This window comes from Coptis chinensis, chromosome 9, assembly GCF_015680905.1.
Source record: "Coptis chinensis isolate HL-2020 chromosome 9, ASM1568090v1, whole genome shotgun sequence".
Taxonomy (NCBI): domain Eukaryota; kingdom Viridiplantae; phylum Streptophyta; class Magnoliopsida; order Ranunculales; family Ranunculaceae; genus Coptis; species Coptis chinensis.
In genome coordinates, this window is record NC_141464.1 from 66,776,015 (window position 1) to 66,848,103 (window position 72,089).

The 72,089-nt window shown below is 38.8% G+C and overlaps 2 protein-coding genes across 13 annotated transcripts; one reads left to right on the plus strand and one right to left on the minus strand.

Moving 5' to 3' along the window:
• Positions 1 to 6,076: 6,076 nt before the first annotated feature.
• Positions 6,077 to 8,052, minus strand: LOC147477495 (uncharacterized). Its single transcript, XM_086586027.1, has 2 exons — positions 7,919 to 8,052; positions 6,077 to 7,109 (listed from the first exon to the last, which is right to left on the minus strand). The coding sequence occupies exons 1-2, from the start codon at positions 8,050 to 8,052 to the stop codon at positions 6,077 to 6,079; spliced, it is 1,167 nt and encodes a 388-aa protein (XP_086442153.1).
• A 3,740-nt stretch (positions 8,053 to 11,792) lies between these two features.
• On the plus strand, positions 11,793 to 30,895 carry LOC147477496 (guanosine nucleotide diphosphate dissociation inhibitor At5g09550-like). Of its 12 annotated transcripts, XM_086583720.1 has the most exons (12): positions 11,793 to 12,100; positions 12,383 to 12,490; positions 13,516 to 13,813; positions 13,925 to 14,000; positions 14,087 to 14,149; positions 14,260 to 14,343; positions 14,496 to 14,603; positions 14,916 to 15,038; positions 15,183 to 15,372; positions 15,468 to 16,057; positions 17,120 to 17,218; positions 17,773 to 17,989. In XM_086583720.1, exons 5-9 carry the CDS (start codon positions 14,096 to 14,098, stop codon positions 15,243 to 15,245), a joined length of 432 nt encoding a protein of 143 aa, XP_086439846.1. In that variant the 5' UTR covers positions 11,793 to 12,100; positions 12,383 to 12,490; positions 13,516 to 13,813; positions 13,925 to 14,000; positions 14,087 to 14,095; the 3' UTR covers positions 15,246 to 15,372; positions 15,468 to 16,057; positions 17,120 to 17,218; positions 17,773 to 17,989. The 12 variants fall into 12 exon arrangements, 9 of the variants coding, with proteins under 9 accessions (XP_086439846.1, XP_086439847.1, XP_086439845.1 ...); XM_086583721.1 differs by lacking the exon at positions 13,925 to 14,000 and having other exon boundaries at positions 13,516 to 13,844; XM_086583719.1 differs by lacking the exon at positions 13,925 to 14,000.
• Positions 30,896 to 72,089: the final 41,194 nt, after the last annotated feature.

Genomic DNA, 72,089 nt, shown 5'->3' on the forward strand with positions numbered 1-72,089 from the left:
TGGGTAAATTCCAAATTACTCAAATACGAAATTTTAAAATAACAATTTCTTCTTTAGCCAATACTTACTTAAAATTGAAAACTCCGTTAGGAAAACAACACTATAACATGCTGAACAATTTCAATTATAAATCATAAGAAACTAACCGTTAAAACAACCAGCATTTTATTTTCATAATCATACGATAAATTCTTACATGCTAAGAACCAATAAAGGAACTAATAAACAACAAATTCAAACATACCTAACATTAACCAGTGCAATTCTTAGCATAGTGTCCCAACTGTCCACATTTATAACACTTGCCTACTAGTTCATTTGGTTTAGGATATCTTCGAATAGTATGCCCAACTCCCCCGCAGTTAAAACAATCACCATCAAATTTCTTTAGTGAAGTACTAACGTCCTTATTCACATGCTTACTTGTTTGCCTATTATACGGGTGATGCCGACTTTTTCTCTGCCCTTGACGTGGCTGACTATAAATAAGGTGTAAGCTGGCTTGTTTTGGGGCATTCTCTTTAATCTTCTCATCTTTGGGTTTATTATCCAATTATTCATATCTTAATGCCAAATCTAACACGCGATCGGAAGTTTCTGAATCAAAGGGTATCAAATAACTCGATAGATATGGCTCTAGTCCATGTAGGGTGTCTCTTTTTGCCGAATTTCCGATTTTTGAAAACCAAATTGGTCCGGCTCGGGTGTAGTTTTTCATCAAATAAAAATCAAAAAAAAAATTGGAGATTTGGATATAATTCTAAAATCCGATCCGATCCGAAAATTCGAAATTTCGATATTATTGCCAATTTATTTGAAAATATATACTTCTCTCACTATCCACTTGATTAGATCTCAATCGCTCATTCATTTTCTAGTTTTTACTTCAAAAACAAAACAAAAGCATAACCTAGCTGCTACTTCCCCACTTGAATTGGACCACTTCATTATTACACAAACGCCATAACAACAATGATATGAAAAAAATGTCATTGAGTCATACAATGACTTTCGCAGACCAATCCAAAAGCCAAATTCCAATAGATAGAATATTATGTAAAGCTACTTAGAGTCCAAGACCATAATCCATTATTTATGCAGACACTTCACGCTTCAATTTCCCACATGAAAAAAGATTGAAACATTACAAATACCCGGACCTCAATGTAATGCAATGCTTGCTATTGGTGGTTAAACATTTTTTTCTTGGATCACTTGTTTGAATGAAAATGGGTTTTCTCAAGAAACAAGTGTGTATTGTTGTTGGTACATTGGTGTTATGGACATGGTTTTCTCTCCCTACAATGAACATTGGCGATGATATTCCAAAAATAATTGAAAGTAAAGAGATCTTTGAAAATTTACCAAGTATTCGAATTTCCGAGTTATTCGAATTTCCGAAAGTTCAAATTGGAAATATATTTTGAATCCGAAAAAAAATTGGATCGGATTTGGCTAGCATATTAGGTTCCGAAAAAAAATTGGAAAAATTCCGAAGGAGGTTAATCCGATCCGATCCGATCCGAAGACACCCCTAAGTCCATGGATGAACTTCTGGTTCTTCTTTACTTGGGTATCCACTAGATAAGGAGCATACCTCGATAGTTCATTGAACTTAGTCACATACTCCGTAACAGCTTTCCCTCCTTGGGTCAGATGAAAGAATTCCTTAGTTAATTGCTCCTTAACAGCATTAGGAACAAACCTTCCCTCAAATCTTACCTGGAAATCCTCCCAAGTCATAGTTCTCACATCCACATTATCCTTGATAGACCTCCACCAAATAGTGAACCTAATTGGTGAGAAGCCAACAACTCCTACGCACCTCAATGAGTTGCATCTTAGCCGGACTCACACATAGTAACCCATTTTCAAAGATCAATGGCCCTTTCTCTCCCTTGAACCGGCCTCCTAAAGTAACAAAATCCTTGTTTCTCCTAGCAAAAGGATCCCCTAGATTAGCATGTTGACCCCTCTGAATAGTTTGCACCAACTGAGTTAATATTGATACCAAATCAGTAGATATGGTATTACTTCCAGTACCAATAACGTCATTGTCATCTCCAGCCATCACCTTAAACAAAACGGACTTCTATTAGTACTCCAAACATCTTAAACTCAAACACACCCAATCACCACATTCCGAGGATCACCTAGACCTTCACTATCTAGGCTAACCTAAGCTCCGATACCAAAATGTCACAGCCCGAATTTCTAAACAATAACAAAGTGAATATTTGAAATATAAATATCTCAAACATCACTAGGTTCACTTGTTTAAAAACCCAGACTATGATGGAGGATACTACACATACAAACCCTAATAGCCATGTCATAAAAGAAACAACTTAAATTAAAATAATCCCAATAATTATCCGCCATTGCTTTAATAAGATATCATCCGTCCAAATAAAACATTAAACAAACTCTCAATATAAAATTCCTCACTACCATGTTCTCATGCCAAGCAAAAGGTAAACTACGTTATTATATTCTTCCAATAAAGAATCAGACCTAAAAGAAAACTAACGGACTGCTCTAGGCACGAATCCCAATCACACGCCGCGGTTCCACTGCCTTTCACCTATGTTCCCAAGAACACACCCACGTTGCCAAAACAAAGCAAACATGGGTCAGCAAAATGTAATTTGTTGGTATGAGTAGACTAACCACATATAAACCTTTAAAATCTTTTCTTATCCAACTAACACTTTAACTCTTTCATAACCTAATCATTCTTAGTTGGGAAGAAAGGTAGTTCCGTCATTTCAACCGGCATAGTTTCTTCCCAAGAAAAACTTCCATTATATTAACTCATTTTAATAACTCGTTTTAATATCTAAAAACTTGAATTAATACTTACCAATATCCATTTGCCAGTATAAGGGTAGGACCGCGGCCCCAAGACAAAATATTATTAAGTCCTACCCTCCCGCAAAAGAAAGTTAGAACTTGTATACAACATATGTAGATATCCTATATGTATTAAAAAGTAAACCCAAGCCTTTCGATAATCAAATCAATTTCTCTTATCAATTAATCAATTACTTTTCTTATACACCCACCCTTTAGTACCTACTCCATGATTTGCACTCCACACATTTGCCAAATCACACATTCCTGTGTGCCTCTCTCCAACCGAATACCACAATATCCCCGCCATCTCTCGGGCTTTCATACACATATTTTCACGACCTCTTTGGGCACAAAACTTCGAGGTCATTCATGGCACATTCAATGAACACCTTAGGTTATTCCGCCACATTCAAGGAATACCTATCATATCACTAACGGGCCATTCATGGCACATTCAATGAATGCCCTGGGTCATTCCTGCCACATTCAAGGAATACCCAATCCTACATTCCTGTACACTCAAGGAATACAACTAACCCGCAAGGCGAATACCTTAGTTCCTCTTTAGGGCAGTCCAAACCATCTGGTCATTCATGGCACATTCAATGAATACCCGGGTCATTCATGGCACATTTAATGAATACCCTTATATAACGCTAACGGGCCATTTATGGCACATTCAATAAATGCCCACATAATATATGACTTCATCAGTCATAAAACTCAATTCCAAAACTTGAGGCATGGAAAGTTCTAAAAGGGTGCGGTAAATTTTGTTTACGCATTATTGAACTTTATTGTATATATTATTTCAGAGAACGAAGGAATATCTTGATTCAAGTATTTTTGGTTTACGCGTTATTAATTTCATGGATGTATAAGTGTCATAACGTTGTGTATTGTAAAAGACTGGAAAATCACAAAGCAGTAAATACACGTACACAAGTATATTTATAAAGGTCCTAGCCTAAGTCAAACATGCTAATAGTCCTAGACTTATCCTAATAGACCGAATCATAATTTTAGGAAAAAGTCAAATTTTCGGGTTAACTGGTCAAAGTCAACCTTAATCAAAGTCAAAGTCAAAGTCCACTCTGGTCAACAGTCAAAGTCACCCATCCCCAAACTCTTCTAACCCAAAGGCCCAAAGTCTAAGGCCCATAGTCTAAACTTAAGCCCAAAAATAAAATCCAAAGGTTAAAACATATGAGCCCATCATGATTTGGCCCAAGCCCAAATCGAGTTGCACTGTTCATCTCCTTCCTCAAACAAAACTTCCACCAGCGCCTCCACCACCGATGCAGACACCACCGGCTATCGATGACTAAAACAAACCTAACGGTTTTCATCCCCACAAAAACCCCTACCTACCCATACCATCAAATCATGATTCTATTATACTGAAAAAACGCGACCTACGCCATTAACACACTCTGTAAAGCTCCAATTGTCCCCTCTCCAGCACCCAATCCACCACCAACACATCCACCTCAACCTAACAACAATTTCTCAACAAAATCATTCACAACTAACATTCAAACAACACCAAAAATCAGGACGGTTTGGGGTCTTGGTTGGATGCCATTAATGGCTGTTTCAAAGCTTTCCCTCACCCAATCAACCCAAACACCAATTCAATACCCAACTCTTCACTACCACAACCAAACATCATCAATAAACATTCAAATTTAACAGTTCAACATCACCACAAATCAAATAAAAACATACTTCAAACACAAAAAAAAAGAACGGTTTGGTGCTGATGGCGATGCCATTGACCACCGGTGTCCAGACTTCAACAGCTAAATGCTAGAATTCATCCTAGTTTTATTTACTGTATTGTTTCACAAATTTTGTAGCTAACAGCCGACAGAGTTGACAATATGGCAATTAGAGAAAACGGCATTACTGATATGATTAATAAAAACCAATAAAAGAAATATAACATATTATGACTACTCACTGTTTATAAACCGACGAGAAAAACCCGAAAGCCCGACGTCTACTGTCACGCGAAAAGATAATCTTCCTCGTTCCAAACCTTTTCAGTAAAACTCTCCTTTTTTTTTATAATAAACCCTCGCTGTGTTTTTCCCCCAGAAACTCTCGTGAGAAAACTCTATTTTTTTCTAGTTTTTAAAACCTCCCCGAAAAACAAGGGTTTTAAACTTATCTACTTACTTACGGGCTTTTATCCGAAACTACTAGATATCCTATCTCTATTTTATCTATTTACATTATTATTATTATTATTAATATTAATATTATTATAGGAAAAGCAATTAAAAGACGGGGTGTTATAGAGATGTTGAGGGCCGCTGAGTATGCCTGGGTCACTCAGCTTGCCCCCATGCTGATCGTGGAGATGTTGAGGGCCGCTGAGCATGCCCGGGCCACCCAGTTTGCCCTCAAGTTGACTAAGGAGTTGATATTGAGTTTGGAACCCACTGTCTGTTGCCCCTGGCCTAATCCACAGATGAACGGATGCACACTTATCAGATGGAGGAAATTTGCTATTGCTTTCATTAACATAGTAGCTAACTCAAAATACCATTACAAGGCTTGAATGAAGCAAATATAATTTTCTTTAATTAAAAACACTAATGACAAAGTTACTCATGGAATTCCTTCAACATTCTAATGTTCCACGGCCGCTTGATGTTCTCCCCTTGGGGCGTCTGCAACCTATAGGTCCTAGACGTTCTAGCCTCCACCACGGTGTATGGTCCCTCCCAGTTCGGTCCTAACTTCCTGTATGTCTCTTCCTTGGTGGCAGGGGTCACCCTTCGAAGCACCCGATTAACAACAATAAACTTCCTTGGCTTCACCCGCTTGTTATACTGTCTCTGCAACCTCCGGTGGTACTCTTCTAGTCTAATGCGCGCGGTGTCTCTCCTTTCCCCTGTAAGGTTCATTTCCCTGGCCAATATTTTCTCATTAACCCCTGCTTCCATAGCCTTGGTTCTAGTTGTTGACGCCATCATTTCCATAGGGTTCACTGCCTCTACCCCATAGGCCATCGTGACAGGGATTCTCTTGTAGATGTCGGCGGTGTCATGCGGTACGCCCACAGTACATGGTATAACTCATTTGCCCAACATCCCTTATGTTCCTCCAGCTTTTTCTTTAGATTATCCATGATCACTTTGTTTGAAGACTCTGCATGTCTATTCCCCTCTAGATTGTAAGGGGCTGAAAAACCTTGCTTCACTTTGAAGGCTTAGAGGAAGGCTCTTACCTTTCCCCCCGTGAACTGAGTACCGTTGTCCGCGATGATGGTGTGCGGTAGCCCGAATCGGCATATTATATTCTCCCATAAAAACTTTCTCACCTGTTCCTCCTTCACCTGCTGCAGAGCCACACCCTCAACCCATTTCATAAAATAATCCATTGTGGCTAGCATAAACCTCCTTTTGCCACTGGCCATAGGCAGAGGTCCGACAACATCCAACACCCACATAGAGAATGGCCATGGGCTAAAGACCTTGTGCAATGGTTCTGCGGGCATGTGTATTAGCAGCGCAAAAGTCTGGCATTTCCTGCACCTCTTGGCATACTCAGTAGCATCTTTCTTCATGTGGGGATAGAAGTACCCCTGTGATAGTAGCCGGTGTGCAGTCATCCTTCCCGCCGAGTGGCTTCCACAATCTCCTTCGTGAACTTCTCCCAACACCTCTCGTGCCTTTTGCGGTCCTAGGCATTTCAAGAGTGGTCCGCTGACGCTCCGCCGATACAACTCCCCATCTGACAGAACGTATCTCAGTGACATCTGCTCCATCCTCCTCCTTTCACCCTTGTCCTCTATCTCTATCCCCGATAGGTAACTCTTGATGGGTTCCATCCATCCATGTTCTTCCTCAGTAGTCAGGCACACCCCCTCGTCCTCCGCGGTGCTTGGTCTGCTCAGTAACCTGACTTCAATAGATCTACCTTCTATCCCAGGGAGTACCGCAGCAACATATGCCAAGGCGTCAGCGTGTCTATTCTCTCCCCTGCCTAGGTGAGCAAAACTGACTTTCTCGAATTCTCCTGCCTTTCCCCGTAATACCTCTAGATACTTTGCCATCCTAGGGCACTGCACCGCGAATCCTCCATTGACTTGACATATTACCAAATTCGAATCAGAATATACTGTTAGTTCATGCACACCCAAGTCCTTGGCCAAATCCATCCTCGCTATCACTGCCTCATATTCAGACTCGTTGTTCAAAGCCGCAAACCCAATTTCATTGATAACTCTAGGTGAGTATTCTCTGGGGTGACCAGCACCACCCCAATGCCATTACCCATGTCGGTAGCGAACCCGTCTGCAAAGACTCTCCATCCATTTTGCATGTCCTAAGGGTCCAGGAGGTCGTGGTTTTGGTCCGCCTCCGGTTCCATGGTCATCTCCTCCCCCCATGTGGGGTCCTCGGCCGAAAACTCGGCTAGAAATTCTGCCATTGCCTGGGCCTTCTCCGCGGTCCTGGCTTGGTACTCAATGTCATACGAATTGAGCAACACAGCCCATTTCAACATTCTCCCTGATTTCTCTGCCTTCAGTGCCTACTTAAGTGGCAAATTGGTCACCACTACCACCGAATGAGCATCGAAGTAAGGTTTCAACTTGAGTGCAAAGAAGACTAGAGCCAAGGCTTACTTTTCAATCCTACTATACCTTGTTTCGGCGTCCAACATTGTTTTGCTCTAGAAATACACCTGCCTCTCTGCCTTGCCCACCATCCTTATCCACACTGAACTAATTGCACACTCTGACACCCCCAGGTATAAATACAACTTCTCCCCCTGCCTTGGCTGCGACAGGATCGGGGCCTTGCCCAAATATTCTTTCAATTCCTGAAAAGGCCTTTCACATGCCTCGGTCCACTAGAAGTCAGTCGTCCTCCTTAATAGTAGGTACAAGGGTCAGCACTTATCTGAGGACTTAGATATGAACCTATTGAGTGTCGCGATCCTACCAGCCAGCCTCTAAACCTCCTTCATGTTCTATGGAGATGGCATTTCCAACAAGGCTCTAATCTGGTCCGGGTTCGCCTCTATGCCACGGTATGTGACTATATACCCCAGGAACTTTCTGGACGTCACCCCAAATGCACACTTCTCTGGGTTCAACATCAGCTTGTGTCTCCGCAGTATAGAGAATGTTTCTTTCAGACCCTCCAAATGCTCCTCTTCAGTCATACTCTTTTCTACCATGTCATTTATATAGATTTCCATCTTCTCTCTGATTTAGTCTTGAACATCTTTTCCCCTACTAGCTGAAATGTTTCCCCCACATTCTTTAGACCAAAAGGCATTCTGGTGTAACAGTACGTTCCTCCTTCCACTATGAACGCTGTCTTTTCTTGGTCCGGGTCGTACATCACCACCTGATTGTAGCCCATGGACACGTCCATAAATGAAAATAACTTATACTCCGCAGTTCGATCCACCAACTCATCTATCCGCGGCATCGGGTAGCAATCCTTCGGACATTCCTTGTTAACGTCCGTGAAATCCACGCACATTCTTACTTTCCCATTCTTTTTCGGTACCGCTACCACGTTCCACAGCCATTCAGTAAACTTGCATTCACGGATGATTCCAGCATCTTTCAACTTCTTCACCTCCTCTCGAATTCCTTGTGCATACTGAGCCTCCATACCCCTCATTTTCTGCTGGATTGGGCGGGCACCTTCCCCATTTGCAATCTGTGGCATGCGAACTATGGATCCAACCCCGCCAAGTCCTCGATCGTCCATGCAAATACATCGTTGTTCTCAGTTAACAAGGCAATCAATTTACTTTTTGAATCCTCTAACAAACTTGTCCCTTCGTTTACAAACTTCTCCTCCTCTGCTACCCCGATGTTCACGACCTCAATCTCATCCATTTTCTTGCCCCCGACGAGCGGCCTCTTCTCTCCGGCCGCGGTCTGTAATTGCTATGCTAGCTTGTCCCTTGCCTCTAGCGCCACTTTACTAAGTGTGTGGCCCAGGCCCCTCACTATCACCTAGTGGATGTTCTGTGCCACGACCTGATCGCCCTTTATCTCGTACATCCCTCCATTCGTCGGGAAACGGATCACTTGGTAATAAGTAGACGGGACTGCCTTCATCTCATGAATCTATTTTCTTCTCAGGAACGCGTTGTATTGTGAGTTAGTATCCACTACAAGGAATCGGGTGAAAGTGGTCACCGACAGTACTAGTTCCCCTAATGGCTCAGTCATGCTGTCATTAAACCCCGAACAAGTTGGTCTGAGGGGGCTTCATTTACTTCCTTTCTATGCCCATTTCTTCCATCGCGCTCTGAAATAGCAAATCCACTGAACCCCCAAAGTCTATCAGTACCCTTTTCACTATGTAATTCTCCATCACTATGGTAATCACAACGTATCCTCATGAGGCGAGCTTACCGACTCCAGATTCTTTAGAGTGAACTCTATCCTGTCATTCGCTTTGCTACCTCCTGGAGCTGGCCGCGGACTACTCACAACTTCATTTATCTGCTACAGACTGGCTGTCCTCCTCACCTTATCTCGGTGGGCATTCCTTATAAGCGTTTCACCACTGAAAATAACATTTATCATGCCCAGGATTCGAACCGCGGTAGGAACCTTTTCGACCGGCTGTACTTCCTTGACATGCTCCCTCAAGCTGTCCTCTCCCAATCATTCTCTCTACTAACCATTGTAAAGCAAAGCACTCATTGGTAGCATGATTTCTAACCTGATGATACGCACAAAATGGCTTTCCCTCTATCTCCTTAGGCAAGTTCCGCGGTTCTTCGTAATGCCGCTGTCCCTTGATCAGCGGTAGGATTTCCTCCAACGACTTGTTCAGTGGAGTTAAGTCTATTTCACGATAAGGATTTCTATCCTTGTACTCCCTTCGGGCTTGGTCTCTGCCTCTCTCCGCTATTTGTGTCTCCCCTCTATAGGTTCCTCCATCTCTTGCCGCGGCCCTGTCCCTGTCTCTCCTATCCTCCGCGGCCACGGCGTGCACTGACATGTCGAGTTTCTTGTGTTCCTTGCTATTTCTCTGCAAAATGTCCTCATATTTGATGTATCTCTCTACCTTTAAGTACAAAGCATGCAAGGTGGTAACTTTAATCTTAGATACTGATTCATGCACCCGGGTTCCCTACTTCAATCCATGTTGGAATGCTATGACCGCGGTGCACTCATCCAAATTTTCCACCCTCAAGGTTATTCGGCGCATGTTTAGTTATAATGATATTTCTTCTCAAATAGAAAAAAAAAATCAATTTGAGAAGAGAAAATCATTATAACTAAACATCCACCGGAGGTAGCTAGCTAACTCTATCATGTCCAACTTTTCAATTATTTCATTACGTTTTAGGTTAAGTTTGGGTAAAAGGTTGTTCCATAGATATAGATAAATATCTGTTACAGTGATACATCATATTAGAAAAGGTTTAGCATCGTGACAAATATAAAAATGGAGAAATCTTAAACAGTCAAATGTGAAGATATATCAGCAAATCATATTGATGTCTTGGAATTTCGCTATTGTTGTCACGACGCTTAATCATTTTCTGTCATATTGTACTATGAAAATTGTCATATCTATTTTTTCTATTGTTGAACAATTAACCTAAAGGCTCATGCTTAGACGGTTCCATGTTACGATATTTCATTGTTAGTGTAGTCCCAAGCCAATGACCCACCGATAACCGAATATGTATGAAAATATTTGAAAATAAGGTTATGATAGAGTTGGCTATCCCGGTGCATATTTAGTTATAATGATCTATCTTCTCAATTTGAAAAAAAAACTTTCAATTTAAGAGGACAGATCAGTATAACTAAACATCCACCGAAGGTAGCTAACTCTATCATGTCCAACTTTTCAATTATTTCCTTACGTTTTAGGTTAGGTTTGGGTAAAAGGTTGTTCTGTAGATATAGATAAATATTTGTCATAGTGATACATCACATTAAAAATGGTTTAGCATCATGACTAAAATAATAAGGGAAAATTCTTAAACATAAATAAGGTTGCAAGATTACTATTTCATATGGAAGCCATAAGCGAGCAATCTAAAGGGAGTTCTAGGGCTCCTTAACATCATGATAACTTTTAATGGAAATGAAAAAGATTGAGGGAGAAGAATAGAAGAGAGCTAAACAAAGAATATAAAGAGAAAATGATGGTGGACTGTGGTGTGGTATTTCTTTGTAGTGAACATGGCGTTGGAAAAGATGGAGGACATTTCGTTTTTGAGGTTAAAAATCTCTTATTATTATTATTTTTTTAAGCTTTAAAATGTTAAAAATTGGTAACTTGTGCTGCCTGTCTCGAGAGAACTTATTTTTGTATATTAAGAGGTAGAATGGTCCTACCTTTTTAAAGGGTCGGACGCTAGCAATCCTCATATTAGTGCGTCCCAAGCCCTAAAAAGATTTCTCTTTCAACCAAATTCAATGGTCTTTTGGTCTCTCACTTATTTAATAATTTGCGAAAAAGCAAAATAAATAAAGTAATCTATCATATCGTTTAAACATAAAAAAAAAAATCAATATATATATAGTGAGGAAAATGTGGCAATGTGGCAAGATAACTATTTGTAACTTTTTGCTATGTTTGAAGACTAGTGATAATGTTATTTGTAATACCATGTTTTATTATTTCATTACTATGTTTTATTGCTTTATTTAGTGTTAAATAAGTATAGAGTTTTTTTTTTTTTAAACTATGGTAAGTGGTGGTGTCAATCTAACGAATGCAACACTACACCATAATAGGATATTTGCAACACCCACCTTTTTTGATTTACAACGGTTATTTACCGTTAGTAAGTTTCCAACGTTAAATAAGCGTTTACAATGCTGTAAAGCGTTGCTTTATTTAGGTGAATTTCCGGAATTAATTGCTAACGCTTAAAAAGCGTTGGAGAAGTGTTACAAATTAAAAACTTTGAAACGAAAAAAAAATCGAAATATAAAACATAACTTTTTTTTCTCTCCTCTATCTCTCACCGCCGCATTTCAAGATCCCTAATTTTCGTACTCCTCAAAACTTCATCAAAACTAAAATCCAACTAATTTTCGCACTCCTTAAAACTAATTTTCGGTGGATTAATAATTTAAAGTTCTAGCTGTTATTCAATTTCTAGAGAGAGGAAAAAAAAAAGGGAGGAAATCAAATTCCATATTGACCGAGTCAGTCGTTACTAGTAAAGAAAAAAGAAGAAGAAGAAGAAAACAAGGAGTTTGGAAGTCTGTTTCTTGCAGTTTGAGGTAATAATCTTTCATTTTCTTTCTAGTTACTAAGATGGAAATATTATTATATATATAAATATATATAGGAAGCACTTGGTTTATGTATTCACAGATAATGGCAAACAATAGAAAAAAAATTTGAATAACAATAGTATTTGGACGAAGGCGAGTTTCGAACTTAATTAACTAGTCCTTTCTTAGCTAGTGGTTGTTTTAGTTAGTTTAGGTTCTCTTGTTTTCTTGCTTTCATGTTGTTGTTGGTATCATTATGTCACCATTTTTGTGCGTGCGTCTTTGAAGGATCCTCTACAAACTCCTCAAAATCTGGAGCCTAACAAGTGCGCTGGTTGGGATTGGTATCAATGGAATGACCTCCCCGAGCCGCTCTTTCGACCCTTGGAAGTAATGGTACAAAGTGCTTTCAATCCTTTTCTAGAAAGCCAATAATGATGCTGCGAAAACACTAATATGCTCTATCTTTAGTATTCATTCTACTTAATCAGACTACATTGTGACACTAGTAATTAAGAAAATCTTTGCCGTTTCTTTCAGAAATATTAAGTATTGACTATATGGTGTTCTGATTTGAGCTTTGGCCCTGAATCTGGTTATTATGGGAATGGGCATTCTCTATGTAAATGAAACTGTTATGCCTGACTAAATTCTATGGTTTATGTTATATATTAACATATAGGCACACAAGGTGGTCATCCTTTTTCTTGCACCCACACAATGTGATCATCGAAATATCTGTATGGTCATTATTAAAATCAGTTGGCATTTGATGTTGGAGGTTGCAGGGCGCCCTTGTCTGATAGTGTTGCTCCATAGATTTCCTCTTCAAATGAAATTGTTTTATATATAATTTTCAGCTAATTATTTTTCTACTGCACTGATTGCTGTCTATAAATTATTGTAGTTATGAAAGTTTCTTCTTCTAGTTGTTGTTGGTAGTGCATTATTGCTTCCGTGTTTATTAAGGGATGTTGAATCTGCTTATAGTTACAAACTTTGAAATTAAACTTACAATTTTAACTAATTTGATGAAAAAGAGAATTCTGCATTTGTGGTTGCAGAAAAGTTGCTTATAATAAACCCAGTATTTTAATTGAATGAGAGGTACATAAATGACCTTAGATTGACTATTGATCAGGTAAAGATGCCTCCACATACGCAAGACAATAGAGTCTTACTAAGGCTTAAACACTTGGATTAATACTAAAAGATAAGGAAAAAATAGTATTAACTCGATGAGAAACACAAGACATGTGATAACCTCTATAATACTTTTGGGCTGGGTCATCTAATGTAATAAGGGACAATACCTGCCATAACTGACAATACACTTTTGCGATGTTATTATTTTTTTTCCAACTTTCGCGGCTCCCATAACTTATTCTGTTGTATGTTTTTTACTTCAAAATTCTTGACAGGGTTCGGCACGAAATTCAATGATGTATTTTCGTTTGGAATAGTCATCCTAGAAATCATTCTAGGAGAGGATGGAAAGATGAATATCGTAGATGAACAAACCCTTGACCGAAAATTCAAAGGGATGAACAGTCCTGGCAACCTTACGCAGCTGGGAGATCGGAGAGTGTACTCAAGCAGATCAACAGGCAACAATTTGAAATGTTATTTCGTCTGGCTATGAGGTGCTGTGCTATGATACCAGAACAGAGACCTACTATGGATGATATTGTCCTGGAGCTGCTGGATGCACCATACTAGGTGATAATACATAACCCCATCCACTCTCTAGGTACTCAGATAAAAAAAGTTCCTCCTATCTATTTTGGGAACATTGTTAATTAAAATGACCTTAGATTGACTATTGATCAGGTAAAGATGCCTCCACATACGCAAGACAATAGAGTCTTTCTGCTTCATATCTCAGGGAGTTTGCCCATATATATATGTTAGGCAATTCATATTGCCCATGTCATAATTTGTATTCCTCAGCTGGGCGATACATAAATACTCATCCTTTCCTCTGGGAAACAGGTATTGCATATGGATAGAAATGACTATTATGGAGGAGAGTCATCCTCGCTTGATCTTGTTCAGGTACGAATGTAGTAATACTTTTGAGGAAGTGCATTTATTTTTCAAGAATCAAACTATATATATATCCGGCCTTGTGTTAATCATTATTTTTTGCTACTTATTGCTTGTAGCTGTGGAAGAGATTTAGGGGTGATAACAAGCCTCCAGAGCAGCTGGACTCCAGCAAGGAATACAATGTCGATATGATACCTAAGGTATTATTTTAGCTGTTAATGCTCACTGCTGTTAAATCCAGAAGAAAACATTCGCAAGTCTTTGCAACTGCAACAGAGGAATCAATGTCATTTAAAAAGGCTCTACTTAGTCCTGATTTGGTTCTAATGTAATTTTCTCTGTGGTATTGCAGTTTATGATGGCCAATGTTGCTTTGGTTCGTGTTCTCATTCATACTGATGTTACTAAATATCTGAACTTTAAAGCAGTTGATGGTAGTTTTGTTTACAACAAAAGCAAGGTACTAATTCTTAGCTACTAAAAGATAACCTAAGTAATATTTATGAGCGGTTATGATCATTTTATTTTTTAAGCTTCTTTCTTAAATCTTGAAAATCCAACTAAGAAAGGAAAAAAAATGTTTTTTACAACTGCTAGATTTACAAAGTTCCTACTAACAAGTGTAAATGGCCCAAGTATACTCCTATCTTATTCTCTTTCAGAGTTTCTAGTAGCTCCAATTATAGAACTGTTGCAGTATCCATTAAGTACTTAGTTGCAAATTGATCAACAAGATTGCAGCATGCAGATGATCTTGTTTTATATACTGCAGGATGTAAAGACTGTCTATGATGGGGCTGCATTTCCAACTGACAATCAGGCGCCTAGTTGTAGCTCTAATAAGACTTCTGGTTTAAGAATTGAAACTGATTTTGGAAGGCTGAAGACTTCTAAGGTTAGAACTTCTCTCATTCAGTCTCCAAGAATCGTAGTCTGGCTTGACTCATTTATTTGAATAAGTAGGCGGACTTTTATTTCAACTATATTTTTGGTCTTTCATATTTTTAATCTGATTTTTCTTTGTTATGTGATGCATGAGTTCCAATTGATAACCGGTCAAAGTTTGAGAAGGGAGTGGAATATGTATAGTATGCTGCAGTAAATGTGCGTAGAACAGTGTAACGAAGATGAAAAATCAGCATTGCTAGAAGAAGCTACTACTGATTTTAGATCCAGTGTTGTTGCTGAACAGTCTTATGAGAGCGTCTCTGGAGTTACGAATCATTCAGGTTAGTTACAGTACCTTAATTATTTTATTTGCTCTACGTTCCTTGCTATTTTGTTTTTCTTATCTGTTTTATAATCTCAACTTTACTTTTCACAGATGATGTGATAATGAAAAACAGCGTTGGGGATGATTCAACTGTCTTGCCAGTTCCTTTACCAGATACCAGGCAGAGCAGTAATGCTCCTACTAAGAAACTGGGATTCGGTCTGGTGGGTTCAGGTAAACGAACGGTTGTACCTTCTATATTCCATGAAGAAGATGAAGATGATGGGGATAAAGACAAGAAAATGAGGCCCTTGGTTCCTATTGATTACTCAACGGAGGAACTGCAAGCTGCCCAAATTCCCAGTTCCAGGACACCACCACCAAATTTGGCTACGGCAGCGGATTTTGCCAAGTGCATTTCAAATGTTAACCCAAAAGAAGAATGAAATGAAGCTGAAACGGACAGAAGTAGACGAGCTAGTGACAGGTCGAGCCAGCGTGAGCAGGATCGCAATGATGAGGTCAGACATCGTCCGAGGGATGACTACAAGGAGAAGACAACTGACTGTGACAGGGAGCGTGAACGTGTTAAGACACAAGAGAACAAAAAACTTTTGGATGCAAAGCAGTTGATTGACATGATTCCTAAGACAAAGGAGGAGCTGTTCTCATATGAGATAAACTGGGCGGTGTACGACAAGGTACGAGGAACATTCATATGATGTTATTTACTTATTTTCATATGTTGTTTTTTTATTAAATACAGTTTCTGCTGCAAACTGTTAAACACACACACACACAAGTTTGGGCTTGTCTTTCCCTCTTTTTAATGCTCTTGATGATGGACTTTACCCACTTGGCATGCAAACATTATTATTCTAGCATTCGGTAACTGCTCTTTTAGTTAGCTTAGCTAGTAGGCGTTGTAGCTAAACCCGAATTGAGTCCAGTTCTTGTGCCTGGAATGAACAAAAACCTTTTTCTTTGCCGAGTTAAAATCGTTGCTCTAGTTTTCTTTGAATCCCAGGAGGGGATTCTTTCTAAGTCAGATGATGACGGCGCGGAAGGGAAGGCTAAAGGTTCACCAAAGTGCGTTTCGCACTATGTGGCCCCGATCATTGAGTTAATCTTTGATATGTCCTTAAGTCCAATGAGGCTAAAAGAGTTAGAAGTCTTAGACTCCAAGAGAAGCAATGCATATCTAGTATAATAGGTTTCGCTTCTACTTATCCGTTGTTTTATCTGCTCTTTCCTTTGTATCTGACTAGCTGGGCTGTTCCTAGTAGCTAGATATCTAGGTATCAAGTAAGTTCTATAGTCCTAGACTCATGAGACGCATCTGAGGATGGATAGGCTTCCTCGCCTAGGTGGCTGGATGGGAAGAATCCTCGTCCAAAGCGAAAAGAAAGACAAGCGAAAGCCCTAGCGAGCATAACTTCTTGTAAGTGTAATTCACAAAGGTGCTTCCAGACATCCCAAAAAGTATCTCATTGTTCCTTTGTGGTAAGGGTTGAAAAAAACTTTTATTGCCATCTTTTTTAGTCATTACTCTTTTTGTTAGGCAAACGGGACTCGAGCTTGACGTCTGATATATGATATGTTGCACATTTGAATATATTACCGTCTGATCATTGAGTTATTTTTGAGCATGTTGAATTACTTGACATCTGAATAAGAAACTTTTTTGTTCAATTGATAATGCTTTGAAACAATCAGTACTATTAGCTTAAATTACGGTTTAATGGTAACAATTTGTTGTGAAGATGAAGGTTTGAATTTGGAAAGTGATGCTGATGAGCAGTTTGGTTTATATTCCTTTCACTCAAGCAATTTCTTATCGGTTAGTGGGGATTACATAGAAGGTGAGAAATTGATCGCTCCATATGGATATATAGGGGGTCATGAAGGAAATTGTCTTTACAATTGGTATATTCACAATTTAATTTACTTATTAACATTTATTTTAATGGATAAAACTTTGGACTATCATCATGCATATTTGTATGAGCCAATCGTGTATATATTATGTACATAGAATATTTTATGTTGTATATATATATATAAATATGAGGTGAGGGGGAGGCTGTCTAAGGATTGGTACTGTGTATAAGAGTTTGCTCCCTTGTTCATATAGTGTTCCTACTTCCTAGTCTGTTATATGTGAAGGTGATAGGCCCATCAAATTAAGCATCTATCTCATGGTCATTTGTGTAATAAGATTAAGCGTGTTGGTTTGTTGGTGTCTGTCACGGATGCAAGGTTTTAGCATTGTGTTGTAATTGGTTTCAAATTTGTGTGAACTAGTTTGAGAATGATTAAGTTTATTTGGTTTGCATTATTTATGTTGTGTTAAGCGGTTTGGAATTTGTTCATTAGTTTGAGAATGATTAAGTTTTTTTTTTTTTTTTTTTGATAGGAAAAACCTCACTCTCTTCAAAGCTGATTGGTGGTGAAAAAGAAAATTTTACATCTATGGTTGTGGACTCAGTTATTTCAATTGGCAACGATGATACATTGTTTATTGTATTATTGTATTCATTGTTTATTGTAGGTTTAGCTGGTTTCGCTACAAAATATGAGATTTTTTTTTATTAGCAACCCATCAGCAACGGTTTATAACCGTTACAAACGAATTTTAAATTATTTTTTTTAAATTCACTAACAGCTTTGCAACGGTTACAAACCATTAGTAAAATTTTTAACAAATTACCAACGCTTAAAAAGCGTTTGTGAAATAAAAAACCGTTGCAAAGGTTTTAAATTTGTGCACGAAATAGTTATAATAAGCGTTGGAAAGTTCTATTTGCAACGGTTAATAACCGTTGAAAATTTTTGTTTGCAACGTTTTTTAAGTGTTGCAAATATTTTCAACACTTTACCCACGCCATATTTGCAACGCTTTTTTGCCGTTGCAAATAGCCTGTTATGGTGTAGTGCAAGTGGTGTGCAACCAACGTCTGATAATGGCAATGGAAAATGTAAAGACTGAAAAAACGATTAACACCCAACTGAGATGGTATCCGAACATGGAAGTGATCTTGGTTGAGGTGTTATCGGAGGAGGCTGCTAGTGGGGGGAAAGAAGCCTGATAATGGTTGGAGGACAGAGAGTCTTAAGCGAACTGCTGATGAAATAAACCGACGACTAAATATGATTCTTGTATCTGACAATGTACAATCGAGGTGATAGTTCGCAAGCTAGTGAAAGCTCAGCTGGTGTAGGTGATGGTTCTCAAGCTGATAGTGGAGTTAAAAATACTACCCCAACTGCCAAAGAGGGTCAAAAGTCTCGGTTCTTTGAGGACATACCTTATCAAACCACCTTCTTTTAAGGTGTTTACTGAAGCGATTGTTGAAATAGTAAACTGGTGGAGATCTTCTTGGGGCAAGATGAGGAAATGAAGGCACTTTGGTTGTTTAGGAAGCTTCACCAGGCATGGATGTGAGGGTCAATGTTGATTGTGGTGGTCATGTTATGAACTTCTTAGTTATTTGTGTTAGGAACTCTTTATCTGCAACTCTCTTGTATTTTGGGAGTGCATTAGTTGTTTGTGGTTGTTTCTTTATGGGCAACTCTCTTGTGTTTTGGGAATGCTCATTTATTTTGAAGTTGTTATGAACTTTTGACTATGTTAGGTGTTGAGTGCATGTGATGATTGGGTTAAAATGGTGTTTCAGTGTTGGTTTAGGTTGGTGTTTGTGTGCAAGTTGGTTTAGAAATGCTGGTGATGGTTGGGTTAAATTGGTGTTTCGGTGTTGGTTTAAGGTGGTTGGTGTTGGAGTATGCCACTACTGATGACATATTGTTGTAATCCTTCTGTTCGGCACTATAGAGTCGAACATATCCAAATGAGAAATTGGAGTTGGAGTATGACACCATTGGTGACATACATGTAGCAATGTGTCTGTTCGGCAGTACAATTCTGAATGTGAAAAGTAGCGTGCTGTAGTATGTCGCACAAAGTGACATAACTTTCAAGTGACTATTTGCTAACTTTTTCTAGCATATACCCTCTATACTCCTCCTATACTTATTGCTCTATCTCCTATACTTATACTTAATGCTAAATCATACTTAAACTTACTATGTACATATATTAGAGGTCTAAAATTACATTAGCATTAATTATATACTATTTGATTTCAAAAGCTATTTATTTTTCATTCGGATATATTGATTCACTTAACTTGACTTGTATGTTTATTAATTAGATATGGAAATGCAATTGACAAATGAGATGGACAGTGTTCTTATCGATACATTCCATAACAAGTTACTTCTAGGTGATAAGAATGAGAATGGATTTCTTCCAACATCAAAAGAGCGTGCAAGGGACACAGTACTCCTAAACACATTTACATTTGGTATTGAATTGACTATTAGTCATGTAACTTAGCGAATGAAGACCTTACGATGGATAACACACAATATTGCTAGTGTAACTATGTAGCAAGGGTTTGAATGGAGTTGTGAGGAACAGAAGATCATAACTAGCAACGAGGTTTGGGATCAAGCAATAGCACAAAATCTCAAAAATAGGAAAGTACAACATTAAAATCTCAACTTGGTAGGGCTTTTCTTAATGGGGAATTTTGACTTAACCCCCCAAAATTATGTAGCATTTTAACTACACCCCCCATTTTTAAAATCATTTGAGTTTTCCCCCACTACATCAATGTTGTCTGTAACAGACGTTGGTATTTTATCTATTGACCATTTTGCCCTTTTTATATGATAAAGTCGTTGGGTTTTATTGTTTTGGGGTTTTTTTGACTTAACCTTCCACAAATATGTAGCGTTCTGAGTTTGGCCCCCGGGTTCAATAGGCTTTAGAGTTTTATAAGTTTTGTATAAACCCCCCAAAATTTAGCATCGAATTTAAGTTTACCCTATTAGCAAAATTGAAAAAAAAAAACTATGGAGAAAAAAAATGTTTCTCCCATACTTTGGTCTTGTTGCATTAGCATAATTTTTGTTGTTAGATCTTCATTTTGTTTGTCACTTCAATGTCCAATGGTTGTTTTGCAACCACATGTTGCATCGGTGGTTAAAAACTCCAGAAAAAACTCAAAGGTATCCTTCCACCATTTAGCTTGCAAAGGTGCCATAAAAATATAGGCAAACCATCAATATGGGTGGTTTTTAATCAGTTGTCTCTCATTTTTCTTCCTCCTTGGTCTTCATCTTCTTCGTTTAGACTAAACTTGATAAATTTGGAAATTTCAAATTGATGTCTAAGTTTGGGGGGTTTATACAAACCCCAACCTTTCTGCTTAGTTTTTTTTCTTTTCAATTTTGATTTGCTAATGGGGTAAACTCAAATTCGATGCTAAATTTTGGGGGGTTTATACAAACCCCAATCTTTGTCCTTAATTTTTTTCTTATCAATTTTGCTAATGGGGTAAACTCAAATTCGATGCTAAATTTTGGGGGGGTTTATACAAAACTTACAAAACTCCAAACCTTATTTTGTAAGGGCAAAATTGTCAATATGCTAAATACTAACGTTTGTGTAACCAAAGATTGACTGAATGGGGGGCAAACTCAAATAATTTTAAAAATGGGGGTTTTAGTCAAAACGTTACATAGTTTTGGGGGGTTAAGTCAAAATTCCCCTTTCTTAATTCGGTCAACTTTGATCCCATTATTTTTGTAGAATTTTTGTATTGTAAACTATGATATGGAATTGTTTCGGAATATAAATAGCAATAAAGTAATAAAGTAAGCCATAAATTTTAAAATTTACTCACTAGTGTAGTAGTAATGTATGGGTTGTACTTTAAGTAGGTGTAATCATTTAAGTTAGCAATTGCATTTAATTAGTGCCTCTCTAATTAGCATATTAATTAAGCCAGACCCGCAGATTCTCAGGCAGATGGGCCATGTCTTGGTTATAACCAATTCATGGTAAATCATTAGCTGGTAGGGGCTTTTACTACAGCGAAGTATTCAGCCAAACCTTATTACAAGTCCATCCCCTACATCAAAGGCTAGAAGCACAATGCACATCATTTACATGAACATGTACCAACCATTACATATTTCCATAAATAGACATGAAACGAGTTGATGCTAACGGGATAACGAAATTTATTACATTGTCGAAAATAGCCCTTACAAATGTCGCCTTCTCCTCCTCTAAAAAAAGTGAAGTCATCCCCGTTCCCCTTAACAACAAGTTTCATCACACCATTACATCAATGTGTCAGTACTCCTCAAGCAATAGAACATATATTACATCTAATCTACATACTCATCAATAATTTGGGTGCCTACTTCAAATGTCCCTTGCATATTCTTGTTCCACCTGGTTACTCTGACATGTGGGCCTGCTTTTTTGTGCATCTTCCACAGCAAGGGTCTTGTTTTTGCATGTTCACCTCTTTGTGGTCGCTGCACTAGTATAGTCTCTTGTTTCTGCAGTGACGGTCGTACTTGTTTGTCCACATTAGATGGCTCTTGCATTGGAGATAGTAGTTGCTGTTGCAGTAGTTGTTCTTGCACTTCAAATACTGGTACATATCGACGCCCTTGATAAATCTCTGAACAATTGCATATCAATTTTACGACTAGAAGCTATGTATGTTAGGCCATTGATCGATCTACTTAAAAAATTATTAAAATAGAAAATGTACGAAACCAATCAAACCATAAGGCAGCTAAGGTATGGTAGATTAAGGAGTTTTCAAAGTCTGTTATGCTAGAGTAATAGATGAATGCATACAATTCTACAAACACTTCAACTTTGGTAGTGTCAATTCTTACACAGGAGAAACAAAAAAATCATAAATTGACAAAAAATGGTTAAAAACCCTCATAACCTAATTGTGTTCCAATATAGTTCACCTGATTGTGTTCCCTCATAAGCTCCATTTTCCTCTGGTTTTCTAACTTGTTTCCGATTGTAAGTACGTCCAAAACGACGGTACTCAATAGTGATGTTGTTGTCAGGTATAATCAATTCTGCATGGATTTGGAATACACGTCAAGAAATCTACAAATATTGATGCCTGGGAAGTTTGATGTAGCATATAATAGCCCTAAGTAGTTAGTACTAATTAAAGATAACAGTCATTTAGGATGATTTATATATGGTTTTTTAGACCAAAAATTACCTAGAGTAACGCCATCAGAAACTTGACCCGCTCGTGGGCGAAGACAAATCTTGTTGGGGAGAACTACTTTAACTGCATTAATTGTTTCTCTTTGCTGGTCTTTCTTTGGTTTCTTTTTCATTGGGCCATCTAAATACAAAATGAACAAAATAAAAACACACAGTGAAAAATTTCTTTACATGACAAGTACGACACATGAAAAGGTGAATGATAAGGTAAACGTGATCAATATATAGACCACTTACCTATTACTCAATCCAGTCTGTTGTGAACCCGAGCCACAAAAGGAGCTGGAGTTTGTGGATTACAACAAGGTGAACTTTGACTTTGATTACAAAGCCCGACTGTTGTCTCAAAGATGGGAGGCTTAACATGACAGCTTCTAGTTGCTTGGCCTTCTATAAACCTTTTCTTCAGGGGAACATCTATAAGCACACAAATCAGATATATTACATGCTATGACTATGATTTCACAACGTATATGTGATTCAATCCGCCTTTAATAAAAATTTGAACAATCTTGTCTATATTAATAATTATTAATTTAGTACATTGTCTAACGGGAATAGTTGCACATCACGAAGAAAATGGTGCTAATAATATATTGTTAACCATCACCTCGTATGAAGGGCAGTAAAAGTTATTTGATACAACATTTCTTAACTATTTTTAGTGATAGAGTCCGCCCTAGGAATATACGATGTTCCATTATGGTTCCGACATCATTTAACGACAAATATCAGTATTGATCACAAGTACAATAATGCAATGACAGCAAAGGTAACCCCTTTACCTTTATCCCCGATCACATTCACCCTCGCACCACCTCCATTATTGTAAGTCTATGTGTGAGCCATATTCATGACTACGGACATCACAGGTAAAAGGAGCGAAAGAGAGACAAGTTGGTCTCGTATGGTATTGGGCCAAAGATGAGAGAGGCCCAATGATTTTGACTTAAAGAAAAAAGGAAAGGAGAGAATAGTGGGCCTTGTATGGTATTGGGCCCAATGGATGGGCCCTAGATGATAAGGTCCAAGGACTTTGACCTAGAAATGCGGAAGGGGAAAGAAAGAGGAGAGGGTGGCAGAGAGAGGGAGAGGAAGAGAAAAGGAGAGGTAGAACTACGCGACAACTTGATCCTCCGGGAAGCTCGGGAGTACGTAGGCAGCCTATAATGGGTTCAACTGAGAGGTTCAAAAGAGAGGAGGTCTGGTCTTCGCGAAGGGAGAAAGGAGAGAGGAGATGTGATGTTAAAGGGTGTGAATTGGGTTCACACAATGGCACCGTCTGTGGGGACCGATTATGATCTTCCTTCACATTCTGAGACGAACAAAAAAAGAGACCAGGTGGAACACTATATGCCTTGTCGACAACCAGCTACAAAGAGAGCTATTTTTCTTATTCCACTCAAGATCCCATTCCTCAAACTTCGATAACACAGAAACAGACCTTTCCATCTTTTATTCTTCCTCTCCTCGACTCACTCACTGAAACAGAGAGACGAGTGTGACAGCTCACTCCTAATGATTGCAAAACTTCTTCTTCTTCTTAACTCAGGTTCGCTCCACTCTCTATTAAACCTAACTAGGGTTTCTTTTTTCTCCTTCATAGCTAGTTAACTGTTATGTTGATTGGTTGTTGCTCTTTTTAGTTATGTTTAATTTCACTGTGTTTTGTTTGATGTGTTGGGAAACAAAAATGAGATTTTTTCTGTTTGTGGAGTGAATTGAAATATTCTAGAAGACGGGAATATGATTGACTTTTGGTGGAAATGTTTACTTACGGCCGACAGTTATGTTACGGGGGAGTTGTATTTTTACACACAAGGTTATACATGATGTGTTGATAATATGTTATCTATGCTTGGTGCTGCTGGGGGAATGATTTTCTTAGGGGCATTCTGATATTTTAGATTATAATTTAAGGATGAGACTTTGGATCTTTGGTTTAATTAGCTTTCGATGGGTATAGATTGGAACGTATATGCATTGTGTCATAGCCTCAGTAGTCAGTACTTTTGGGAATTTGGCACATTGTTCTAGTGAGTCTACAATTTCCAGGTTATGAAGGAGTAGTCAATGCCAACTAAAGCATGTTCATTCTTCTTCTTGTAAACCATTATATGCTAAACGGGTGAAGATGGAATTGCTTTTGACCTTGTAGTTTATTATATCCAATGTGGTCAATGGGTACCGTGAAGTCCTATGTTTGACAGGGGTTTTCAAGTGTCTTTTTCTCTATACCCAGATGTTAACTGTAAATGTTTCAGCAAGAAACTATCATGTGATACAAATGAATTAGAGGCAGGTAGTACTTGTGGGATGTAGAAACAAAAGTCTCAAGTTGGAAAATGGTTGTCAAACGCTGGGTTTAGAAGTCCAAATGAAATTGTTCTTAGTTATGTGATATTGTTCATCCATATTAAGAATTAGAGGTGAAGTATGTGTCAAAATGCAAACTAAGAAAATAAGGAAAAGTGTATGTTCTTTAGAGTGTGAATTTAGCATTGGACCTAGCATTGTTGGCAGAAGCACCATCTGTGTTGTATTGTACTCTTGTGAAACTTCCATGACCACCCTGTCTCTAGCCTATCAGAGCTTTGGTGTTGTTGTTGGCGACTTGAGCATTTCACCTATCTATGTATTCACAAGCACATTCTCAAGGAGGACACGCCTTCAAGACAATGATGATGAGATCCTTGGGTTACTTTCTTTGGTTTTCTGGACTTTGACTCTAATTCCTCTCTGCAAGTATATAATAGTTGTTCTAGGAGCAGTTAACAATGGCGAAGGTGGAATCTTTGCTTTGTACTCACTACTCTGCCGAGACTCCCAGATGGGCCTTCTGAACTCTTCCGGTGCCGCAAAAGATAACTTATCTGCTTACAATTCTGAAAATTCTATGAAGGAAGCAAGAACAAGCTTATTAGTAAAACAGCACTTTAGGAATCATCGCAGTTCTCGCATTTTACTACTCCTAGCTGTGCTCTTGGGTACTAGTATGCTTATCAGTGATGGTATTTTGGCCCCATCAATCTCTGTCCTTTCTGCAACTGATATTATATGGAACAGATAGATGTCAACTTGATTGCCGCGATAGTGTTGATGGTCTCTACCCTACTTTCAGATATAAGCTTTACTCCAACAAGAAGTGATTGCCGAGTAGCATTGTTTCTAGGCAGAGGAACAAGAAGATCTAGATTTTGAGACTGAGATCGAAAGATTGGAGCGTCCGAATACGAATGGTAAGATAAATGGTAAGATAAGTACAGGAGATATCCAGAGACACACCGCAACAGGTAACTTGTTTATTTGACCGTCATGTACATAATAGATAGACGAGTAATGACTCGGCCGTCATCCAAAGTTACACTGGGGGCAAGCAAGTCTTGGCCCCATCCTTGGTAGAGATGTATGTGGGGACAGATTGGGGTTGTCCCCAGACCTCGTAGTATTCCATGAACCTATTTGCTCTAGGATGTCACGGGCCATGAATGAAAAACCGTGGTTGTAACCCTCAGGGTAAGACCGATTGTACACCGTTTGGAGCATATGATCGCCGTTATATTTGTATGCAAATGCTTGTACTGAATTAAGGTTCTTCGTTAAAACTCACATATTATTTGTGCAACCTATAATATGAAAGTTCTAGGTTACAGAAAAATAGAAAATGCGGCAGGCCAAAGATAGCGGACAACGGGGTTCGAATTCAACTTCGGGGCAAACTGAGTTACCCGGGCAAACTCAGCGGCCCCCAACATCACCACGGTTAACTTGGGGGCAAGTTGAGTGGCCCAGGCAAACTCAGCGGCCTCTAACATCTCCACTGTCAACTTGGGGGCAAGCTGAGTGGCCCGGGCAAACTCAGCGGCCTCCAACATCTCCATTGTCAACTTGTGGGCATGCTGAGTGGCCCGGGCAAACTCAGTGGCCTCCAACATCTCTATTGTCAACTTTGGGGAAAGCTGAGTGGCCTGGGCAAACTCAACGGCCTCCAACATCACTGCGGTCAACTTTGGGGCAAGCTGAGTGGCCCGGGCAAACTCAGTGGCCTCCAACATCTCCATTGTCAACTTGGGGGCAAGTTGAGTGGCCTGGGCAAACTCAACGGCCTCCAACATCTCCATTGTCAACTTGGGGGCAAGTTGAGTGGCCCGAGCAAACTTAGCGGCCTCCAACATCACCACGGTCAACTTGGGGGCAAGCTGAGTGGTCCAGGCAAACTCAGCGGCCCCCAACATCTCCATTGTCAACTTGGGGGCAAGCTGAGTGGCCCGGGCAAACTCAGCGGCCTCTAACTTCTCCATTGTCAACTTGGGGGCAAGTTGAGTGGCCTGGGCAAACTCAGTGGCCTCAAACATCTCCATTGTCAACTTGGGGGCAAACTGAGTAGCCCAGGCAAACTCAGCGGCCCCCAACCTCTCTATTGTCAACTTGGGGGCAAGCTGAGTGGCCCGGGCAAACTCAGCAGCCTCCAACATCTCCATAGTCAACTCGGGGGCAAGATGATGTGCCCAAGCAAACTAAGCTGCCCTCGACATCTCCATGGCAGTGGGAGGGATGTGCCCTCTGCGGACGATGATGTCCGAGTTCAACTTGGGGGCAAACTGAGCTGCCCCCAACATCTCCAAGGCAGCGACTCTTAGTGTCAGGATTGGGTTCTGGATTCACAGTCCCGAGCATACACTGGTGTTTCCTCCGAGACCTTTAACAAGCGTCGCAATCTAGGGAGCAGTTAGTGTAATATTCTTTGCATGGATCCTAACAAGGGTAGTCCGCTCCTCCTTGATCCTTTACTCAAAAACATTAGCAAGTACCACGACCCTCTATACCTGCCGCCAAAAGGGCGGCGGCGGCATAGATGATGGATTGTTTATTTCGGTTTATTAATCATCCCGTTTCATATTCTAATGGTGTGGTATGTACAGGAGGGTATGGCTCGTTGTTTATGGCTTTTATAGTTAGGGTGTTAGTTTGTGCATGGCTATTGTTAAATTTTATTTGTGGCGCTGAATACGTATGAGACCTAGTATGTTTTGAGTTTGGTAGCCCGATATATTAGTATGAGATGGAAGAACTACCTATGGCTTATTCCCTGAAAGGGAAGCAGCGGAGCCGGGTGGCTTCCCTAAGTAGATACCCACCTCGTAGAGTCTTATGTTTATGATGTGGATTGTTGTTTTATTTCCCAACCACATGCATATGTTAGAGCGTGCTTGGTGTGATATGGGGGATATGTTTAATATTGGACCCTTACGTAGGTTATTTGATTACAAATAGGCAGATGCGGGAATGGCAAGGAGAGAGTGAGTGGTGCCATAAATTAAATATTTGTTGCTATGGATGTTGTTATTTCTAGTCGTTTTTGCATCCACCCGGTTGCCATGTTAGAGATATCTTGATTTGTTTAGTTTGTTTAGTCGATGTTAGTTTAGTACTCTAGCGATCTAACATTCATCAATCCTTTGTTTATGCATGTAGTTGGAATATGTAGGGTTAGACGGTTTTGTTGAAGTTACTTTGGCAAGGTGGAGATATACGTATGTTAGTTGCATTATATAAGTCCTTATTAGGGTTTCTGGAAGGTTGTTTGTATACTTATAGTTTCAGCTTATTCGAGGATTGGTTACTTAACTTAACTGGCATTGGTCGAGATGGTTAAGTAGCCAGTTCTACGAATCAGTATATCTTTTGTAGTTAAGTTTACAATTGAGATATGAGATTTTATATGTGGTTTGGCTATATCCTTATTAAAATTTTAGGTTATTATGTTCATGAAATGTTCAAAATACAAAGGAAACGCTGCCGAAATTTTTCCAGAAAGGTCATGTTTTAGGTATATTAGTTTGAGTTTTAGGGCACTGCAGGTCAAGGTCTTCTCGGGTCCACCATCTTCATTGACAGACCCGAGAGGGGGCATCTGTGTGAGCCATATTCATGACTATGGACATCACAAGTAAAAGGAGCGAAAGAGAGACAAGTGGGTCTCGTATGATATTGGGCCAAAGAGATGGGCCCAAAGATGAGAGAGGCCCAATGATTTTGACTTAGAGAAAAAAGGAAAAGAGAGAATAGTGGGCCTTGTATGGTATTAGGCCCAATGGATGGGCCCAAGATGATAGGATCCAAGGACTTTGACCTAGAAAGGTGGAAGGGGAAAGAAAGAGGAGGGGGCGGCAGAGAGAGGGAGAGGAGGAGAAAAGGAGAGGTAGAACTACGCGATAGCTTGATCCTCCGGGAAGCTCGGGGGTATGTAGGCAGCCCCTAATGGGTTCAAGCTGAGAGGTTCAAAAGAGAGGAGGTTTGGTCTTCGCGAAGTGAGAAAGGAGAGAGGAGATGTGAGGTTTAAGGGTGTGAATTGGGTTCACACTGTCTACACATAAATTCGTTATTTAATTCACATACGGAACAAATTTATAAGTCAAATATTCCAAATTATGCACAATAAAATTACTATGGCAAATTAGTTAATAGAATAAAATAATAGAGAAATGCTAGCGAGCTACCCCTCTTTGGCTCTTTCGCGTAGCATGGTCATATCCCTTAAGAATACAAGAAAGCTTAAGTTGGTGTATACATGGGAAGTTCACATTTAATACGCAAGAAAAATTATTCTCTTCGTTCCCTCTTTATATATTTTTCAACCTATGGAAGTTCAGCAATGTCAATTTCAAACAATCCCAAACAAAAATCAACAATGTCAATTTCAGTGAATGAGGCCTTAGTAGACGTACAACCCAGATGGTGGTTCTCAAACGGATGGTCTTTGAAGAAGTGATCTGAGTATTTCACAAATTGCCCGTTGTTATTTGAGCCAGTCGCAGCCTGAAATGGACACTGAACTAGTTGAGTTGTTGAGGAATGAAAATTTTCGGAAACAGTTAGGAAGTCAGTACGATAAAGTGCTATGTAAAAATGTGTCTAATGGTGAAAAGGCAGGTCGCTACCCCAACTCATTTCTCACTGGTTTGTGCTACCTGAAGTTACATTTGTTTTATTCATGATATATTCAACTACATTGTTGAAAGTCAAATCATTATGCATTACTCTTTTTAACAGATTGCCGAAGTTATACAACTACATTCTCGAAAATCTGAATAATTTTAGGATCTCTTTTTAATAGATTGCTGAAATTATACAACAATCACCCAATGATGTGGCTCCCACCATTGATCTTGATCAGTAGTTTGAAATCCCAATCTATGGTTTAGTTGACAATCAACAGGAAAGATCCTGACTGATACTTCTACTATTTTCGCAGAGCACACACCTGATGTATAGTCATCTTCACATTGCTCCTGCTATATAAGTTTTAATTAATACATTTAATTATAGAGCCCTAATTATATACCTATCTTTTTCACCTAATATTAACAGGGCCAACAAGTTGATATTGTAATAGTTAAGGGAATGGATGTGGGTGAAAATGGTGATGATGCTGACAAGCATGATGGTGATTCTGGAATTACCGAGAGATAATTTCTCACCAAAAAGAAAGAGCTCAAATCGGAATATAAGGAAGGTATGCTCATTGAAAGACCACTGATCAGTAAAACAAAGCAAAAACTTGTCATTCTTGTAATCAATGGTTTGCTTCTTCACATAGGTAACAAGTTTGACATTCTTTCAGATTGTATTGCCGACAAGTTCATTTCAGGAAAGGCAATATTAAAGACGCAGTCCTGTGTTGATTTCATGAAGTTTTGTTTTCAAAGATTCAATGTTGGTGTTTGGTCATCAAGGACAAAACAAAATTTGGACGGTGTGCTCGATATTGCCATGGGCGATATGAAGTCCCAATTGTTGTTTTGTTGGGACCAATCCCGTTGCTCTACTACTGGGTTTTACACTGTTAAGAACAATGTGAAGCCTTTGATGTTGAAAAAACTTGTCAAACTTTGGGATAAAGATGACCCAAATCTTCTTTGGAAGAGAGAGTACAATGAATCAAACAGTCTCCTCCTCGATGATTCTCCTTATAAAGCATTTCTTAATCCCGCACACACTGCCATCTTCCCTACTTCATGTGACTTTCGTAATAAGAACGACAATTCATTAGGACATGGGGGTGATATTAGGATGTATTTGGAAGGATTAACGACATCAGAGAATGTTCAAAAGTACATTCAGCAACACCATTTTGGGCAGCTTGCAATTACAAAGAGCCATCCATGTTGGCAACATTATTTGCAGGTCATCAATTCTCGTTTGCAGGCTCCTTCAGAACGTGGATTGTGAAAATTGTTCTTGATTTCGAGGAATGCTTAAACTTCATAATACTTCTATGAGTAGTTTGTTTTCAAGTTTGATTATGGAATGTTTTGTAGTTTGTGTTGTACTACTGAAACATACCCCTCAAACAATGCACTTTATGTATGTCTATGAATTAAAATAAATAATTTGGTACATAAGGTGGACGATATACCAGTGGAGATTGTTGTGTTACTTGATGATATTATACATTTCATGCAAGAGATTCCTGAAATTAGAATTGTCTGGAATTATAGAGAAGCGAATCATGCTACCCTGATGCCTTTGCTAGGTATGCTTCCAATCTAGCTACAAATGAAGAATGGATGGATAACTCATGTCCTCAACAATCTGATCAACCTATGGAAGTTCAACATCTATTCAATCCTTTCACTTCTTTCTGGTGGAATCAGTGTCCATCATTTGTATCTCATGTAATCTTGTCTGATATACAAGGCTTTTGTACAAAACGTCTAGTATTTCACTAAATAAATATAATTATCTTTACAAAAAAAATAATATATATATATATATATATATATATATATAAAATATATATATATATATATATATATATATTTTTTTTTTGTAAAGATAATTATATTTATTTAGTGAAATACTAGACGTTTTGTACAAAAGCCTTGTATATATATTGCTAAATCTTATATCAATGACCAATCAAATTCATCTCAAATTTCACATATACTGCAATATATATGGTTCCAAAATACCAAGATTTTATGTCCCCCTAAATTTAGCAAATTTTGAAATCCCCCGCCCTAACCCATTTTCTAATCTAGTGAGCGGAGCGAACGTTCTGGGCCTTGGGGGGTATGTTTCAAGGCCCAGAATATACCACCCAAGTTCTCATCCATTTCTCCTCACTCGGTTTCTCATTTATGCACCAGAAACTCTTCTCCAAACTCTCATCTCTTTACTATACTGGCTTTCAAAAGGTAACAAGTATTCTCTTTAGTCTCTTAATTATTTTTCACTCTTCTTGTTTCTAAACATACATACTTGGAATTAGGGATTTGCAGATATCACCTGCGACCATTCCGAACTCCTTTTTCTTTTCTTTTCTTCTTTTGTTGCATTGTTTTTACTAACATATGAGGGCATTAACTTATTAACTTATTTGGTTGATTATTTTTCTTCTTATTTTTGTTTGCCCCTGTTAATGTGTTTTTTGTGTTTACATACATATAAGCATCCAAACTGATCGTTCATTTTAAGATAGTTTCATTGGAGTATACTAAATCTTTTAATTATTATTTATTTGAGGCAGTTTCACAGTTTAAACTATGTTTTTATATAAACAGTAAACACCTACAAATACGATTATGCATCACAAAATTATTTTAAACGTTCTAGTGGAGGGAGATGATCCTCACTTGCTTACAGCTGACATCTAAATGATTACATTGCAGCGTTTCTACTAGAACCAAAAGAAGTGTTCTGCACGAAATGGGAACAGCCATACCGACACGGGCCAGCAGTCACTTGTATATGCAAGATGACCATATATCATCGTTACTTGTGGAGGGAGTGGTAATTTATTTCAATTTCTACTCTACTTTAATATTATTGTACATATCGATTCACAACCAATAACTCGTGTAAATGATAAACAGGATCGTCCAGTGGTTTGTACCCATGAGCACACTAAAAATTTACATCACTGGAAGTTATCTGGAGACCAAAAGAAGATGGTTTCAAAAATGGGGTTTCAATACCTTAGAAAAATTAAACATTTCCAAGGGGACAGAGTTGATATCTGCTCTGATATTCTCTACTGCCCCTCGTAGGTATCCCAACACTCATTGTCCCCTGAGTGTGCGATTCTGATTGATAACGGCAGTTTTGGTATCCCGATGTGAACGGATCGTTTGTACCCATGAGCACACTAAAAATTTACATCACTGGAAGTTATCTGGAGACCAAAAGAAGATGGTTTCAAAAATGGGGTTTCAATACCTTAGAAAAATTAAACATTTCCAGGGGACAGAGAGTTGATATCCGGCTCGATATTCTCTCACCGTCTCGAGGTATCCCAACACTCATTGTCCCCTGAGTGTGCGAATCTGATTGATAACGGCAGTTTGGTAAGCCGAAGGTTGAGGAGAAGCGTACTGCTGACAGAACGGATGAAGGGAAAGCAAATAAGATGTTTTGACAATTTTCTTCACTCCTCAATTTAAAAACATAGAAGCCGAATAAGGGTCGAGCTGGAATCTATAAAGTCTCCCGTAACTGGTCAATCCGTCCACGATCACTTCTTTCTGTTCTATTCCCGTCTTTCTGTCTTAAATAGATCGATTCGTAACTATCTCAATTGGTCTCGGTATCGCCTCCTCTCGTTCCTCTCCGCATCTATTTGATCCGTGAAAGCACTAGCCCGATCCACCTTCTTCTTCACTCTTATGACCCCGCCGGCCTTATCGCCCGAGCCCTTTATTTTCAATAGGATCAAGGTGCTCTAAGATTTAAGTTTGCATGCACTAGTATAGTAATCGATTGCTCTTTTGACCAATGGAGACCTGAAACCAATTCTTTCCACTTCCCGTAATTTGAACTTACAATTACTATTCAAGATGTAGGTTATATATTAGGATTGAACATCTTTGGGAATGCCCTTGTTGACAACTTGGATTGGAGTGTAGAAAAGGCTTGCGAAATTTTTTTGGGCGTTTCAGCCCCAAAAGACAAAGTAGGAGGGAAAAACATTGATATCCGATGGTTGAGAGATATCTTTTCCAGTGTTGGATCTGAATATCAGACAAGGACCACAATTGCATATGTCTTGTACGTCATTGGAAACACCATATTTTTTGAAGGAGGGGACAACTGTGTCCATACCAAGTACCTACAATTTCTGAACAATATTGAGTCTTGTGCCATCTATGCTTGGGCTAGTGCTACTCTTGTGTATTTATTTAAGGCACTAAAAGGAGCATCAATCTGCCATATACCAAATGACTGCGGGAGAGGAACAAATTCAAATTTTCAACTCAACTTGTATGGTTATTCTACATTGTTGTTGGTACGTATTGTTGGGTATAGTTGAACTTTTTTGGATTAATTGTATATTGTGGAATTGATGTAACTTTTAAAATTTTGACTGTAGACATGGTTTTATGAGAGGTTCCGCTTGTATCCATTGACTCGTGAACCAAAAGTTGTATTCCATGCGGCTTGTAGATGGAAATATACGAGGGATCAACCTCGCAGAAAGCAATCGTATCAAGTTATCAGAGATGAGTTGAACACACTCCGCGAGGATCAGGTTAGCGTCTTATTAGTACCAACAATTTATAAAACACATTATGTTTGGCATATTGGTACTAATATTAATTTGTTTCTTAGGTTGTGTGGCAGCCATAGGATAAGTGGTTGAATACTCCTGATTTTGCCTTTTTGTCTTCACTCTTGGTCCCGACACCTACATGGCTGATCCACTTCCACTAAGTAGAGAAGTATATGCCTGATCGTTGTATGCGGCAATTTGGGTTTCAAGAACATATACCAGCCCCGCCAGATAGATGGGACCGTGAAGCAAAATTGGAATTCATGGAAAAATATGTTAGGGAGTGGAATGATTGGTGGATGGGTCATTGTGAACACGTAGTAGACTACCCTGAGGATTCAAGTGAAGTGTATTTGGATTGGTACCTGGATCACTATTTGACTCGAGTTACACCACTAGCTTCTGGCAAGTTGTTGTTCATGGATAGATGGAATCGAGAGGTGATTTTTTGTGAATCTATTAGTTTGCTCTATACCCCAACTTCTACTATGATGTGACGAATGACTTGAAAAAAAATTGAAACTGGTGTTCAAATAAATAGTCTGATGGTGACCTACCCATGCCCTATTGTTGTCAATCTATGATGGACTTGTCATTACAATAGTCTCGTTATTTTTGTTTACCTATGGTTAATTCTATAATTAATGTAATCATTAATAGGTTATTGTAAGTTTCGTCTTTGTTGCAGAGGGAGCGCTCTATTCAGTTTGCAAAGTTGGTTGAACCAATACTACTAAATACTCGTGATCAAGAAATCCCTCCACTGTTGCGTTCGATGCTTGCGGAGATATTAAAAGATTCCTCAATATAGCAAAACCCACGTACGAGTAGCGAGCAATGTGACATGACTGCAACTGATCCTGGATTGGTATCAACTTACACAAGCTCCAATAGTGGCAGTGACAAAGACGGAGAAGTTGAAGATGACAGTGATGATGATGCTCCAACTAGTGACACTTTAGCCACTCATCTTGATAACAAATCCATTACGGCCCATTATGGACGGATTTGGGCTGGTGAAAAGATGAGAGGGACGAAACTGTGGGTGTACAATGGTGGACGGATTTACTAGTTTTACCTATGAAATAAAGGGATGAAACTTACAAATGTAAGTAAAACTAAAACTAAATATTCGTAAAGGTTATTTATCAAAGATTTCTACTCTCGAATCTATCGAAATAGAGGTGGAGTAATAGATTCGTTCCACTCCTAGTTCTTTAGCATTCGCGTTTTTGAAAATTATCAGTCCTACCAAAGTCAATGAGAGATTTACGAATTATACTATGATGCAATTTATACTAACAAGATAATGTGATTCAACTACGAAATGCTACGGGTTGAATCTATGATAAGGAATTAGGGGGGGATTGATTCCACCTTAACTCAACTTAATTTACTAACGACGAATCATCATAATCCGAATTGAACTGCTTTCGCATAACAATTAGTTCTTCCTAATCCCTAGTTGTTCATGGTAATCTCTACCAACTAATATCTAGCATGTGAACGATCAAATCTATTCTCATGGTGAACTAATCGTTTCTAGAATGGAATGGAAATTACGACTACTCTATGCTAACACAAATCAACCTTCATCAAGGCTTCTTTAACCCCCTCTAATGGAGGTTTAGCCTAGAATCATCATGCTATCATTTCTCAATGAATCTAAACAAGTCATGATAAAAAGATTGAAGTTTCCTTATTTAAACTCAAATGGAAACTACTCATGCAAGAATTTATTCAAACTAATAATGACAAATAATTGAATCTAAGAATTTAAGCTAATAATTAATGGAAAGTGAAACTAATTTATCAAGAACTAAATATTTTATTGCTCTAACAAATGAATAACAATCATTCAATACTGAAATTAAAACAAGAATCAAAACTACTTTATTAATTTAAAACTAGATCTAGAACTAAGCTTTAATGGCTACTTGCTACCTAATCTATATCATGCTTAAGAGTTAAGTCTTGTGTTTTGTAAAGGAGGAGACCAGATCCACATTTTCATGCATAGGCTGAGGAGCCATGTTTTGGGCTGGAAAAGTTGAGCCTAAAGCCCAATTTCTTCAGTCCACAGAGCCTGTTTCAGCTAGCTCTGACTTCAGTAGGCTTTTCATCTACTTCTGCTCCTCTTATTGGGTCAAGGTTTGGACCATTGGAAATCTCTTTCCGATCCAGTTGTTTTGACATAAGGTAGGCCCAATTTCGAGGCCTGAGTCCAAAGATATGGTCTTCGGAAGTTCTATTAACTTGTGCACTATTTCTGCCCGCGTTGACTTTTCAGCTTTTGACCAGGCTTTACAAAGGCTTTGTCTCCTTGAGTCTTGGCCTTTAATCACAGAAATTCTTAGCAACCAACCCTTGCTCTTTTATCTCGCCAAAGTGGTACATTTCTGCACATAATTGACTTCAATGCCTGAAATACATAAAAACACGTAATCAGCATTAACTCTAATTTATTACTCGCATAATTGGTTTAAAAGTATGATTGTTAAGAGGTTAAAACTACAGTTTTGGGCTCTTATCAAACCACCCCCAAACAGCATTTTGCTTGTCCTCAAGCAAATATGAGAAATTAGAATAAGTGACCAAAAATAGAGTTCTAACTACTCTCGTTTCGCTGAGTGCGATTGCATTGACCATATGCAACAATGCATTAAACCACTAGAAATTCCCTAGTGGACGAGTTATAGCCTCGTGAGAGTTTTCTAGTGAAGGTACTCACAAACTTCATCTATACTACAATGACTAAGAAATAAAACTATTGTTTCCTTATTCATGCTCCAAATTATCTATACATCTCACTAGCAATGAATACAGAATAATCAAGTCAAAACCAAAGCTAATATATACATAATAATCAATCATCAACAATAAATATTTATATAATGAGTAATACTATGAAATGCACTAGTAGGTCTGTTTCTGAAAACTCGGAATAGCGTCCTTAAGTAGGTCCTTACATAAATTTCAAGACAAAAACCACTTTGATTTTTCCGCTTAAGTTTCGCTACTCCAGTGTGTAGTGGGCACACTTTACCTTACAATTTAATGACACACAAAGAAGTCGGAATCGATCAAACACATCTGCCACTTACTGTCACACTACCCTATTCCTAATTGAGCTAGAGGTCTTTATTAGGTGTTGCGGGGATTAGGAGATGGTTTAAAATGGAAGGAAATGGATATTCAAAAAGGACAAGTCTGAGATAATAGAGTCTTCGTATTATGTAACTAGAGAAAACCTTGTTCTTTACTTTTGCTTCTACACTTTGTTTCCATCCTTAGCCACATTTTTCTTTTTCTTTGGCTTTTGACTCCTTTGATTTTATTTTTTGGAGTTATAACTCTTTATTTTATTCTTTTATTTGTTTTTATTTTATTTTATTTTATTTTATTTGGATGGAAACTTTCTTTTCTTATTTGAAGCGACTAACAAATTCTTGATTTCAAAGGTCTTTCTCTTTTCTATTCTTCATATCTATTCTCAGACTTATTCAAAGAATGGGTAGGCTGATTTTTTATTTTTATTTGTTTTGTAAAAGGTTAAAGGATTTGTGGTTTATGAAAGGCTAAAGAAAGGCTCAGAGGGGCGACTAGTGGAAAATAATTTCATAAGGGTTGAATTTCTGGCTATATCGTCCAAAGAGGGCCTAAATTCTCGCTTAGGATATGGTATAGTGATCAAGCAAGTGGACGTGTGATTTCTCTATCCGGATTTTACTTCTCCCTTGTGTCATTTCTCAAATGTTTTGGCTCAATAAGGGCTTTAGGCTATATTCTCACAGATTTGTAGAATAAATACTCTAGCCTAGATTTCATAAACTTACTGCTAACAATCATAGATACTCATGTAATATATTTATAGATAGATGCAAAAATTATTACCTACATATTACCCAAAGTTTCTAAAGACTATTCTAATGCAAAAGCTACGTGAGACTTCTAGATTATTAAGAGTACAGAGAAAGAAAACAATACCAATATTCCTAAGTGTATAACATAACTGATAAGAGCCCAAAACTGTAGTTTTAACCCTTTAACAATCATACTTTTAGACCAATTATAAGAATAATAAATAAGAGTTAATGTTGATTATGTGTTTTTATGTATTTCAGGCATTGAAGTTAATTATGTGTAAAAATGTGCCACTTTGGCGAGATAAAAGAGCAACGGTTGGTTGCTAATAAGTTCTGTGCTTAAAGGCCAAGATTCAAGGAGACAAATCCTTTGTAAAGCCCGGTCAAAAGCTGAAAAGTCAACGCGGGCAGAAACAGTACACAAGTCAGCAGAACTTCCGAAGACCATATCTTTGGACTCAGGCCTTGGAATTGGGCCTACCTTATGTCAAAACGACCGACTCGGAAAGATCTTTCCAATCATCCAAGATTTGACCCAATCAGAGGCGCAGAAGTGGACAAAAAGTTTGCTGAAGGCAAAGCTAGTTGAAACAGGCTCTGTGGACTGAAGAAATTGGGCTTTGGGCTCCATTTTCCGGCCCAAAACATGGCTCCTCAGCCCATGTACGAAAATATGAATCTGGTCTCCTCATTTACAAAACACAAGACTTAGTTCTTAAAAAAAAAGGAGCTTAGGATAGAAAGTAGCCATTAGAGATAGCTTCTAGATCTAGTTTTGAGAATTTTAATTAGTTAATTAATTAGTTTTTTATACCTTGTTTTACATTAGTTATTGGAATCATTGTTCTTCATTCATTAGATAAATAAAATAGTTAGTTCTTGATAAATTCTATTTTTGTTATTTAAAATTACTTAGATCTAATTTCAATTCTTGTTTGTTATTCATTTCTTAGTTATTAATTTATATTTGAATTATTGTTTAGTTCAATTTAATAAAGTTATAATCTTTATATTATGTCGTATTCAATTTCAAATGGAAATGATAGTTTGATGAATCAAGGCTAAACCTCCATTAGAGGGGTTTGATGAAGCCTTGATGAAAACTTGATTGTGTAGTGTAGAATCGTTGTAAGAGTCTATTCCACTCTAGAAGGTCGTTGATTCGCCATGAGAATGGGTGGACTTCCTCACATGCTAGTTATGAATTGGTAGAGATGTCATGTATAATTAGGGATTAGAACGACCAATTCTCGCCGTAAGAACGTAAGAATTGGATTATAACAATCTATGCTAGTTTATCAATTGGATTCAATGTGGATTCAATCCCCCAATTCAATTCTTATTCTAGATTCAAACCTGAGTATTCCGTAGCATTTCGTAGTTGAATAATTTTAGTTAATATCTGTTATTTGAATTGCATCGTAGTATAATCCCACCATTACTCTCATTAGACTTTGGATAGACTCGCAAGATTAGAAAACATTGAATGCTAAAGAACTAGGAGTGGAACGAATCTTTTACTCCACTCTATTTCGATAGATTCGAGAGTATAATAATCTTTGATAAATCTAGTATAAGTTCAGTTTTAGTTTTACTTGTGTTTGTAAGTTTCATCGCTTTATTTCGTAGGTAAAACTATAATTTTTACGGTTACCAAATGGCGTCGCTGCCATTTTAGTTCCCTTTAGTATTGTTTTCTTTAGAATTGATAGTTTTCCAAAGTCCCATAACCCACCCACCCTTGTTTGATTCTCACTGTGGTTGTCCGTTTCAGCACTGAAAAATTTTCCTCGTAGAATTACACGGAGCGCGACCCGCGCCCTGGGCAAGCAAAATTAGAGCACCACCCACGCCCAAACGCCTGGAACTCCACCTTTTCCCTGAGCACGACCCGCGCCCTACCAAGGTTAACTTCGAGTGCGACCCGAACCCAAACGCCTGGAACTCCAGCTTGACCTGAACGCAACCTACGCCCTACCTAGGCCTATTCTGAGCGCGACCCGCACCCTCTGCTGAAAATGCCCGATTTCCACAAGTTTGTTTCAAACTTCCATTTCTTTCAAGGTTTTCAGTGTTCTAACTTGTTATATACACTGAGCACGCGTAAACAAGACGCTATTCATAAACGAAGCAAGGAGGCTTTCAGGTACTCTTTTCTTCCACACCGCACATCTTCTGTTAAAGGTTCATATATACTAGCATATCAGGACTGTTTGGAGTGTTGTTGTGTTTCATTAAGATTGGTCTTAGCCTTGCATGAGATTAAAGTCAGGCCGAAGAAAAACGCCTAACGTAAGTGTTTCAGCAAGATTTGCTAAAACACACCAGTTGAGGGTCGGAAGTAATGTTTTTTTTTGGAGATGGTGAAGGAGATGGTGGTTGGGAAAAGATGAGACTGGACTTCGGTTTTGAAGTTGCCTACGTACCCAAATGTATTGCTTGGGATCAAGTCTTGATGCGTAGTTCTGGAAAAATGACAAAGATTTGATTTTATAGGTAGGATTGGTGATAGTTACTTCCTCGTTTTCCAATATTCCAATCGTGGGATGAAGTTGAGAACCTGTCCATCATGGGATGAAGTTGGAGAGTTGTCGGGACAACCGTCCATTTCGTGGGATGAACTGGCGAGAAACTGTTAGCTCGTGGGATGAAGTGGAGAACTGGCGGGACATGGGTCACCGTGGGATGAAGTGGGATGAACGAGGCTGGCGGGACAACTGTCGGCCACTCGTGGGATGAAGTTGAAGAATCTGGCGGGACAAACCGTCATTTCGTGGGATGAAGTTGAGAACTGGCGGGAGATCTGTCGTGGGATGAAGTTGGTGGAAGTTGTTTGACTCGCAAAACATGTGCGCAATTGATATTGATTTTACGTGTAGGTATGTAGGCTTTGAGCATGGGCTCTGAGCGTGGGCTTTATAGTAGATAAGCTCTGAGCATGGGCTTTTTTGTAGATAAGCTCTGAGCCTGGGCTCTGAGCGTGGGCTTTTTTGTAGATAAGCTCTGAGCATGGGCTTTTTTATAGCTAAGCTCTGAGCATGGGCTCTGGGCGTAGGCCTTTTTATAGATAAGCTCTGAGCGTGGGCTCTGATCGTGGGCTTTTTTATAGATAAGCTCTGAGCGTGGGCTTTTTTGTAGATTAGCTTTGAGCATAGGCTATGAGAGTGGGCTTTTTTTTATAGATGGGCTCTGAGCATGGGCTTGTATTGAATTGAGCTACATTTGTGGGGGCCGGAACATCGCCTCTCTTTGTTACATGAGCAAGGCCCATGTGGTAAAGAAGTAATAATGATTGTATTCGTGGGAAAAATAAAAGTGGTCGGAAAATTTCTTGAAGAGTTTGACATGAAATCGGTATAAAAAATCAAATTTGTTCGATAAAAGATGGTATTTTGGTAAATATGGGAGGAATTGGAATTGGGCTTTGATAATGGGCTCTACAATATTTAAAGAAATACGAGGAGCAAGTGGCTAAAAGAGCTTGTAGGATCAGTCTAATTCGAAAGTTAGAAAAATGAGAAGAAGTTATCACCAGCGGCTACTCAACTGTGACAAAGATTTTTAGGTAGGTGTTACTCAAATTGGGTGGGATATTGATTGGGAAATTTTGAATTTGGTTTATTTCGATAGAGAAGGATCGGCCAAATTGGATTGGCAATGCGAGCGGCATTTATGCTATCCGAAGCTGATAATTCAAGCAGTGGAAAATTTGAATTACTCTGAAAACACACATCCAACACATTTCAATACAGCGGTATTTCAATTCGAAAACACACATCAGCGGCAATATATCCAACGGCATTTCAATCAAGCGGCAACATTTCCAGCCATCTGACCATATCTTGGTCCCATTAGCAGTATCTTTGGCACACAAGCTTTGAAACCGACTGCACAAGTTCTGAGTAGATTTTTTTTTTTTTTGAAACCAATGGCAATTCGAAAAAAATAGCAGCGGCATATCTAACACTTTGGGTCGGCAATTCAGGGATCGGCAAATTATATTGAGCTTGGGGTTTTTTTTTTTTTTTAACCGATTTAATGCAGCTGATTTGTCATGAAAAAGAAATTGGAAATTCATTACATGTCACTCTCATCAGGTTCACATTCTGAACTAGTAGATTTAAATGGAGCATACCGTCAGCTTATAAGCTTGCAAGAAGAGAAGAAAGAGTCATAAATGGAAACACAAGCTGACCAAGCGAAGACAGGATGCATATTAAGTTCTCAAAGAAGATCATCCTCTTGCGTATCAGTTGGAGAATCCCCAAGCCATCAATCATTTTCTGACTTGTTAAATCTACATTCGATAGTCAAAACTGAAGAAGCTGAACAGATAGAACTTAACACTACCGAAGCATCAGAAAACACATATGAAGTTCCTCTTCATCGTCTCTTTCATATGAACAAACCTGAGCTCCAAATGCTAATTCTTGGGTGTGTTTCCGCAGTTATCAATGGCTCATTACTTCCTATATTTGGAGTGTTCATTTCTAGAATGATTCAGACTTTTTACGAACCAGCAGCAGAGCTTCAGAAGGACTCGAAAGTCTTGATGTGGACATTTGTTTCCCTTCGCTTTGTATCTCTGATGGCTTCAACAGGACGATCATACTTCTTTGCAATCGCAGGCAGCCAGTTAATAAGAAGAATTAGATCGATGACATTTGAGAAGGTGGTGCATATGGAAATAGGATGGTTCGATAGAGCCCAAAACACAAGCAGCGTCATAGGTGCCAGGCTCTCAGTGGATGCAGCAACCATCCGTGGTCTGGTTGGAGACGCGTTAGCTCTGATTGTTCAGAACTCCGCATCTGTTTTACCTTCAGTGGCAATCGCTCTTGAGGCTAACTGGCAGCTGGCTCGAATAGTTGTTGCTTTGCTACCTCTGTTAGGTTTTAATTCATGGGACTATTAGTTGTTGAAAACTACCTAGCCCCAAAAACCAAGAAGATGATCAACAGAACATGTCTGCAACACTTACAAAATATACTGGCTTTCAAACAACCATTTCCCACTCCAATTCAGCCTACTTGACTTCAGCTTCGTTCTCAGCTCTTTTTTTTTTTTTTTATCTCTTTGCAGCCTCAACACAGGCAGCGTGTTTTTTTTTTTTTTCGCAAGATGCTGCTTGAGAGATATCGTACCTTGGCAGGGAACGCTGCAGACTTTGCAGTATATGACTTCGATTGATTTTGAAGGGGTTTTAACCCGTAAACTAGTCGTGATTTTCTGTTTGGCATGACCCCGACATTGTTTGATGTTGATTTTCTCTTCTTTCCCAGTACACCTAAAACTGAAACTGAAGGTGGCCCCTGGCTTGATCGAGTGAAATTGATCCGCCCTTTCACTTTCTCATTCAAGCGCATTTTTCACCAAGCTTAATTGGATTTGGTTGTACCCATGTAATTCCTGCTTCAGTCCAGCGGCAATTCAATTACCCATCCAACGGCAATTCAACTTCTTTTGTAAGAAAACACAGCGGCAATTCATGTTTACTATAGCCAGCGGCAAATTCAACAAGCGGCAAATCAAGCAGCAGCAATTCATTTAGCTCAAACCGTATGATGGGAGGTCGGGATGAAGAACGGCAACTTGATAGATCGGCAAATTGGATTTCGAATTGGATAATTGGTGATCGGGACTTTTTGTAGAGAAACAAGTTTTTGACAGACTAAACTTTAGGAGATCGTCCAAGTTTCGAAAGGTGATCGGTTAATGATTGCTAATTGGACAGGACTTACGGTGAGAAGTTGGATACAATTGATTGGTAATATAAGTGTTTTATCTTTTGTAAAACACTTTGACGAAGCGATACTGGAGTTGTATTTTTTGCAAAACACTTTACAAACCGAAACTATTTAAACCAGAACAAAAAATAGATTTGATTCCTATAAGTTTTGATTCTCTCTAATGAAAAGGTCAGTACATTGGAGATTCTAGTGCTTAACAAGGTGATTACATGTTTGCGGGTTTGATCAATTGAATTGAGGTTTGTGAAAATGTTAGATTTTTATTTTGTTTAGTTTTTGACAATATTGAAAATATTTGTTTAATGGAGAGGAATTATAACTTGAAGAGGAGATGGGGTGATAAGGGGGATTTTAATATGAATAAGGTAAATGGGGGAAATCTTTGATAGTTTTAAGAGCAAAGTATGATATTGGAGATGATGTTTATATCGAAAGTATGTTAGTAGCGATATCGACCAAAAATGTGAAAAGGATGAGATAATTTTATTGTTTTCACATTTTTGGCTTGGTTGTAGTGTTCCATTTCGGAAATCAGTTTCCGAGTTATTAACTCGATGGAGAGTACATCTCTTACAATTATCTCCTGGCTATTGGGCTATATTTGCCTGTGTAGCGAGAATTTGTAAGGTTTATCAAAAGAGTATGTCGTCAGACCTTTTGTTTGAGTTATTGAAGCATCTGCGGCAAAACAAGGCCTCTTCTAAAAGTTATGCGTTGGGATATCATAACCATCACAATCAGAATTATCGGTTTTATGGGATGCTTTCGAACTACAAGAATGCAAAATTGTATGGTTTTAAGATTAAAGGCAATTGGAGGTTCGAAAATATTGATTATCCTAACAATATATCAGGTAAGATGTTAACTCAATATTCTTATAATTATAATTTTAAATAGTTAGCATCACATTTTGATTATCTTTTTTTTTTTTTTTTTTTATATATATATATATATATATATTTATATAGGGGATTTTCTGAAGTTTCCAAATAAATCAATGTTTAGCAGCGAGATGATAAAAAGGAAATTTGGTAGTTTGTTTAGTCATAATGCCGATGTCTATGATCTGTCGTTTCCAGACGATATTGTAGATTATTATCATGATATAGAAACTGGACTGCTTAATGAGCCTAGGGAATTAGCACCTTACTATGGCTCAAAGAAGAGAAAGAATGTTATTGTAGATGATAGCAGTGAAGATGACGAAGAAGTAGAAGGAGATGACTCTGAGGATAGTGGACAAGAAAATATTAGAAAGAAGAAAAGAAGTGTACGTCCAAAAAAGATGGAAAAGAAAACTGGGGATAACTCAAGTAAAATTGAGGAAGGGATTGAGAGTCGAGAAATGGTACGTATATAATATTTCTTTTAAAATATCATATATGTAATACCTATAATGTGTTTTGAAATGATGTTTCATTATGACAGGTTTTTTGTCTTCTTGCACAAAAAACTACTAATGTTCTTGATATTGATGATGATGATGATGATATCGGTGGGGAAGCGATGACTAACAGTATATCTGGACTTGATGTTAGTGTTGATCTTGTTTATGTGATTTAGAATAATATTCGTTTTGATTGTTTAATGGTTCTTTTGGTAATGTAGATTGAAAAAGTTTTCGATGGTGGAGATACAATGGGTTCAACTTCTGTGGTCAAGATCAATTTTGGAGTGCCAACTCCTTTTGGTGGAAGTATTTTTGGAGTTCCAACACCTGTTGTTGGCACCAATGCTGGTGTAGCAACTTCTGCCGATGGCACTATTGCTGGTGTGTCGACTTCTGTCGATGGCACCATTGCTGGTGTGTCGAGTTTAGTATCAACTGTTGTTGGCACTAGTGCTGGATTGCCGACTTCTATTGACACCGATGCAGGCGTGTCAACAGAAGTGTCTACCGTGGTTAGTACCAACATCATTGTTGGCCCAACTGTACCTTCTTCAATGCAGCCAGGGATGAACGGCATTTCTACACCGCCTGTGCTCATCACTCCAGACGTGCAAGCCTTGGCAATTGAAGGTTAGATGTTGAATAGTTATTTTAATAGTATTGACTTATTATTATATATTATTATTTTAAATTATTTTGTCTAATATATCAGATCCAGAGTTATTGTGTTTGGATTATCAACGAAGTGTAGATTTTGGAAAAACCGTTAATATGTTGAATTCAAAGCTTGTAGAGGTAATTTTGTGTTTTTTGTGTGTGTGTGTTTTATTTATTTATTTATTATTATTTTTTTACTTTATTTTTTTTTCTCTTAGGCATCGAAGCTTGGGGATTGTGCTAAAGAAATCTTAGAAGCAAAAGAAAATTATAAGATTAAAACCAGTGAATATTTGAGATTGAGAAATATTTGGAAGGAGAGAGAGCTCATTTTTCAGGAGAATGAACGTATGAGAGGAGTACTTATGAGAAATGAAGTAGTTTTGCACGACTATGAGATGAAAATGAATATCATGAAAGATGAATTGTCAAAACATAATCAAGAAATTGTTGTTCTCAAGGAGCAGAAAGTTTTGAGTGATGAAGTTGATATTTTAAAATGTGAGAAATTGGAATTGACAAAACGAGTTTGCGAGGCTGAGGGGATTAGAGGAGACTACAAGGTACTATTGGAAGAGAATGCATTTTTGAAGAAGGAGTTAGATGAATATCATGAGAGGGTGGAAAAATTTAGGGTTGGTGTGAAGAGAAGGATGATATGATTGAGAAACATGCAGTTGAAACTAAGAAATCTGGGGCGTTGTTGCGTGAAGCATCGGCAAGTGTTGGACTTTGGAAATCGAGAGATTTTGAGAAACGGGAAAAATTGTAGCAGCTGTCAGATTATTATACTATGTGTTATAGGAAGTTGGAAGATGTATCTCCGTCGGATCTAAAAGGTGTTCCAGTTCCAGTGGAGGATAGCATTATGCCGCAACTTCTTGAGTGAAGTTTTTGTTTTTTATTGTTAGGATGATGTGAGGTTAGGTTACGGTTTTTTCATTCTCGATTATGTTTATTTTTTCCACTATATTCATGATATTTGGTTTTTATCTATTTTTTATTAGATTGGTAATCAGAATAGGTCGGTCAAAATATATAAGAGTTGGGTAATCTGGCCTTGAGGTAGGTCGGCAAAATAGATATAAGTATTAAGGATAACGTAATTGGGGTGTCGCCGCCCCCATAATATAATAATAACGTAATGAAATTTGGGGTGTCGCCGCCCCTAAAGTGTAATGATAACATAATGAAATTTGGGGTGTCGCCGCCCCCATAGTGTAATGATAACGTAATGAAATTTGGGGGGTCGTCGCCCCTAGGATAACGTAATGAAATTTGGGGTGTCGCCGCCCCATAGTGCAATGATAACGTAATGAAATCTGGGGTGTCACCCCAGTGTAATGATAACATAATGATATATAATGAAATTTGGGGTCGCCCCAGTGTAATAATAACATAATGAAATGCAATTTGGTAATGATAACATAATGCCGCTAGGGTGTGTAATAATAACATAATGAAATCTGGGGTGTCCCCCATAGTGTAATGATAACATAATGAAACATAATTTGGGGTGTAATGATAACATAATGAAATTTGGGGGTCAGCCCCTATAGTGTAATGATAACATAATGAAATCCCACGCCCCCCAGTGTAATGATAACATAATGAAATATGGGGTGGGTAATGATAACATAATGAAATTTGGGGAGTCGTCGCCCCCATAGTGTAATGATAACATAATAAAATTTGGGGAGTCGCCGCCCCCATAGTGTAATGATAACAAAATTTGGGATATTTGATCTCTAGTTAAAACTAAAGATGGATCGAATTTTATTGAATTATAAAATGATTACAATGAATGAAAAACAAACATTCAACGATAAAACTTTTTCAAATGAAAAACATTCCATGGCTTGGCAAATTTTTCTCCTGTGATTCGACGAAGGAAATAAGACCCTTTAGATGCTGGTCTATCAATAATGAACGGTCCTTCCCAATTCTCTAACAGCTTCCCAGATTCAATGAGCTTACGTTTTGCGGCTAAGTACCCAATCTTCGGTTCAAAACTCTTGAGACAAAGCTTTCTATCATATTTTATTTTTCATGGCTACCGATATTTTATTAAACATTGTAAAGCTTCTTCTCGAAGTTTTATCAATTGAGTCCGCCACCAAAGTTAGAGCAAACATCATTGTTACCGGTTTATGGACTTCTTCTGTCCTTGTAGTTGGTGCAATTAATTCTGTCGGGAGGACAACATCCATGTCATAAGCTAGATTGAAAGGGGAAAGATTGGTAGAATGCTTTGGAGTGGTGCGATAAGCCCAAAGCACTGCTGGCAACTTTTTAACCCAATTTCCTTTTGCTTCATTAAGCTTTTTCTTCAAAGTCGAGAGAATCATCTTATTGGTTGCTTCTGCTTGTCCATTTGCTTGTGGATAATATGGAGTGGAGAAATTATGTTGAATTTTTAGTGAGGCGCAAAATTTGTGAATTTCTTCCTCATCAAATTGTTTACCGTTGTCAGAGACGATGTTAGATGGAATTCCAAAGCGACAAACGATGTCTTTCCATAAGAAACGTTGTACATCCGATTCTTGAGATGTTGACAAGCGGTTGAGCTTCTACCCATTTAGTGAAATTATCGATCGCAACCAATAAAAATCGAACACTTCCGGGAGCCTTTGGTAGGGGTCCCACAATATCCAAGCCCCATTTAAAGAAAAGGCCAAGGGCTTAGAATTGGGTGGAGTTCGTTCTTTGGAAGTTTTCCCATATTTGCATGTTTTGACATGGTATGCATTTTGGGCAAATTTCGTTGAGTGTCTTTGCATGCTAGGCCACCGGTATCCTTGAGTCATGGCTTTATGTGCAAGACTTCGCCCCCGTAGAATGGTTTCCACAAAGTCCGGAGTGTATCTCTTCGAGAACTAGATGACCTTGATCTTTGGAAAGACATCCGAAAAAAGAGGATCGAAATTATTTGCTTTCCTATAAAGTAGGAGATTTCCTTTAGAATTTGGAATTATGACAAATTTCCAGGCATCTTTCTTAATTTTGTAGGAAAGTGACGAATCCTCAGGTAGAGTTCCATGTTGCAGAAATTCTAAATAAATAGGTCTTCAATCATCTGGTGAAGTGTCATCGTTGATAGATTGGAGATCCAAATGTGGTACTTCTGGAGAATTATCTACTTCGTGGGACTCATCTTCCATATCAACATTGATTTGGTCGGCATCATGTGTGGGTGGAGAATCACTTTCAACACGATGATCGGCCAAACCTTGATGGTCGGCTAAATCTTCTTGAGCTGCTTCCTCTGAGTGAGATTCTGAACTTGTGCCGGCCGATTGAGCTAGCTCTTCTCTCTTTCTTTTCCTTGTTGTTACGGCATTCACTTGCTCGAATTCGAATTTCCGAGATGTTGTCTGGAAATAGCATAGATGAGTAATATATAAGTTTTGAACATGTTCTTCTATGACAGTTATGCTTGGAAAAGGTTGGAAATCAATATAGATTTTTCTTTCATTATTAACATCAATCGCGCAGAGATAGGCTAAGGCATTGGCATGACGATTATCATTATGAGTCTTGTTGGTGTGAACAAAGAATGGATTTGAAATGAATGGATAGCTCATGCATTTTTGGACATATGCAGCCATCCTATCATTTCGAAAGCAACAAAAGATCCGCCAAATTGGTTCACAACAAGCTTTGAGTCGTTGAATAACTTCGATTTTTGTCGCCCCGTGTCAAGTGTCGTCGTTCGTGATTGCATAAAGAACCGCTTCATATTCAGCTTCATTGTTTGATGCGCAAAATCCGAGGAACTTAACAGATTTTTCAATTTTTCGCCATCGGTCGGATTAAAACACAACAAAGGCCCGAACCTGATTTGTTCTTGGAACCGTCCGTGTGTATAGTCCATAAAGTAGGGTCGGCACTTGTGGATGGATCGGCCGATCCTTGTTGTGGATTAGGAGGAGGAGGTTCAAACCGCTCTTCCATGGTCGGTATGTCATCGGCGGAAAATCGGTCATAAGTGATGCCATTCGCGTGGCCTTTCTCAAATGATCGGGCTTTGTAGATAATTTCGTAGTAGGCACTCAAATATGTTTCCCATTCGCTAATCGGCTCGAATCAGCGATTCGAAGAACTTTTCTCAAGGGGTCTTGATGTAGACATTGATGATCGTCCTTGAAAATAAGGCTTCAATCTTCGTGCACTATGGACAAGTGAGAGAGCTATTTTCTCAACTGTGAATACCTTGTTTCGGAGCTGTAAGGTCTTACTTATGAAGAAAATTGGTTGTTCATTTTCATCATCAATGAATAAAGGCGGCACTCACAAACTATTTCGATCTTCGCCAAATAGATGCCAATTGTTTGTCTGGTGGTCGGACTAGCAAGAATTGGTGGCTGTACTAGATATTCTTTCATTTTCTAAAAAGCTACGTCACACTCATTTGTCCATTTTGGGGATCTCTTAATGGCTTGGAAAAAGGGGTGGAGCCGATCTGAATATTTTGAGATAAATCTACCCAAAGCGGCTATCCTACCCGTAAGTTGCTGGATTTGCTTCTTGGTTTTTGGCGAGCGCATTTCAGTAATTGCACGGATTTGATCAGGATTAGCTTCAATGCCTCGTTTGGTCATAAGATATCCAAGAAATTTTCCCGATGCTAATCCAAATGTGCATTTTGATGGATTTAGACGCATTCGAATATGCATCAGCCGATCAAAATATTTTTGCAAGTGATGAAGGTGTGATGACTCTTCATGCGACTTGATGACCATATCGTCAATATAAGCTTCCATAAACTTGCCTAAGAAGTCTGAAAATGATGTATTAATGAATTTCTGATATGTTGCCGGTGCATTTTTTAGACCGAAAGGCATTACCTTATAGCAAAATAAGCCTTTGGTGCGTTATGAAAGTTGTAAGTTCTTGTTCATCTTGGCTAATGCAATTTGATAAAATCCCATTGAGGCATCCATAAAAGAAATTCGTTTAAACCCTGAAGTGGCATCAACCATTTCAGAAATACGAGGCAAGGGATACGGGTGAACAGGACATTTTTTATTGACATCAGTAAAATCAACACAGATTCTAAGTTTCCCATTTTTCTTAGGGACTGCTACTACATTTGATATCCATTTCGGATATAGTACAGGCCTAATAAAATTAACACTTAGAAGTTTGTCAATCTCTTCTTTCACTTTGAGCTTTCGATCGGGAGCCATTCGGCGAGGCTTCTGACGCACTGGCTTTTGTGTTTTGTCGATATCCAGCCTGTGACATGCAAGTGAAGGATCAATCCCAGGCATTTGTTCGACCGTCCACGCAAACACTGTGCAATTTTTCTTCAAAAGCTCAATGAGATTATCCTGTTCCTTCTTGGAAATTTCCAAAGAAATAAAAGTGGTTTCTTTTTCCTTGTTGCCGATCTGTACTTCGAGGAGTCTGTCGATGGTCGGGGGGCCACCTAAACGCTGCTCCATAGCGTTTACCCGGCCAATGGAATTCTGTAATTGCTACTTTTTCCCATCGACATTTAGGATGGTGTTACCCTTGACTTCCGAATCTTTATAATCTTCGAGTACAGACTCATGACACTTCAAAGCTACTATCTGATCACTTCGAACTTTGCATACCCTACCATCACACCAGAACTTGATAGCTTGATGGAAAGTAGAAACGACAGCTCCCATTGAGTGAATCCAATCTCTTCCCAGAATGACATTGTAGGAGGAGTTACAATCCAAGAGAAGAAAATCAATTGTAACTTCCTTGTTCATTAATGTCACCGGAAGAGAGCATCTACCAACTGATGTTGCTGCTGTCCCATCAAAGCCAATGATAGGATTTGGATCGGGAACTATCATTTTCTCGGGGAGGTTGAGTCCTTTGTAACAACGCTTGTAGATCACACTTGCCGAACTACCTGTATCGATCATGATTTTCTGCACACGATGAATTCCAACAAAAGCTTGTATTACAACGGCATCATAATGAGGATGGTGCACTCCTATTAGGTTATTGTCAGTCCAACAGAGAGGTCCTTCCTCATAAGTTTAAGTACCCATTCCGTGGAGAAAATCATATCCACTATAAACATAGTGGTGGCTGAGATCAGTGATCTTGGAGTGATTGAAATTCTTGTCGCTGGGTGTTAGACATTGAATCAACTCTGGCATGACCGACTTTGATTACATTGTATGCGGTAACGACTAAAGCTTGTTTCATTTTACCCAGCACGTAATCCTGAAGCATACCCTTCTCAATCAAACCTTGGATTCTACCCCTTAGAGATCGGCATTGTTCAGTTTCATGACCAAAATCATCGTGAAATTTGCACCACAGGTATTTATCACGTGTAGCCTTGGTATCTTCGGAGAGAGGAAAAGGTGGAGATAAGATATTCTTTTCCTTAATCTTCTCATAGATAACAGCGTACTTCTCGTTGAGGGAGGTAAGCTTTAACTCTGGAAGTTTCTTTTGTTCTTTGTCGTTCCATTGTTGTGGCCTACCATCACTCTTGGACTTTTGATCGGTTGTTTGTTGAAACTTCGATTTTTGACTCTGTTCCTGCGGCTTGCTTATTCGATCCCTATCTCTGTGAACTCGTGCCGATGCATCATCTTCAACTCAAATAAACTGTTGAGTTCGAGAAAAAAGTTCATAACGAGTTGTTGGGACGTCTTTTACAATAGAGTTGTAAATGCCATCCCTATCATAATTAATGCCTTCCTTGAAGGCATAAATGACAAGAATATCAAATGCATCTGGGATTTCAACAGCCGCTTTCCAAAATCTCGCAACAAACTTACTGAGCTTTTCTTCTTTTTATTGTTTAATACTGAATAGAGAATAAATATGTTTCGGTTCTTTCCAGTTGTGACGAAAATGCTCGGCAAACTTGTAAGCCAGATCAGTAAAATTGTGGATGGATCTTTCTGGAAGCATGTTAAACCATCTCATCGACTCAATTCCAATAAGTGTGAACGAGAATAACTTGCAAAGAAGAGCATCGTCGAAAGTCCATAAGATCATCTTGTTTCTGTAATTAACAAGATGCATCAAAGGATCTCCATCAATCTCATCATACTTTTCGAATTCTGGCTGCTTGAAGTCCTTTGTGATGAACAGTTGTTTGGATTCGGAGAGAGAAGGGAGAATCGATACCACTCTCGATAGCGAGATTTCGTATTTTATTTTCTCGTGACTCCTTATCATTAACAACCTTTTGTATCATTTCGTGTAGACGTCGTTCAGAAAATGGAATATTCTCTTGACAATGGTCACGACCGAACTGTGGACGTTTTGGCCAAGATTTCTTTGGAGGAGGTGGAGTGAGTTCTCGTAGACCCGTCCATGTAGGTGAAGGTGACCGAGCCAGTAGAGGAGTTTGGTTCCTTCGTCTCCTATGGTGAACATCGGAGAATCTGAACGAGTCTCGGATCATCACAACCATTTTCTTGACCTGATGCAAGTGAGTCTCCATCTCCATGGCTACCATTGTCAACATACTTTGGCCGACAATGAGCTCTTGGATTCAGACTACAACTTGAGCAACTAGGTTGTGAACTGGAACTGCTTGGTGAATAGTGCTGCTGTCGAGATCGGCGCATACTGCTATTGCGACGAGGACTTGCAGTGGCTTGCCTACCCATTCTATAGCTTGGGGTAAGAACTTCATTGGTTTTTCATTGGTTGGGTAGTCTATCTTGCCGACCTATATGAATATTTTGCCGATCTCCCTTAGTACGGTTCGAATCGGTAAAACCGGTTTTTGTCATGAGATCTTTTGTAAGTTGGTGATCCCTGACAGGGTGGTCGGCATCAAGGTCGGCAGAGGAGTTTGTGGATTCGCTTACGATTACACTGGAAAGTGTAGGCTTTCGGCGTTGCACATTTTGTTTGCGCGAAGCCTTTCGTAAGCGACTCGCACGGTTTCTCTTGGTGCGGGAGTTTGTACTCGGAGTCTTTGACAGAGATGCTTCAGTGTTCAAACGATCCCAAACACTTTTTGCCGTGGACCCTGAATCATCTTCGAGAAGTTGACGCAGCTGTTTCTTCAGATTGTTATTCTTGCTCTCCAATTGTCGGAGACGACGTCTACCTGAGTTGATGGATCAGATACATGAATACCCACTCTCTCAGTCGCAGATGGTCGAGGACCATCGGACTTGGAAAGTGAATTCCCAATGAAGGTGAATCTTTGAACTTGCGATAAAAGGGATACTTTCACCATTGTTTGTTTTTCAAGAAGCCATTGACGTAACTTTTGTTTTGTGGTTGAGGGTAGCCCCACAGACGGCGCCAAATATGTTTCAGCAAGATTTACTAAAACACACCAGTTGAGGGTCGGAAGTAATTTTTTTTTGGAGATGGTGAAGGAGATGGTGGTTGGGAAAAGATGAGACTGGACTTCGGTTTTGAAGTTGCCTACGTACCCAAATGTATTGCTTGGGATCAAGTCTTGATGCGTAGTTCTGGAAAAATGACGACGATTCAATTTTATAAGTAGGATTGGTGATAGTTACTTCCTCGTTCTCCAATATTCCAATCGTGGGATGAAGTTAGAGAACTGGCGGGACAACTGTCCAATCATGGGATGAAGTTGGAGAGCTGGCGGGACAACTGTCAGCTCGTGGGATGAAGTTGGAGAACTGGCGGGAGAACTGTCATTTCGTGGGATGAAGTTCGAGAACTGGCGGGGACATCCGCTCGTGGGATGAAGTTTGGCGGCGGGAGCTGGCTCGTGGGATGAAGTTGGAGAACTGGCGGGACATCTGTCAGCTCGTGGGATGAAGTTGGAGAACTGGCGGGAGAACTGTCAGCTCGTGGGATGAAGTTGGAGAATGGCGGGACAGCTGTCATTTCGTGGGATGAAGTTGAGAATGGCGGGAGATCATTTCGTGGGATGAAGTGGAGAATTGGGGGAGCTGTCAGCTCGTGGGATGAAGTTGGAGAATTGGCGGGAGATCTGTCGTGGGATGAAGTTGGTGGAAGTTGTTTGACTTGCAAAACATGTGCGCAATTGATATTGATTTTACGTGTAGGTATGTAGGCTTTGAGCATGGGCTTTATAGTAGATAAGCTTTATAGTAGATGGGCTCTTTTGTAGATGGGCTCGGAAAGGCTGGGCTCTTTGTAGATAAGCTCTGAGCATGGGCTCTGAGCGTGGGCTTTTTTATAGCTAAGCTCTGAGCATGGGCTCTGAGCATAGGCTTTTTTTATAGATAAGCTCTGAGCGTGGGCTTTTTTATAGATAAGCTCTGAGCGTGGGCTTTTTTGTAGATTAGCTTTGAGCATGGGCTCTGAGTGTGGGCTTTTTTTTATAGATGGGCTCTAAGCATGGGCTTGTATTGAATTGGGCTTTTATTGGGCCACATTTGTGGGGGCCGGAATAGTAAGTAACCGACAATGTCAACAAACACGCATTTCTAGTATACCACTCACTACACCTCTAGCTAGCACACCACACACCACACACCACACCTGAAATAATGGCTGAAGAAAGAGAGTTTCCTCTCTCTGACTTTTACAAAGCCTTGAAAGATAGCCCTAAATCTTGCATCGTTCTATCAGACCCAGTGAGGGATTTCTGAATCCCCCCAAATATATTTAATTTGTTACCTGTTTTTCATGGGTTAGACCATGAAAAACCTTATCAGTACATGCGTAGGATTGACCAAGTCCTTACTACATTCCACCATCCTACGGTTGGTGCTGAACAAATTAAACTGATGGTATTTGCCTTCACTTTAGACGACAAGGCGGCGTCTTGGTTAACTACCAAGCGCCTAATTCTGTGGACTCGTGAGCTAAACTTGTTCAACTGTTTATGGAACATTTTTACCCACCACTGAAGACCGATGAAATGCTTTCCAAGATTCATTTCTTTCGACAGAATCCTCATGAATCATTTTCAGAGGCTTGGAATCATTTCACCAATCTACTTATAGAGTGTCCACACCATAACCTCGCGAAAGACACGCTAGTTCGTGCCTTTTTCAAGGGACTGTTACACCACCACAAGGAGGTGCTTGACATAATGAATGGGGGTAGTTTCCTAAGTAAAGGAGCCTCAGAGGCTTAAAAAATTTTAGAAGATCAAACTAAGCGTAATAATAACGGGGGGTAGTGACGATCTCTCCCGTTCCGCTAGCTCATCTAGCTACAACAGTTAAGGCTGCCGGTATGTTTGAGATGAAACCCGATCCTGAGCTAAAAACTTTAATCGAATCTCTCACTAAAAAGGTAGAGGCTATTTCTGTTCAACAAAAGCATATCCCCGTCATGAATGTCAACTCCAATCCATGTAATTTTTGTTTGAGTCCCGAACATCCCGACTCCTATTGTCCTCTAGCTTATGAACAACAAACATCTCAACAAGATGACGTTTGCTCAATAAATAGTTATCCTATTCCTAACGCCCCTTGGAGATAACACCCCAACTTCAGTTGGAGAAATAATCAACAAGTAACACCTCCAGGGTTTAATAATCAAAATGTTAGGCAAGCAAACAATTATAACCAAGCCCAACCACGACAAGCACAAGTTCAGGGTAATTATAATAATTATAACAACCAAGCTTAACCACGACAAGGACAAGGTCAAGCACAAGGGCAGGGTAATTATAATAATTATAACAATAATAATTATAATACTAATAGAGGTATCGTTCTGGTAAATAATAATTACCAAAATCCACCAATTAATAATCAATGTGACATAGTTCCTACCACACAACCAGTAGCAAATACTACTCCACAACTGGATCGTGTTGATACCTTTATGCAATCTCAACAATAGATTTTACAAGCCATCCAACTTTCCTTACAGTCAGTTAGCACAAGAGAAAGTACAACCCAAAGGTGTGTTTCTAGGTCAAGCAATACCTAATCCTAAAACAACAAACACAGCCTGTGAGGTGAACGGTAATACTAGTATAGAAAATGTAAACATAGGTGAGCTAAATGCCATCACCACTCTCCGTTCTGGCAGAGTGGTTGATAACAATGTAACTATGCCTATAGTTACCCCACAAGTAGTCCCTATACCGGAGATTGATGAACTAGATACCGAAATGGAAACTGAAGAGCCTACTCCTGTAAAGGTACCAGTTAAACCACAACCTAAGAAACAAAAAACAAATGTTAGACATCCAGTTGATACATACGCTAAATATAGAGAGAAACCACCGTTTCCCCAGAAATTAGCTATGTTAAACAGAGATACAAACTTTGACGAGATTAGGGAAGTATTCAAGAATGTAATGATTAACCTACCCTTTCTCGAAGCAATTAAAAAATTACCTCACCACGCTAAGTTTCTTAAAGAGTTATGCACTACTAGGCGTAAGACAAATATTCCTAAAGACACCTTTCTAACTAAATAATTTCCAACTTTAACAGAACATAATGGAATTGTGAAGTACAAGGACCCTGGTCGTCCTACTGTACAATGCACCTTAGAAGATTCACACACGACCACCACTTTATTAGACCTGGGGGCAAGTGTCAACTTACTCCCATATTATTTATACAAAAAAATAGGTCTACAAGAGATGCAACCTCCTTAAATGACGTTGCAATTAGTGGATAGGTCTATTAAGTATCCTAAGGGTGTGGTTGAAAACGTGCTAGTTAAGGTCTAGGATTTCTACTATCCTACAGATTTTGTTATCCTCGATACGGAAGTCGTTAATGAATTTGTTCCGATCATCTTAGAGCGTCCATTCTTGGCAACTGCCAACGCGCTTATAAATTGTCGTGATGGTTCGATGTCCTTGTCTTTTGGCCATCTTTCTGTTGAGATAAATGTTTTTAAAATGATGAAACAGTTACCGGATTCGTCTATAGATGGGGAGGTTAGCATGATAGAGAGCTTAGCTCAAGATTATTTTAATAACACGTTTCCAGAAAACCATATGCATAAATTTCTTTCTTTTGGAAGTTCAGATTTTGTCGATGACTCCTACTTAGAGGAAGTCAACACCATCTTTGAGTCTACACCTATCGTAGACCCTTCTGTTGCTCCATCTATTGAGTTTGAAGACCTGCTGCCTCAGCAAGTATTCATTACTCAAGATGAGGACCCTCCAAAAGCTTTTATTGACATACTAACCACCCCAGTACCTAAACCCTAAACTTGATCCGGATGATAGTCATCCGGTAATTATATCTTCTCTGTTATCTAAGGAGGAAGAGACACGTTTAATCAGGGTGATTAGGGAACATCGTTCTGCGATTGGTTGGTCCTTAGCCGACATTAAGGGAATTGACCCTAATGTGTGCACTCACTGTATCCATTTGGAGGATAATGCAAAGACTTTCGCTGAACCCTTGCCGCTGAACCGAACCGCCATAAAAGAAGTGGTCAGGGAAGAAGTCTTACGGTTACTCGATGTGGGTATCATATACCCAATCTCTGATAGTGAATGGGTAAGTCCCATTCATGTAGTTCTAAAAAAATCAGGGATTACCATGGTACGTAATGCCAAGGGTTAATATATTGCAACTCATGGCCCTATGAAATGGAAGATCTGTATTGATTACAGACGTTTAAATGCCATGACATGAAAGGATCATTTTCCTTTACCCTTTATAGATCAGATGCTAGAAAGTCTAGCTGGTCATACTTTCTACTGTTTTTTGGATGGCTACTCTGGCTATTTTCAAATTATTATTGATATTGATGACCAAGAAAAGACTACTTTTACATGTCCTTTTGGAACATACGTCTATAAATGAATGCCTTTTGGCCTTTGTAATGCTCCTGGTACCTTCTAGCGGTGTATGCTTCATATATTTAGTGACATGGTAGAGCATTTCATGGAAGTATTCATGGATGATTTTTCTATCTATGGAGACTCTTTCACTGACTTCTGTCTAACCTATCAAAGGTTTTAACACGGTGTGAAGAGAAGAGTCTGGTTTTAAATTGGGAAAAATGTCACTTCATGGTAAAAAAAGGGCATAGTACTAGGTCACATTGTATCTAGTGATGACATAGAAGTTGATAAGGCCAAACTAGATAAGATAGCGACTCTACCTATACCACGGACAGTCCGTGATATTAGAGCCTTTCTAGGCCATACAGGTTTTTATAGGCGTTTTATCAAAGATTTTTCTAAAATAGCTAGGCCTCTAACTAATCTGCTTTTAAAGGAGGCCATCTTTGATTTTAATTTTAACTGTAAACAGGCTTTTGAAACTTTAAAAGCCGCCTTAACTTCTGCACCCATTATACAGCCTCCGATTGGTCTAAACCTTCGAACTCATGTGTGATGCTAGTGACTATGCAGTTGGTGCTGTCTTTGGGGATAGAAACTAGATAATAAATCCACCATTATTTATTATGCTAATAAAAGTTTAAACGATGCTCAAAGGAATTATACAACTACGGAAAAAGAATTCTTAGCTATCATTTATGCTTTAGATAAGTTTTGTCCTTATTTGGTTGGGTCTAAGACCCTAGTTTACACGGACCATGCAGCCCTTAGGTACCTTCTCGCAAAGAAGGATGCTAAGCAGAGATTAATCCGATGGATTCTCCTCCTGCAAGAGTTCACATTAGAAATAAAAGACAAAAGAGGGGTCGAAAACGTGGTTGCCGACCACTTATCTAGACTGACAAACGACGATGATAGTGATTCTGAGTCCATACCTGACTCTTTTCCTGATGAGTATCTGTATATATGCTATTTTTTCTGCACCATGGTATGCTGACATCGTGAATTATTTAGCGTCTGATATTATTCCTTATGATTGGTCAAGAAATGAATGTAAGAAGTTCTTGGCCAGAGTTAAGATATACTACTGGGATGAGCCCTACCTTTTTAACTATTGTGCGGATCAGATTATTCGTTGTTGTATTCCCCAGTGTGAATATAATGAGGTTCTCTCATTCTGCCATGACAAAGAGTGTGGTGGCCATTTCAGTGGTATGAAAATTGCTGCTAAAATTCTACAATGTGGGTTTTATTGGCCTACTCTTTTTAAAGATGCCCAAGTGCATTGCAAGACGTGTATTCGTTGCCAACAACTTGGGCGAATCACGAAGCGTAATATGATGCCATTAAATCGAATCATGGTGGTAGAAATTTTTGACGTATGGGGCATTGATTTCATGGGTCCTTTTCCAGTCTCCCACGGTTTCATTTATATTCTAGTTGCCGTGGACTACGTGTCTAAATGGATAAAGGCCATGGCTTGCCGTAGCAATGACCATAAGACAGTTTTTTGTAAAAGAGTATATTTTTTGTCGATTTGGCATTCCCAAAGCCATCATTAGTGATGATGGAACACATTTTTGCAACAGAGTTGTTGCATCTCTAGTGAAGAAGTATGGAGTTACACATAAGGTAGCAACTCCGTATCATCCACAAACTAGCGGACAAGTAGAAGTTTCTAATAGAGAAATAAAAAAGATATTAGAAACAACTGTAAATCCTGATAGGAAAGACTGGTCAAAGTGTCTATCTGATGCCTTATGGGCGTATAGGACTGCTTTCAAAACTCCTATAGGTATGTCTCCCTTTAGACTTGTCTTTGGAAAACCTTGTCATTTGCCTGTTGAATTGGAGCACCGTGCTATGTGGGCTATAAAAAGCCTTAACTTCAATTTTGATGAGGCGGGTGTTAAACGTAAGTTGCAATTGAATGAGCTTGAAGAAATCTGTAGCGATTCATATGATCTTGCAAAAGATTATAAAGCTAACATGAAACGTGTTCATGATAAGCAAATCTTGCGCAAAGAGTTTGTGGTAGGTCAAAAGGTCTTACTTTACAATTCCCGTCTACATATTTTTCTAGGGAAATTAAAAACCTATTGGTCTGGTCCTTTTCTGGTTACTGAAGTCACCCCTTACGGGGCAATCACCTTGGTAAATCCCAAGGACAACAGTACCTTTCAAGTCAATGGCCATCGGTTGAAACATTTTCACAAGCTATTGTCCCCTGATGTAGAGGAAGTCCTTTTACAGGACCCTGTCTATGAGGACTGACCTTTTTCAGTAGTGTACTTCCTTTCATTTTCATATATTGGTAAGTGCACCATTTAGGTAACCGGGCCCTCCCTATGGAGTGTGTGGCTGTAAGTACCGGATCCTAAGTCCACGATTAACATAATTCACATATTCTACTCTTTCATATTTTCTCGGTTTTTGAGTCATGTCCCTCTATGGTGTAAATTATGTCTTTATTGCTTTTCATTTTCCTTATATTAAATCTTATTCATAAAAAATAAAAAAAATTGTTAAAATCACAAACATATTAAGTTAAGAAGTCTCGAGAATCTGACTTTAAAAGACCCACTTTTAAAAACAAATTTTCTAAACTCTGTTGTCTAAAATTTGTTTGGGGGTAGGGTGTTCGTTTTCCTATCCTAGATTGTACAACTTTACAATTGTGTTGCTTAGGTTGTTTAATCGCATTCTGATTCGGGTTGACATTATCTATGAATTTAGATTTCATTCGTTCGCATAACTTACGTTACGCACGTACTTCGAGGCATTTTCCATCTTTTTATATGTCACCCACGGTCGGAATAGAGTGTTTTATGGATCATTAGATTGGAAATTCTCTCCTGATCATTTTTATATCTCATTCGCTAAAATCGGACTAGTAACGAAGAGGCAATTTTAGTTTGAAGTTGCGCGAATAATCGAAGAAAATTTCAAAAAATCAAATAGGGCTCGGGCCCAATCTCATGCGCACGTGCCACGCACGTCGTCTCCATCTTCAACCCAACAGTCGTGTTTCACCTTCTAAAACCGCCATTAACAAGTTTTAAGCTTAAAAACCTAACCTAAAAAAAAAAAAAACCTAATTACACCAACGCCAATCAATTAAATCCACCCCAAATCTTCTCCAAACTACACCGACCACCATCCCCTCCAATTTAAACAACCAAAAACCACTAAAAATTTAAAAATTGTGAATTGTCGCGCCACCCCCGCGCCACCACCACTGTTTTGTTAGTCAGTGAGTCTCAAACTCCACCCCCACATCCCATTTAAACCCCTACATTCCAACTCTCAATGGCTCAAAGACGAAGGATTTTGCTGGAACAAGCGTTTACGGCCGACCGCTTCGCGCCGTTTTATGGTGATGAGATGATGAGGAGGGACTGGAGTAGGTTGTGGTACCCGACTGAGGATTTTTATCACTCAGATTTGGTTGAGGATTTCTATAGGAGGAGAGAGTTGGATGGGAATCGAGTTTTTGTGAAGTTGGTCGGGAAGAGGAGAGAAGATGACGAGGTTGTTGGCTGAGATATTGGGGATTCCGCCTAGATGCCATCTCGATGCCACATTGCAGGAATCCCAATTTACTGGGATCGAGCCCTTGATGAATGCGACGGTTATGGAAGGGAACTACAATGCGATCTCGCATTGTGTTCGCCAGTCATCGCTGAAAACCAACCAGCTGGCTGTTGCTCAGTGGATTGGTAGGAATGTCACGGGAAAAGATAAGGTGAGTGATATCAGTTTAAACTGTCTTCACGTTCTTTGGATACTCCAGGAGAAAAAGTACGAATTCTGTATTTTGGAGTTTTTGATTGATATGATTAGGGGAGTTGGGAAGAGTATTGCACCTCTCCCCGTATTAATAACAAAGATCATGATGCAATTGAAAGCAACTCCGAAGACTGAGCGTACTATGGTTAAGATGCATACTAATAATGTAAGTAGCATATCTGGCGGTTTCGGATGGTTTGACGCGTTACTTTCAAGAAGTGGGTGCAGGAAGAGACTGACTCGGAGGATGAGGAGGACACGACATGTTTTGATGCCGATGCCATAGAAAGGTGTAGGTCTGATAGAGAACACATGACGGTGCTTCATTGTGGCATGCGTTCTCTAAACACTATTTGTGAAGATCTTCGGACTCGCCAGACTGTCATACATCATAACTATGAGACTCGTGCCAGCGCGAGGATGAGCATTGGGAACAGTTGAAGACACAGATGGAGGCACAACGCGAGTTCCGAGAAGACATGCTTGCACGCTACCCACCCCAGGGGGGCTCTTCTTCTGAGGAGCAGTCTATGAGGCACGAGCGTCGTCGCCACAAGATAGATGGCTCTGGCCTATCGGACGCTTAGGAGCCATTTCCTTCTCAAGTGCCTTCCACTACCAGTAGCGAGTGGTTTAGGCATCTTATGAGTTGATTTGTTTTATTATATTTGTTTTTATTTAGTTCGGATGTTAAAAAATTTTAATTCCGTAGTTAAATTTGAATTTGGTCATTAAATGTTGTTTGAATTTCATCTTTTTAATATAATGTGGTTATTTTCAAATTGTGCGTTGTTTTTATTGTTGATCCCACCTTCCCAAATTGTTTGGGGTGCATGGTATTATTTATCTAGCATGGTTTGTTATATGATCATCCATTTTAGAAGTTGTTTTGGAGTGATGGTGGAGAATATTGCCGTAATTAGCATACCTATGATTAGATGTGGTGGTAGGAGAAAATCTAAGAGAGTTTAGAAGTTACTATTTTAAATCAAGTATAAAAGATATTAGGGTTTTTATAGAATCAGGAGTATGGTTTGTTTCCGTTTCCGGTTTTGGAAATTCCTGTTTCCAGCAATTGCCTTAAAACGTTTTGGAAATTTCCCGATTCGTTTTGGAAACCCAACCCTATATAAACTTCATTCATTCTCCACACAACAAACACATCTCTCACTTTTCACTCCCAAATTTCCCTTATTTTTCCTTCGCACTTCCGCGTTACAACACCCCGAGTGCACTGGCTTGATGGAGCACCACTTGCATCTACATCGTCATAGAAAAATTCTACCACGAAGCGACTCCGCCCTCTCCGACACTTTTGGAGCGACCCTACGCCCATACCTCCTGAATTCTAGTTTTTCCAACAGAGCGCACCCGCGCCCTACCCAGGCATATATTGAGCGCGACCCGCGCCCAAATGCCTAGAAGTCCAAAACATCAGAGCACGACCCGCGCCCTCCACAGGCTAAGCTTGAGCGCACGCCGCGCCCAGCCCCCGTGAGCACGAAAAATTCTAAATTTTTTGTGGGTTGTTCCAAGATCGTTGCAGCTGTTCCAGAGGGTAGTTTTGAGATGACACCTCCTACCGTCGTACCCGAGCAATCTTTCAAAGACTTGTTGGGAAGCGATTCTTATGGACATTGGTTCCGCGACAGGATCTTGCAATTGGGATGGCGGCATCTACTGGTAAGTGATGGCGACTCGTATTCACCTCAGCTTATTGAATTTTTCTACAATAATATTACTTTCTATTGTAACCAAGACAGAGAACAAAAATTCTCCCTTACAATTAATGATATGACAATGGATTTCAATAAGTCTTTGGTAGCATTAGTTTAGGAATTGCCCTTGCCTGACCCTATGCACACGTGGGGATATATGACTGATAATGCATACCTCTATGACTATACATACTTTCATGAGTATTATGGGGGAGGTGTGTTTCGTGTAATGGACCAAGGGTGATATAGCATAGCCCTTGGTAGCCTATCCCTGAATGTAGGCACAACCATGTTATTCATTATAATGAATATTTTAAAGGAGTGGCAGTTTACTTCTGCAAATAGTACTGCTAGTGACGTTTTCCTTGCCTTAGCTACGGGACGTCGCCGCTATGACATTCCTCGAGTATTAGTATCTACTTTAAAGAGAGCCCATAGCATGAGGCATAAGTATCTTCTTATGCCTGTTTTGGTTTGCCGATCATGTCATGGTTATTTACCCGATTACGTATTTCGGTTCCACGGATTGGAAAAGGGTTGAAGTCATAAGACCCACCAATTGGGTGGTTCGCTCATTTTGAGTAATGACTTGGCCGGGATGGCAGGTGCAACCTCATTTGGTTGCTACTTACACCCCATCAGACATAGCAACACTCGACAAGTTAGCACGAGTTGATGACACACGACGACTGGCTTGGCAAGTTATCATGGCATGGCAGGACGCGAAGGAACCTCATCTCTTTAAAGATGAGTCTGAGGAGGAGGATGATGAGTAAGCGAGAGTGTAGGTAAGTTTTTAGTTTCAGTTAGTGTCTGCTTATGTCCCAAGCAAGTAATTTCTTACTACCCCATAACGGGTGGAACTCCTATAGAGTTGCGTCAGTTTTTATTTTCTATATTAGTATGTTATAACCTTATTTTGCAGATGTTCCGGAATTTCACGCATTTCAATGGTATTTTCCTACTCTCTTTATTTAAAATACTTTGAGGACAAAGCATGCTTCTTGTTTGGGGGGGGGGGGGGGGCATAGAAACACGTGTAATTAAGGCATCTGTTAGGATATGCACTTATTTTCTAGTTAAAAATTCAAAAATTTCAAAAATTCAAAAAATTAAAATAAAAAGTTTATGCTATACACTTAGGAATATTGGTATTGTTTTTTTCTATATGCTCTTAATAATCTAGAAGTCTCACGTAGCTTTTGCATTAGAATATATTTTAGAAACTTAGGTTAATATGTAGGTAATAATCTTTGCATCTATCTATAAATATATTACATGAGTATCTACGATTGTTAGCAACAAGTTTCTGAAATCTAGGCCAAAGTACATATTCTACAAATCCTGTGAGAATATAGCATAAAGCCTTATATGAGTAAAACATTTGAAAAATGACACAAGGGAGAAGTAAAATCCGGATAGAGAAATCACACGTCCACTTGCTTTATCACTATATCATATCCTAAGCGAGAATTTAGGCCCTCTTTGGATCGATATAGTCAGAAATTCAACCCTTATGAAAGTATTTTGCGCTAGTCGCCCCTCTGAGCCTTTCTTTAGCCTTTCATTAACCGCAAATCCTTTAACCTGTTACAAAACAAATAAAAAAAAATCAACCTACCCATTCTTTGAATAAGTCTGAGAATAGAGATGAAGAATGGAAAAGAGAAAGACCTTTGAAATCAAGAATTTGTTAGTCGCTCCAAATAAGAAAAGAAAGTTTCCATCCAAATAAAAAAAATAATAATAATAAACAAATAAAAGAAAAATAAGGAGTTAGAACTCCAAAAATAGAATCAAAGGAGTCAAAAGCCAAGGAAAAAGAAAAATATGGTTAAGGATAAAAACAAAGTGTAGAAACAAAAGTAAAGAACAAAGTTTTCTCTAGTTATATAATACGAAGACTCTATTATCTCAGACTTGTCCTTTTTGAATATCCATTTCCTTCCTTCTTAAACCATCTTCTAATCCCCACAACACCTAATAAAGACCTCTAACTCAATTAGGAATAGGTTAGTGTGATAATAAGTGGCAGATGTGTTTGATCGACTCCGGCTTCCTTGTATGTCATTGAGATTGTAAGGTAAAGTGTGCCCACTGCACACTGGAGTAGCAAAACTTGAGCGGAAAAATCAGAGTGGTTTTTGTCTTGATATTTATGTGAGGACCTACTTAAGGACGTTATTCCGAGTTTTCAGAAACAGACGTACTAGTGCATTTCATAGTATTACTCATTGTATAGATGTTTATTGTAGATGATTGATTATTATGTATATATTAGCTTTGGTTTCGACTTGATTATTCTGTATTCATTGCTAGTGAGATGTATAGATAATTTGGAGCATGAATAAGGAAACAATAGTTTTATTTCTTAGTCATTGTAGTATAGATGAAGTTTGTGAGTACCTTGACTGGAAAACTCTCACAAGGCTATAACTCATCCACTAGGGAATTTCTAGTGGTTTAATGCCTTGTTGCATATGGTCAATGCAATCGCACTCAGCGAAACGAGAGTAATTAGAACTCTATTTTTGGTCACTTATTCTAATTTCTCATATTTGCTTGAGGACAAGCAAAATGCTGTTTGGGGGTGGTTTGATAAGAGTCCAAAATTGTAGTTTTAACCCCTTAACAATCATACTTTTAGATCAATTATGCGAGTAATAAATAAGAGTTAATGTTGATTACGTGTTTTTATGTATTTCAGGCATTGAAGTCAATTATGTGCAGAAATATGCCACTTTGGCGAGATAAAGGAGCAAGGGTTGGTTGCTAAGAAGTTCTATACTTAAAGACCAAGATTCAAGGAGACAAAGGCTTTGTAAAGCCCGGTCAAAAGCTGAAAAGTCAACGCAGGGCAGAAGTAGTGCATAAGTCAGCAGAACTTCCGAAGACCATATCTTTAAACTCAGGCCTCGAATTGCGCCTACCTTATGTCAAAACGACCGGCTCAGAAAGAGCTTTCCAACGGTTTAAGCCTTGACCCAATGAAAGGATAAAAAAATGACGAAAAGTCTACTGAAGTCAAAGCCAGTAGAAACATTCTCTGTGGACTGAAGAAAATGGGCTTTGGGCTCGATTTTCCGGGCCAAAACATGGCTCCTCAGCCCATGCACGAAAATGTGGATCTGGTCTCCTCCTTTACAAAACACAAGACTTAGCTTTTAAAAAAAGGGAGCTTAGGATAGAAAGTAGCCATTAGAGATAGCTTCTAGATCTAGTTTTGAGAATTTTAATTAGTTAATTAATTAGTTTTTCATACCTTGTTTTAGATTAGTTATTGGAATCATTGTTCTTCATTCATTAGATAAATAAAATAGTTAGTTCATGATAAATTCGATTTTTGTTATTTAAAATTACTTAGATCTAATTTCAATTCTTGTTTGTTATTCATTTCTTAGTTATTAATTTAGATTTGAATTATTGTTTAGTTCAATTTAATAAAGTTATAATCTTTATATTATGTCGTATTCAATTTCACATGGAAATGATAGTTTGATGAATCAAGGCTAAACCTCCATTAGAGGGGTTTGATGAAGCCTTGATGAAAACTTGATTGTGTAGTGTAGAATCGTTGTAAGAGTCTATTCCACTCTAGAAGGTCGTTGATTCGCCATGAGAATGGGTGGATGATCTTAGCACTTTTCAGTGTTTTTAGAAGTTGACTTACTACGTGCTAAAACTCAATAATTCCTTACTCACTGTTTTTTTTTTTTTTTAGAATGTCAATCTAGTTCGAGTAAGGATTTCGTTCCAACTTCTAAGACAAGAATTTAAATGATCACAACTGAAATCTACACCTTGGAGAACTAAGTGAGAAGGATTTGATAGATAGATTTTTTTTACACAAGTTATCTAAAATTTGTAAGTTTGTTTATAGTTAAATGAAAGAGAGAGAAAGATAGGGAAGGATTAATCCTACTCATGCAAGGCCTAGCTACAAGTCTTTTAGAAACAGGTCACTACCATCTCAAATCCCTAACATAATATACCTATCTCTAAACATATCATGCTAGCATGTAGAATTGAAATGATATTTCATCTTTGAAATATCATTCCAACTCCTAGTTCTACTTTACAACAATTGATCAGATAATTGTCAATCTCTGTCATTTTGGGACAGGATGAAAAATAGAACCTAAGTCTTTTAAGTAGTAATTTTGGAATCCTAAATTTGTAGCATGATCCTCACATGAGCATCATTAACCCTCCCCTTGGGAGAGTTTTAGCTCATGATCCTAGGATTGAATTAAACTACAAGAAGATATGTGAAATGAAAGAGAAAGAGAATGAAACAAGAAAACTACAACCTGTTTACCTAAATGAAGAAGAGTTTATTAAAAACTAGAGAGAGTTTCCCATTAACAAGTTACAAGCTTTTCTCTAAAAAACTAAGAACTAAAAAACCAAAATTAAAGACATTGAAGTAAATGAAAAGTAAAAGTCAAGGAAGTAAAAGCTTCCAACTCCCAAAATCTGCCCCCCTTTACATAAGAGAGCCTTTTTCTCCTCTCCCACGTGAAACACTCTCATCTCATTTATTTTTCACTTATCCACAACTAAACCCCATTTGACACCTTTCATTTTTTTAGATAATCATTGACTTCATGCAAAGTGTCAAATTTGCACCAATTATTTGCACCTTTGTCTTGACTTGCATGATAACTCATCAAATCTTATGGGCTCGCCTAGTGGGTCCACGTACAGTGTCCAGTGACAGTCCGGTCTTTTGGCATTTTTACAACTTTCTTCCTATTTGTAGAGTTCGTCGCACTAATCGTCGGAGTAGCTCACTCGTCGCATTCGGAGTCCTGGTTCAAGAGATATGAGCTTCGGAAGTTTGATGCTTCTGTGCACGTAATCCCGTTTCTGATTGGATTCTGTACTATTTGAGTCTTTGGGCTTTAGTCCGAATTTGTTGGGCTTCACATGGGCTTGATCGGAAGGCATGTGTATACTCCCTATTCCGTGCTTAAATGCTGGCTTTATCATAATTTTTACATTAGTTGCTCCAACCTGCAAAAAGCACGAAGATGCGATTATTTCATGATTATTAAGCACAAAATTGACCGAAATGTTATGTCTCTACAGGTTTTTATAATACAGTTTTGGGTGCTTATCAGTGGACTTCCTCACATGCTAGTTATGAATTGGTAGAGATGCCATCTATAATTAGGGATTAGAACGACCAATTCTCACCGTAAGAACGTAAGAATTGGATTACAATAATCTATGCTAGTTTATCAAGTTGGATTCAATATGGATTCAATTCCCCCCTAATTCTTATTCTAGTTTCAAATCTGAGTATTCCGTAGCATTTCGTAGTTGAATCATTTTAGTTAATATCTGTTATTTGAATTGCATTGTAGTATAATCCCACCATTACTCTCATTAGACTTTGGATAAACTAGCAAGATTAGAAAACATTGAATGCTAAAGAACTAGGAGTGGAACGAATCTTTTACTCCACTCTATTTCGATAGATTCGAGAGTATAATAATCTTTGATAAATCTAGTATAAGTTCAATTTTAGTTTTACTTGCGTTTGTAAGTTTCATCGCTTTATTTCGTAGGTAAAACTATAATTTTTAAGTTTATCAATAACTTTTTCATTTATATTTTGAATTTTCCAAATTTTTGAAATTTTAACTAGAAAATAAGTGCATATTATACATATCTATATCCTAACAGATGCCTTAATTACACGTGTTTCTATGCCACCCCCAAACAAGAAGCATGCTTTGTCCTAAAAGTATTTAAATAAAAAGTGTAGGAAAATACCATGGAAACGCGTGAAATTCTGGAATATTTGCAAAATAAGGTTAAAACATACTAATATAAAAAATAAAAACTGACGCAACTCTATAGGAGTTCCACCCGTTATGGGGTTAATAAGAAATTAATTGCTAGGGACATAAGCAGACACTAACTGATCTAAAAACTTACATTATCTCCCGCTTAATCATGATCCTCCTCATCATCCTCATCCTCTTTGTAGGACCAAGGCTCTTTTACGTCCTACCACGCTATGATAACTTGCCAAGCCCTTCGCCGTGTGTCATCTACCCGTCCTAGCCTATCTAGTGTGACTCGGTCTGATGGGGTGTAAGGGGCAACCAAATGAGGTTGCACCTGCCAACCCGGCCAAGTCATAATGCGAAAGGAACGAACCACACAATTGGTGGGTCTTATGATTTCAACCCTTTTCCAATCCTTTAACTGGGTACAAAATACCCCTAAACAACCCCGCATGATGCGGCAAACCAAAATAGGCATAAGAAGATACTTATGCCTCATGCTATGGGCTCTCTTTAAAGTAGATACTAATACTCGTGGAATGTCATAGCGGCGACGTCCCTCAGCTAAAGCAAGGAAAACATCACCAGAGGTACTATTTGCATAAGTAAACTGCCACTCCCCTAAAATATTCATCATAATGAATAACATGGTTGTGCCTACATTCAGGGATAGGCTACCAAGGGCTATGCTATATCGCCCTTGGTCCATTACACGAAACACACCTCCTCCATAATACTCATGAAAGTATGTATAGTCATAGAGGTATGCATTATCGGTCATATATCCCCACGTGTGCATAGGGTCAGGCAAGGGCAATCCCGAAACTAATGTGCTACCAAAGACTTACTGAAATTTATTGTCGTATCATTAATTGCAAGGGAGAATTTTTGTTCTCCGTCTTGGTTACAATAGAAAGTAATATTATTGCAGAAAAATTCAATAAGTTGAGGTAAATACGAGTTGTCATCACTTACCAGTAGATGTCGCCATCCTAATTGCAAGATCCTGTCGCGGAACCAATGTCCATAAGAGTCACTTCCCAATAAGTCTTTGAAAGATTGCTCGGGTATGACTGTAGGAGGTGTCATCTCAAAACTACCCTCAGGAACAGCTGTAACGATCCTGGAACAACCCACAAAAAATTTGGAATTTTTAGCTCCCCACGGGCAAGCGGGGCGCGCTCAAGCTTAGCTATGGAGGGCTGGTCGCTCGATGTTTTTGGACTTCTAAGCATTTGGGCGCGGGTCGCTCTCACTCTATTCCTGGGTAGGGCGCGGGTTGCGCTCTGGTGAAAAACTGGAATTCAAGAGGTATGGGCGCAGGTCGCGCTCAGGTGTGGGCTGGAGAGGGTGCAGATCGTGCTCAGGATAGAATTTTTCTATGACTGTGTAGGCGCAGAGGTGGCTCCATGGAACAAAGCGCTTTGGAGTCTTTATGAACGCCGGAAGTGTGAAGGAAAAATAAGGGAAATTTAGGAGTGAAAAGTGAGATGTAAATGTGAGAGATGTGAGTGTTGTGTGGAGAATGAATGAAGTTTATATAGGGTTGGGTTTCCAAAACAAATCGGGAAATTTCCAAATCGTTTTAAGGCAATTGCCGAAAACAGAAACAAACCATATTCCTGATTCTATAACAACCCTAATATCTTTTATACTGGATTTAGAATAGTAACTTATAAACTCTCTTAGATTTTCTCCTACCACCACATCTAATCATAGGTATGCTAATTACGGCAATATTCTCCACCATCACTCCAAAACAACTTCTAAAATGGATGATCATATAACAAACCATGCTAGATAAATAATACCACCCCCAAACAATTTGGGAAGGTGGGATCAACAATAAAAAACAACGCACAATTTGAAAAAACCATATTATATTAAAATTGAAATTCAAACAACATTTAACTACCAAATTCAAATTGAACTACGGAATTCAAAATTTAACATCTGAACTAGTAAAAACAAATAAAAACAATTTTCTTAAACAACTAGCCACGAGATGAAGATGGTTGAGCAATCAAGGATGGAAATACCAACAGCCCACCCCCAAACAAATTTTATAGATCTGAGTTTAGAAAATTTGTTTTAAACGTGGGTCTTTTAAAGTCAGATTCCCGAGACTTCCTAGATTACTATTTTTATGGTTTTAATATTTTTTTTTTACTTTTTATGCATGATGTTTACTATAAGAAAAACGAAAAGCAATAAAGACATAATTCACACCATAGAGGAACATGACTAAAAAACCGAGAAAACATGCAATAGTGTAAAACCTGAATTATGTTAAACGTGGACTTAGAATCCAATACTTACAGCCACACACTCCATAGGGAGGGCCCGGTTACCTTAATGGTGCACTTACTAAAATATAATATTGGAATGGAGTACACCGAAGAA

What these genes read in the sequence shown, in the direction of transcription:
- LOC147477495 (XM_086586027.1), bottom strand. Translation starts at nt 8,052, where the DNA reads ATGGTAGAAAAGAGTATGACTGAAGAGGAGCATTTGGAGGGTCTGAAA. An exon ending in ACGTCCAGAAAGTTCCTGGG is followed by an intron (nt 7,110 to 7,918) that starts GTATATAGTCAC and finishes TGGTCACCCCAG; the next exon opens with AGAATACTCACCTAGAGTTA.
- LOC147477496 (XM_086583715.1), top strand. Translation starts at nt 15,246, where the DNA reads ATGTGCGTAGAACAGTGTAACGAAGATGAAAAATCAGCATTGCTAGAA. An exon ending in TGGAGTTACGAATCATTCAG is followed by an intron (nt 15,373 to 15,467) that starts GTTAGTTACAGT and finishes TACTTTTCACAG; the next exon opens with ATGATGTGATAATGAAAAAC.